This window comes from Musca autumnalis, unplaced genomic scaffold (assembly GCF_047663935.1).
Source record: "Musca autumnalis isolate F117 unplaced genomic scaffold, ASM4766393v1 scaffold_2, whole genome shotgun sequence".
NCBI classification, from domain to species: domain Eukaryota; kingdom Metazoa; phylum Arthropoda; class Insecta; order Diptera; family Muscidae; genus Musca; species Musca autumnalis.
The window spans coordinates 252,344,156-252,397,522 of NW_027411755.1; the positions used below are offsets into that span (position 1 = coordinate 252,344,156).

Consider the following 53,367-nt stretch of genomic DNA (forward strand, 5'->3'; position numbering starts at 1 on the left):
TTCTTCGTAATTATAAATTAATTTCATTTATTATCATCAATCATCTTAATAATGTACGAAAGATTCGTTTTGTTTGAACTTTCTTTTCTTAGAAAGCAAGACAAATGAAAATTCTAAGCCTTCCCATAGGCTTTTGACTTTTTCTTCATGTTAACATTTATGTCTAATGAAGAATTAGCTCTGGCCTTGCAGTCTAAGAAAATTGGAGTTTGCATTAGTTATTGGAGTTGGTGGCTCTTCAAAATATTAAAAAATATTCATTTTATACGAAATTTGAATCGTTTGTTAAAAAAAGTATAATTAATTATTGGGTACGAATTTACGCATACAAAATATATATTTTACTTGTTGTTATTATTTTATTGTTGTAATTTTAAATTTTTAAAAGATTTTGTTTTGATAGAAAAAGTAAGAAATGAAAGTAGCAAGCAGAAAATATCCAAAAAGCGAGGAATGTAATTTTTGATGAATGTGGTAAGCGGTAAATGAAATATAGCGAATGGGGAAAAGTGAAATGGTGAAATATTTAATTGAAACTCTTTTTTATATCTGAAGTTCTTTAAAATATTTTAATTAGGTCTGTTCCAGTACTGCAAGAATCTACTAATTTCTACTATTTTGTCGATAACATAAAGGAAAAAATGTTATCGTAGTAAAAATTAGTAGCTTCTTGCAGATTCTGGAACAGAGCAATTGATCAACACAATTATTTTTAAGCTTCAAAATTGAGTGTATCCCATTTTAAAAATATTTAAAAATATAAAATCGGTACTTCAAGCTAGTTCCTAAAATTAATTCATTTTTGTTATCACAATCTACCATACCAGAATCTGGTATACAGAATTCAATCAAACAAAACTATCATAGCGATTATGAATCTTCACGTAGGGAGCTACTCACAAGTGAGTTGCAGTTCACTTTCACCTGCTCGAGCTATTATGATTGAGCAGCGAGGAGCACAAAAAGTGAACAAGGGTTGACAAGTCGGAAAATGGAAAATAATGGCGCGACTTGTGAACCCTTGAAATAATAATTTGTGTTGCCATACCGTAATTTTTTGCACAAATAACTTTGAGATTAATTAATTCTTATTTTTTTTTAAAAATTAAATAAATTTTCAAATTAATAAACATTTCTAGCAAGAAAAATGTCAGTTATTAACAATCCACTGTAAAAGAACATGGATATTGGTAAAAGAAAATACAACATTAAAACAACATGGCAACATCTGTAACAGCTGTTCTTTTGTTTTGGCAGATATGTGAAAATTGTTTATTTACACTGAAGAATTCGTGAAATTTATTGGAAAATCGTAAAAAAGTGAACAAATGTCGTTTAAAAACGTCATTAAATGGCTACAATAAGTAAATGTTTAATGTTGCATTTTGGGTGATAACAGAAATGGAATACCAAGGAAATGAAGTGGAAGTTGTGTTTAGCACCATCTCCCATTCTTTCCAAGACTGCGACCCCAAAAGATCCAAATCGTGTACATTACTCTCTCTAGGAATAACAATTGCATACATGGGTTGCTCCTGATTGGGTCCTTGTATAGTTGTGAACCGCTTTATGCAGAATGTACCTTTTTGATCTGTCATTACCTGAAAACTCGATTTAGGCCTTCCTTCACCTACCACGGGCAACGTTTTAGTTACAGTACTTGCTCGGGCATTACCGTGAGATAGGGATGGCTCTCACGGTAATGCCCGAGCAAGTACTGTAACTAAAACGTTGGGTGGGTTGGCCCGACACACTAGGTCCATCAAGAATGATTTTCACGTTCTAGAGAGGGAAGCCCAACCATACTGGATAGAATCCCTTGCTCAACAAGCATTTCAAGTAGTTTTGAATAGCTTTCACATAGTCGCAGGTTCTAATGTAAACAAATATAGTGTGAATAAAGTCCACAACAAACCAGAGTATTTTTTGCTCAACTATACTTGGGATATTGCAGTCGTCTAAATTCTTAGGCAAATATTGATAGCACCATGCACAGCACTCTGCGTCTTTTAATGGTGCGATGCCAAACCTAGTCATATAACTCCAGTGGATAGTTACATGCCATTCTTGGAACTGAAGGTAGACCCAATTTTATACCAAATTCTGAAAGAATTCAGAGATTCAGACCGAATTCGTAAAGAACTCTGAAAAAATGTTAGCGGTCAATGTCCTAAGCTTTAAAAAACAAGAACATTCGTTTTATGCAACTATAAACATTATGATAGAAATTTATAATAATGATATTTCTTTCTTTTTATAAGAATAAAAACAAAAACGCCCATTTGTTTTTAAATTTTTAAGTTGACCTCAAGCCAAATTAAAACCAAAGAAAATAGCGTCCAAAGGTCAACAATAACCTCACAACATAAAAAATCTCTTATTATTTTTTGTTACTTTCAACCTAAAATACAATTAATTATCATTACAGATACAAAATATTCGTATTTTTTAAAATAAATGTTCACACTTAAATTTTTTTGTTCAACTCACTTTGATTTCGGTAGTGAGAAATTTCAGCAGAAATTTGCCTCTTTTTCTCACTTTTTTTACATTTGTAATAGCTAATTTTTTCACGAACGTGAGTTTTGCTCACCCTCTTGTTGTTTATAATAAGGGAACAGTGAGAACATAACATCACTCACGGCGATATGATGTTTATAATAGGGGAGGAGGCGAGAAAGAGAAAACTCACGGTGAGAGGCCGTTCATAATTGGGCTGTATATGGGTGCTATGCCAAAACATGGACCTATGTTGACAATTTTTGGTGGAAAAGTTTCGTTACTGTAGTGAATTTTAAATGTCAAATTACTGGTAGTTCAGTCAAAAATTTTAGCTAAAACCCTCAAAATACCGAAAATCGGGAGGTACCGTTTATTGGGGGCTATAACTAAAAATGGACCTATATTGACAATTATCGGTTAAGAACTGTTGTGACGCCTATTACACCTAGTTCGGTTAAAAATTGTAGCTAACATCCTCAAAATACCGAAAATCGGGAGGTATCGTTATATGGGGGCTATACCAAAACATGAACTAGGTTGACATTTTTGGTGGAGAAGTGTTGTAAGGAACCTCAAATGTCAAATTACAGCTAGTTCTGTCAAAAATAGTAGTTAAAAGCCTCTATATAAACATGGGCCGATATAGCCCACCTTCGAACTTGAACTGCCTACGGTAAAAATATACTCCATGTTCAAAAATATATCGCTCTAGCTCAATTTTTGTGGACGCTTGAGTGATTACAAACGACTGACATGGCTAGATCTACTCAGAATTTCATCAAGTCCCGGTCCACAATAGCGTGAATTTCATTAAAAAATTTCATGAAATTAGTATTCTTGAATCGAGTTCCCCACTACAGCAATTTTATGATTTTACTCTACCATGGTGGTCGATCTAGAGAAGCATAATTTCATGCAATTTTTTCAATGAAATCACTCTAGTGCGGACCGGGACCAAGATCAAGAATATGACCCTTTGAGGGTTACGTCTTTGGGCATGTCAGGTGACGATATACTGGGTCGTAAATAACTAGTTCAATGTGTTACAAATGAAAAAAACAAACTTAATAGTATAAATAAATAAAAATCGAGTTCAGTGCAAATAATCAGCCGTAGACGTTGTCGTAGGCGTAGTCGTGTTTCAAAAAGTCACAATTGCACAGATGAATTCGTATCTGCATTTTCGAGGAACAATAAATACTTAAGTGTGCAACTGAAATATTTTATCAAAATCTAAAAAATGGAATAAGTTGGTTCGGAAGTCAGCCATTCTGCACTAAAATGGAATAATTAGTTTCCTTTCCAGTCCAAAATTTTATGTGGAGAAGTTTTTTTTATCACTGGGAACCATAAGTTGTATTCATTTACTTGCCTGAGGTTACCATTTTTGTCATTTCTTGCCATTCTTAAACTGCAAATCGTTCCTTAACCCCAAAAAATGGTAAAACTGGAAGCAATTTTTGAAAGAGAGAAAATGGCGTTCTCTTCTACCACAGTCTACCAGACAAATTTCTTCGGGTAAAAAATGGTAGAACTGATTTTTCGGCATTTGTTTGACGATTATTTGGCAATGAAGAAAAAATTAACAAAAACATAAGACAAAAAGCGAACGCTGACAAAACAAAATTTAAAGCAGTGAGATAAATGAAGAAATTTGAATTTGTATGTTTCTTTTTGACAACATTAGGTATGTTGGTTTATTTAAGAATTTGTACAAGGCCAGTAACTTGTAATCGACTAAGGTCTTTTGCATGGTACTGTAGAGTAAACGAACAGCATCCAGCAACAATTTGAACAAATTGTAAGTAAACGAACACACCAATTGTTATTTTTATTTATTTTTTGTTAAAACTGGTCATGAGAGAGCAATACAATTTTTTCCTTTATATCTAATTATTGACACGATATTGCTCATTCACCAGAATGTAACTGAGGGTAATAGTATGTTTATACGAGTATGTAACCGGATTTAACAAACCCACTGTTTCAAACGTCCATTGCATTGCGTATACGTCAAATAAACCTCATATAGAAGGTTAACCCGACAAACAGCTATAATATAAACAGGTTATAAGATAACACGAATTATTTGTTCATTTTTTTAATGTCGAACATCGAGAAGCTTTTACCCCCTAATGATCATTCAAAACAGCGTAATTTTCTAGAGTTTGTGTCACAACTCCAGCATCTCACAAAGTGAACAAATTTATTGTCGGGCAGTACAACTAAAATGGAGACTTAACGTGAGTCTCTGGGTGGTTTAAAAAAATATGTGTATGGCTCTTAAAATGTTAGAATGCTGTTTGAATGAATGTAGCTCTCTTGATGGATAACTTAATTTCAACTCTGAATTGGAGTGATGCTGTGACAAAAGATATTTTGTGACCAACGAATGGTATTCAAGGGGTCGATCATCGATAACAATTATCGTTGAGTGGCGTTGCCAGTTGTCAAAATTGATCCACGTATGGCAACTCTCAACTGAAGTTGCGAATCTCATTGACGAAGCGGCTGTTTTTCAGCAACCACAAATTTTCAGTTGCAGTGAACATTTTCGAAGAAACAAGAAGTAAAATAGAAGGAAAAATAAACATTTTGTTAACAATTATTGATTCTTTGCATCATTAATTAATTTTGTGTATCAATCACCCTTATTACGGTTGGCGTAGTCGTAGACGTTCAAGTGGCGTAGACGTTGTCGTAGGCGTAGTCGTAAGATACATTTTTAAATGATGAAAAATTATATACAACAAAATTTTCTGTCTTTTACAGCATTTTATATCCTTAAAAAACCGAAAGAAATACATTTGCAATTCCCAGAACGCATTTCTTGGTTTAAATAAAACATTTATTTTTTTTTTGATACGACAAATCGGTATTACGTATGGCGTAATACGACAAATTGGTATTACGTATGACGTTGAAATACGAGGAAAGAGTCGTGACCGATTTTGTAAACGACAGTATATAAAAGTAAAAACAAATTAATTTTAAATGATTTTTTTGGCAATGATTATTAAAATATATTGGAAAATAACTATAATAAATACAAATTTTACTACTTTGATTCATTTGCATGAGATAAATTTCGTGTCTTTATCAAATGACAAACTTTCTATTGAAAATCTGTTAGAGTCCTCATATAACGATTGATGCAATGTAAATTTCTTAGTTCTTGCTCAAAAGATGATTCCAAACGAATTGTTTTACAATTAAAAAAAATATATTTTTTAAATTTAGTATGAGAAAAAAATTGTCGTTGTCGTAAATGTTACGTGGTACCAAAAAATATCCTTACGACAACGACTACGCCAACGACCACAAAAACGTCTACGCCAAACACTTATTTTGATTGTAAAAACTGTAGGGTTAGTTTTTCTTCTGAATTAAAAGTTTAAAAATGATCTACTAATAATTCTAATAATGTTTGTTGCCAAAAGAATTATTTAAAAGTTGAAATTTTTGCTTTTTTGTACAAAAACATACATAATACCAATTAGACGTTACGAGACGTCAGCTTGCAATTTTGGATACGACAACGCCAACCGTAATAAGGGTGAATATGGTGAAAATAACGACAAAGCAGCAGTTCGAAATATTAATTGATAAACTGAGTGTAAATCCAAACTTAGCCCGAGGAGTTCGGGAGTTTTGGTGATACCAAAGCCACAGCGGATGAAGCGTGGAGGTCCATTTCGGACAGTTTAAACAGCCATGAACCTTCAACACGAACACCTGAAGAGTGACAGTGTGACAAATACAGTGAATTTGGTGACAAATACAGATCTTTCCACATGATCATCAGCTTACAGTGCACATGGCAATTCCAATGGATTCGACTTGTCCCTCAAATTTCTTCTAATAGATGCAATGTCCTGTACACTTTCTTAATCATCAAAAAATAATTCCACCGAACTTATCATTTTTTGGGACAGCAAATAAAACTTGACGATCCGAAGATTCAATGGGCAGGTTATATTCCAATCTTGGATTGTTTTCCAAATTTGCTCGAAAACTCAGCCAAAGTATTAAAATATTGTCCAGAATACACAAAAGAGTTATCCAAAGCGCAATTATTTTTAAAATATGTATGTGTTTTTTTTTTTTTTGTCGAATAGAGGTCACAAGTTTGAAAAAACAATGATCGATAACATGTTTATCGACCACCCAGTTGAGTTGACATTCATGGTACAACATTTCGTCTCAGTCGCGCAGACAACTGACAACGCAACTCAAGTTTAGTGGCAATACAAGATAGACCCAAAATGTTAGTATGACTTTTTGTGAACTTAATGTTATGTAATTGTAAACAGAGTTAATGAGTGACGAACTATGATTAAGCCCTTTGAATGTTAAAACTTTTTGTTAGTTAATTAAACAAAAAACTCCATACATTTGTTTTCTTTTTTTTTCAAAAATTCCAAAATTTCCATAGTTTTTATTTTGTTGTTTTATAAATATAATATGTATAAGAAAATAATATGTATGTGTAAACAAAAATTAGAAAGAGAAGAAACATATAATTTGGGGGTTTTGGGTTCGCGCAGCAATGCTAAAGCTTTAATGGCACAAATTAATAATTATTAAATTAAATTTTTAAGTTTTTTTCTTTTTTTGTAAAAAACGAGGATCACCTTCATCATGTATAAAAAATACAAAAGAATCTATATATGATAATACAAAATGTAAGATAGGAGTGTATGTGTGTGTGATTTAGATTTTTTTAATGTGTATGCATGATGTTTGGTGAGTGTGTGAGAAAAGCAAAGAATCAAAAGTCATTATTTATTTTAAATAAAATTTTTAAATGTATTATAGTTTTATTTTATTTATTTTTTGTTTTAATATTTTAATCGCATTATTTAGCAATAAAATATAATGTATATATAATTTTTTGTTTGTTTGTTGTTCCTTTTTTAAATTGGTTTTTATTTAATTAATAAATTGTAATTGTTTTCACATTTTATTTGCATTTTTGTTGGTTTTTGTTCTTGTTCTTTTTTGTTTATATTATTTGTTTTTCTCTAAACAGTTTTTTAAGTAGGTTTTTTACTTTGTTTCAAAACAAAAACAAAAGAAAAATTACAAAATATACATTATCTCTTAAACGTGACGATGATAAAAGTGAGTGTGGCTGTTATGAATGATGGTGGTGAAGAATGATGCATAAATGGACCAAAGGAAACGGGCATGAAAATGATATGATGGATGGATGATAGCTGGTGATGAGAGTTGATGAATTGCTACGTTGGTTGGAGTGATGTGATTGGCTGCTGTAGGTGATGGCTGTGGCTACTGCTAAATCGGTGTGTGGTATAGCGATACTTTGAAGAATCTTGCAGCACAATGAATGATGGTGACTGTGAAGGGATCTTTGTATTTGCTATTAGAATGTATTTTGGAAAATTTTAAGTTGTTTCCTCCAGTATTTGCGCCTCGCTTTCTCTCGCCTTTTTCGCGTTAAAAGTACAAACTATTTTGTGTTTAGCTTTTTCCTCTTTATTTTTTCATATTGTTGTTGATGTTTTTATTGAATAATTTTTTCTTCATCTTTGCTTAAATATAAATAAATGTTCATTCAATAATTGTAATTAATAACGGGCTTTGTTATTTTGTAGTTGTTGTTGTATAATTCACATATTGAGCCAGCCAGCTAAAACATTTAATTTGGTTGCCTTTTTTTGTAGCTTTAGAAATTTGTCCCAAAAATCTGAAGAATCTCTCTTCCGTTTTGGGGTGTTTTGTTTTACTTCTTTTAATTTTTGTTTCTTTCAGCCTTTGGATACTCGTCGTAAGGGATCTTAAGGGGCAGGGGAGGGAAGGGAGAATTGGTTGGTATACTTTTTTGTGTTGTATGATTGTATCTCATCAAACGTTCAACATGCCTAACATTCCTGCCAAATCTCTGGGAAATAATTTCGCGCATTAGGAAGTTAAGGCATATATCTGGTGAGTGGGTATGTGTGTGTATTTTCGTAAATGGTTTTATTTTATTTAGAAAAAATCAAAAATAACTGCTTGGCTTAGAGTTTAACGATTTGTTTTTTGTTTTCATTTGTGTAGTTTAAAATTACTCGCATTTTTGTATAATTTAATTGTATTTTGTTTTTTTTTCTCTATTTTTTATTAAGTTTTCTTTTTTTATTTTGTTTGTTTTTGTTGTTGTTACTTTCTAAATTACAGCTTTGTTGTAACTAATTGTATATAAATTATGTTTTTTAATTTTGTTTTGCTGTTTTTTCTTCTTCTTTCACTGTTCATCCTTTTTTATGCATTCATCTTCATCTTCTTCTCCTCGTTCTCGTTAGCGGGTGCATCTTTACTTCTCTCCACTGTATACTTCCATCCTTCTTCTTCTTCAACTTCCATCAGTGTTCGCGTTTTTTCCTCTGCACAATTGGTTGTTCGTCGTGTACTTGATGATAATGCTTACTAGTTTTTGTTGCATTTCTGCATTTGTTGTTGTTGGTTTTGTATTATTTTTATTTTGTTTTATTATCATTAGTATTTTATATAGTAATAAATGTAAATGTTCTTGTTGTTGTTGTAATGTTTGGGTTTTCTTGTTTTTATTTGTTGTTGTTGTAGGTAATTTCTCTTAAAGGAAATAATCTGGTGTTCTTCGTGTAACATGGGGCTCTCCACGTCTTGGTGCTGGGTCGAACTGTAGGCTGTGGGAAAAAACGAGAAGAGGAAATGGAAGAAGATTAGTGATTATATTCGAAATTATTTTCTTAAAAACAGGCATGGAGAGCTAGTCGCAGAGCTCTTAAAAAACAATAACATAAATTTAAACCTGTTTATGGACAGACGTCTTGTTGGAAGTCACAGAAGAGAGTTTTTATAGATGACCTCAAGGGAGTCTTTAAATACGACTTCAAGGGAGTCTTTAAAGACGACTTAAGGGAGTCTTTATAGCTGACCTCAAGGGAGTCTTTATAAACTACCTTAAGGGAGTCTTTATAAACGACCTTAAGGGAGTCTTTATAAACGACCCCAAGGGAGTCTTTATAGACTGCCTCTTGGGAGTCTTTATAGACGACCTGAAGGGAGTCTTTATAGACGACCTGAAGGGAGTCTTTATAGACGACCTCAAGGAAGTCTTTATAGACAACCTTAAGGGAGTCTTTATAGACGACCTCAAGGAAGTCTTTATAGACAACCTTAAGGGAGTCTTTATAGACAACCTTAAGGGAGTCTTTATAGACGACCTTAAGGGAGTCTTTATAGACGACCTCAAGGGAGTATTTATAGACGATCTCAAGGGAGCCTTTATAGACGACGTCAAGGGAGTCTTTATAGACGACCTCAAGGGAGTCTTTATAGACGACCTCAAGGGAGTCTTTATAGACGACCTCAAGGGAGTCTTTATAGACGACCTCAAGGGAGTCTTTATAGACGACCTCAAGGGAGTCTTTATAGACGACCTCAAGGGAGTCTTTATAGATGACCTCAAGGGAGTCTTTAGAGACGACCTCAAGGGAGTCTTTGTAGACGACCTCAAGGAGTCTTTATAGACGATCTCAAGGAGTCTTTATAGACGATCTCAAGGGAGTCTTTATAGACGATCTCAAGGGAGTCTTTATAGACGATCTCAAGGGAGTCTTTATAGACGATCTCAAGGGAGTCTTTATAGAGTCTTTATAGACGACCTCAAGAGAGTTTTTATAGACGACCTCAAGGGAGTCTTTATAGACGACCTCAAGGGAGTCTTTATAGACGACCTCAAGGGAGTCTTTATAGACGACCTCAAGGGAGTCTTTATAGACGACCTCAAGGGAGTCTTTATAGACGACCTCAAGGGAGTCTTTATAGACGACCTCAAGGGAGTCTTTATAGACGACCTCAAGGGAGTCTTTATAGACGACCTCAAGGGAGTCTTTATAGACGACTTCAAAGCAGTTTTTATAGATGACCTCAAGGCTGTTTTTATAGATGACCTCTTTGGAGTCTTAATGGTCAATCTCAAAGGAGTCTTTATTGACGATCTTAAGGAGTCTTTATAGACGACCTCAAGGGAGTCTTTATAGACGACCTCAAGGGAGTCTTTATAGACGACCTCAAGGGAGTCTTTATAGACGACCTCAAGGGAGTCTTTATAGACGACCTCAAGGGAGTCTTTATAGACGACTTCAAGCCAGTTTTTATAGATGACCTCAAGGCTGTTTTTATAGATGACCTCTTTGGAGTCTTAATGGTCAATCTCAAAGGAGTCTTTATAGACGACCTCAAGGAAGTCTTAATAGACGACCTCAAGGGAGTCTTTATAGATGACCTCTTTGGAGTCTTAATGGTCAATCTCAAAGGAGTCTTTATAGACGACCTCAAGGGAGTCTTTGAGGAGTCTGTATAGACGAGATGAAGGAGGTTTTTACAGACACACTGAGAGAAGAAAAATTAGACTTCCTGATGGAAGGCTTTACATACTTGCTGATGGAAGGCTTTACAGACTTGCTGATGGAAGGCTTTATAGACTAGCTAAAGGACTCTTTATAAACCAACTATAGGGGGTCCTTATAAACGATCTGAAGGAAACTTTATAGATAAGTTTATAGACAGGATGTAAGGGTCAGTGATAGATAGACATTCTGAAAAGATGTCCAGATTTTTTACGAAATGTTCTATGAGAACACCTATTGATATTACACGAGAAAATCTACAGATCAGGAATGGAATTTCTTGTCCTCTAAATAATGGCAAGTGTACGTAGGGGGACCTACCAGCCATCAATGAAAAGATTTCGCCTTCTATGAAAAGCTTTAGTGATATTCTCTGAGAATGGTCTACATACCTACTGATCTTCTATGAGAAGACCTACTGGTCCTCTATGAGAAGATCTACTGGGTGCCTATTAGAAGACATACTGGTCATCTACAAGAAGGCCTAGGGGTCCTCTACAAGAAAGCCTACTCGTCTTCTATGAGAAGATCTACTGGCTTTCAATGAGATAATATAAAGGTCTTGTATGAGAAAATCTACTGGCCATCTGTAAGAAGACCAAATGGTCTCCTAGGATAAGACCAAATGCTCTCCTAGGATAAGACCAAATGATCTTCTGTGAGAAGACCAAATGTTCTTTTGTGAGAAGATATAATGGTCTAATATAAGAATACCTAATGTTCTTCTAAAAGAAGACCTACTTGTCTTCTATAAGTAGACCTACTTGTCTTTTATAGAAGACCTGCATGTTTTCTATAAGAAGATCTACTGGTCCTATATGAGATGACTTACCTGTCTTCTAAAAAGATCTACTCTGGTCTAATGTATTCTCTCAGCAGACCTAATGCTCTTCTGTGAGAAGACCTAATGGTCTTTTATTCGAAGACCTAATGTGAAAACCTAATGGCATTCTATGAGAAGACCTGCTGATCTTTTAAGAGATGACTTTTGGTATTCAATGAGAAAACTTCCTGATATTCTACGAGAATGCCTATTGGTATTCTGTGAGAATGTTTATTCACCTTCTAACAAGTAGGGACCTAACAGAAATCTATGACAATTTGAGAATGCGAGGAACACCACATAAAATCTTTAGGAACATTCAATAAAAAGGTCCACTAATATTTTATACAAAGATGTACCTACAAATCGTATAAAATACTCTGCTGTATAACCCTCTTATAGAAAACATCCTTGTCCTGTTTATGAAAACCTTCTATTGTTCCCCAAGTCGAACTAATAGCCTTGTAAAAGATAACGGAACAAACTTCTTTTACCGACCCTTCGCAGAAAAGACTTTCTTCTGTAATTTAAGACTTTCTCCTATAGACAAGAGCAAATTTCGGCTACGCAAACAAAATTATCTTTTAAATCGAAAAAATTCCATGTTAACAAGGGAATTTTCGGAACTTTATCTCGGGAAGTATACATTCCCGCAACAAAAGTAATACATCGTTAGAATCGGTATGAAAAGCACTATCTGTTGTAAAATCTTCATAATTTTCTGCGTTATGTCGGTAAAGGAAATTTGAATCTTATACGCTTATCAATCAAGGTGAAATATTTAAATGACAAACATAGGCTAAAGTGATGGTTGGTTGTGTTGGTGATAAATGTCTAAGCTTTCAGATAAAAAATATTCAATCTCACATAGACATATAAACAAATGATTAACGCAAATACTTCAAATATAAACAACGATAAATAGTAAATAATAATATTAGATTAAATAAAAGACTGCAGTAAAGAAAAAAACATCAGAGTCAGAGAGAGGGAATGAAGAAGAGGTAAGGTAAAAAATAGCAAACAAATCAAGTGCATATAAATAAAGTAAAAAAAGCTAATATGGCGCAAAAAATAATTAAAATATCAATATTGCTAAAAAGAAAAATAAACAAAAACATCAACACCAACACCATGGACACATTTAAAACTTCCCAAACACTTACAATGAAAATTTAAGTGAATCGTCTAATTCCATAAGGGCCGCTTGATTGCCACAACGATAACAATAATTTGGCGCTGAGAAAATTGTGACAACATTGCGATCGTGACACCAATTATAACCTTCCATGACCAATTGATGGGCACGTGATACCAATGTTAGACCATTTGTGCTGTTAAATGTTTCCGAAATATCCTAGGAAGACAAGAAATTTCATTAGTTACCCATTCAAGTAAACAATTCAAATTACGACTAACCTGTCCAAAGGTGTAACCAGCACCACGTGGTGAAATACCCCAGCCACCTCTATCATCAGGATCGGACCATAACAAATCGCACATAGGTCCCTCGTGCGGCACCTCTTGCAGGCGATCCAGCGCGCGGATGTGATCCAAACTATCAATCGATGGACTCAGGCCACCGTGTAGACAGAAGATTTGTCCATCAACCAAGGCCGTTAATGGCAAATAATCGAACAGATCGGTAAAATATTTCCAAACATTGGCATTGCCATATTTTCGCAGACATTCATCGTAAAAGCCATAAACTTGAGTGATTTGTCGGGATTCATGATTGCCACGCAAAATTGTAATTCTTTCGCGATAGCGTACCTTCAGTGCAACCAACAATGTAACAGTCTCCACCGAATAATAGCCACGATCGACATAATCACCCATAAATAAATAATTTGTATCGGGTGATTTGCCACCTATCCGGAAGAGTTCCATAAGATCGTGAAATTGACCGTGCACATCGCCGCATACTGTTACAGGACATTTGACTTCTTGAACATTTGATTCCTTGGAAAGAATTTCCTTGGCCTGTAGTAAATGAAAGAAATGAGAGAAAAGAAAATTTATTAATAAATTGAAATTGGAATTGAAAAGGATTAATTTTAGAGTTTTCTTTAAAAGATGGGTGGGTGTGTGTGCTAAAAGTATTCTCCTCTCTGTTTTATTTTCGTATTTTATAATAACTACTTTATCATACAAAACTTGGAACTGTACCCCACTTGTTTTGAAATAGAAAAAAAGGAACACATCAGTTATGTGGGAAAACAGCAGTTGTTTGAGTGGTGATAAACGCCACTGTATGTCAATTTTTATCAACATCATTTCCACTTAGAATGGATCAATAACAAGAGTAAATTAATGCTGAAAACATAGCCAACAGTTGTTGTAAACATATTTAAATTAAACACACTTCTACCCTATCATCCGATGTGGCCTTTTCCACAGGAAATTGGATCGAAGGAAAACAAAATCAACAAAAGAGTTGCTAAGGGTTTATTAGTTGAAATATAATAAAATAGTGAAACAAAAAAATCTACAACTTCTAGTACGTATTTCATATAAGGCGAAGTTACAATTGGCATAAGAGTGCATGAAACGAGCTACAAAAATATATAAAGTAGATTCGAAACTTCCAAACTCTACAAATGTTCGCAAGTTACCTCAACTCGTAAGGGAAATTCAGCAAAATAATAACCCTACCTTTCTTCCATCATTCTCGAAACTGGAAACTCTTACTAGTCGGCTGGGGAATATTTTCAGCCCCTTCATACTGATGTCACTTTTTTTTAATTAAAGAATTCTTTTTGAAAAAATGTTTGCAAATCACGACACAAATAGGGAAGCTTATTCACTAGTCTCTAACGATGCCAATGTATTTTGTGGCGGCCACAATCGATGAGACATCTTCATGTTATTTTTAACAATGTCACACAACAACCAATTAACTCAATGACCTAAAACCATTTAAACGTAAATAAATGTACCTTTGTGACCCTTTTTCTCGCATGTGTTTAAAAGAGATTTCATTGATTGAAGTGGCAAATATTGCTTGCATGTGTAGTAGGGCCTAATATGTTGAAGGCCTTTCAACATGACGAAATGAATCGATTATTTATAGAGGAGAGGAAGCAGTCTATATATACAAGTGGATGTCCGCGAAAGTAACCAATTGACTATCTATACATTACCCGTAGATGATACTGTACTAGTTCTAAGTTTACAGTCATATACCGGTTTATTTATCAGTCATCTCTTCTGTTGTTGTTATTTGAGAGTAAATAGTCGCAGCAACTGACGCATCATCGTTTACTTGGGGTTAAAAAGGTGTCAATTGGTTCCCTTCGCATTACTTAGGGCTGAATTGCGTACTAGTACCGCTTAGAACTAGTTCTGTACTAATTACATTGCGACAATTGGAATTTTCATTGCTAGCGGGTAGGCTATAGACAAGCTGATGGGGAATTTCTTAAGGGAGTACTTGAAGAGAATCTTCCATAGACGTGCAGAAGATAGGTATATATATAAGCAACTGAAAGATCTGTCAGGATCTGAAGCGAGTTTCTATGGAAGATCTGAAGGGTTGACGTGAGGTTCTATAGACAATTGACATTGGTTAGTCTCAATAGACTGTATTGAGTCTCTATAAAAAATGCGAATGATAGTTGAAACGAGTCTTTAAAGATGAGCTAAAAAGAGTTTTTTAGACGAGTTGAAACTAGTCTCTATAGACGAGTTGAAACGAGTCTCTATAGACGAGTTGAAACGAGTCTCTATAGACGAGTTGAAACGAGTCTCTATAGACGAGTTGAGGAAACGAGTCTCTATAGACGATTTGAGGAAACGAGTCTCTATAGACGAGTTGAAACGAGTCTCTATAGACCAATTGAAACGAGTCTCTATAGACGAGTTTAAACGAGTCTCTATAGACGAGTTGAAACGAGTCTCTCTATAGACGAGTTGAAACGAGTCTCTCTATAGGCGAGTTGAAACGAGTCTCTCTATAGACGAGTTGAAACGAGTCTCTCTATAGACGAGTTGAAACGAGTCTCTCTATAGACGAGTTGAAACGAGTCTCTCTATAGACGAGTTGAAACGAGTCTCTCTATAGACGAGTTGAAACGAGTCTCTCTATAGACGAGTTGAAACGAGTCTCTCTATAGACGAGTTGAAACGAGTCTCTATAGACGTGTCGAAACGAGTCTCTATAGACGAGTTGAGGAAACGAGTCTCTATAGACGAGTTGAGGAAACGAGTCTCTATAGACGAGTTGAGGAAACGAGTCTCTATAGACGAGTTGAGGAAACGAGTCTCTATAGACGAGTTGAGGAAACGAGTCTCTATAGACGAGTTGAGGAAACGAGTCTCTATAGACGAGTTGAGGAAACGAGTCTCTATAGACGAGTTGAGGAAACGAGTCTCTATAGACGAGTTGAAACGAGTCTCTATGGACGAGTTGAAACGAGTCTCTATAGACGAGTTGGAAACGAGTCTCTATAGACGAGTTGGAAACGAGTCTCTATAGACGAGTTGGAAACGAGTATCTATAGACGAGTTGGAAACGAGTATCTATAGACGAGTTGGAAACGAGTCTCTATAGACGAGTTGGAAACGAGTCTCTATAGACGAGTTGGAAACGAGTCTCTATAGACGAGTTGGAAACGAGTCTCTATAGACGAGTTGGAAACGAGTCTCCATAGACGAGTTGGAAACGAGTCTCCATAGACGAGTTGGAAACGAGTCTCCATAGACGAGTTGGAAACGAGTCTCTATAGACGAGTTGAAACGAGTCTCTATAGACGAGTTGAAACGAGTCTCTATAGACGAGTTGAAACGAGTCTCTATAGACGGGTTGAAACGAGTCTCTATTGACGAACTAAAGATAATCTTCATAGAAGGGTTAAAATAATATATTTAGACGAGCTGCTGGAGTGATGTTTATTGGCCGTGTCTCAGGAAGTATGGACTTCCCTTTGCCATAAAAAATTACATATAATCTAGTAGTCACTATCAGAATGAGAATTCGATATTAAAAGCTTTGCTGCAGGACTAAAAAGTTTTTACAATTTTTACGACTTTTAAACATTTTACCCGAAAACCCGTTCCCGTACACAAAAAAAATTGTAAAATGATCACTCCTCTTTAAACAAAAATGGCGTTGAATGACGCTCTCTTTAAAAACTTTTTACTCGACAAATTTTAGCGTGTAAAAAATAGTAACATGGATGACGGCGTCTGATTGGCTGGTACACCGACTTTGACATTTGTTCCAACTTTTTGACGTTTTTTTTTCCATTTTTGCGTTCCCGAACGTTTTGAAAAAAACTTTTGTGTGAGAACAATTTTCTCTCTTTCTCTCTTTTACGACTTTTACTATTAAAAACTACGGGAAAAAAGCTAAAATTTCAACACGATCCGAGGTGGATTATAACCTGCAAGGAATGAACCGGCATAATCCATCTTGGGAGTTATTTCCTCGATAACTAGAGCCAACAAGCCATTTTAGTTGGTCACCGTAGAAATGTTTAGCTTTTGGAACATTGAATCTGAAAGTATGGACTTGCTCACTACCACTTAAGGACTACTTTTAATAAAAATTTGAAAACAGTCCTGGTAATGCCTTAAATTGCATTCAAGCGAAAATGATCAAAATTGTCAGCCTTTTTTCCGTTAGTTGGACCAGTATTTCAGGTAGCATGAACTTACCATGGACAAAAATTATTTTCTTGTAATTAGAAATACAAGAAGTACCTTTGGCAAAAATTTTAACGCTATCCTCTAACAACCCTTAAACTATACTTAAGCCAAAAATTTTGAATTTTCATGAGGTAGGTGCCCTAAGGCATTGTCCGATATAGAAATTCTTGGAACTGCATGTAGGGTTAGAATAATAATTGTTCCACAAACATCCCAGAAGGGACAAGGGAGACTTCTCTCATATCAATGAGTGCACCCCGATTCATATTAGCTCAATGATATGGGACCTTCTGTTTATCGCCGAGTCCGAACGGCGTGTCTAAGACACCACTTGTGGAGAAGTTTTACAAGGCTGAAATACTCAGGAAATGTCGCCAACATTACTGAGGGGTATTTTGCCACCGTTGAAAAGTGTTTGATGTTGACTGGCCGGGGAATCGAACCCACAACCTTTAGCGTGGAAGGCGGGTGTGCATACCATTGCACCACGGTGGCACCCATCAGTCAGTAGGGTTAGAAGAAATTGTTAAATTTGCTCATCAGTCATTTTAGTTGGTGCCGGTTGCGTTTTTAGACCTCTTGGGTCATAACCGAAAGTATGGCTTCGCGGGGCAAGCCCCCTATCGAAAAGAGGGGCCGCGGCGACAACCTTTTGAAAAAAAGTTTCAAAACCATCCGTGTCCTTAAATACAAAATATTATGATGTACAATTTTTTTACGAAATTTGTTACACCCTTCGAGAGTATCGTGCTCACCACTTTGACCATTTTTTTTAAATTTCGAAGATGGGTCCTCTTCGTTTTGATCTGAGTTTGTCAAAAATCTATCTATAGGGATAGAACTATCCAAATCTGACAGCTAAAAAACCCAAAATGAAGGGCAGTTAGGCTATTTTGAATGCTTCTACTGCGTCCCAGAACTTCCCCTCAGGAAACCCTAAATAAATACATCTTTAAATAAATACATCTTTTTCAACCATCTCCAACATCTCACATTAATGACGACCCTAATGAAGTTCTCCAGAAAATTTTTTATAGAATCAAAAATGTTCCTTCTTATGTATGTGGCAACTACAGATCCGTTATAGCCTCAAGCGTTTGAAAAAGCGGGGCCACCATTGCCACAATTAGATAATGCCAACAAACGCTGCCGTCATCTTTCAAACGTTAAGAGCGGCACTTTCAATGTTTTGCAATGTTTGTCGTCGTAGGAAAAAATAAAAAATAAAAATTATTTTTAGAATAGTTTGCAAATAAAAATAAATCTTTGGCGGCGACCGGCATTGCTGGCCGACGACCACTGATTGCCATAGTTTGTGAAACCAAAATAAGAAATAAGGGATACAATTCACTCTTGCCATTCGCCGCAGAAGAGGCTGGTGCTGTCGCCACTAACCTCATCATCATCGGCATCTTAACATAGACGTTTGTTGGCAAATGCCTCAATGAAAAACTGTTGCTGAAACGTTAGGTACAGAGAGAAAGCGGGATGCACCAATATAGACATAAATACTATGTACTGACCGACCGGCCGGACTGAGCGAACACACAAACCAACTTAAAGAAGAAAACCATTATTGCTAAAAAGACCCACCATGGTCGATATTGTGTCGTTGTCATTTTTTATTGCTTAGTTGGAGGTAGAAAAATAAATAAAAATAATACAATTTCAATGTGAGGGAGGAGAAACAGAGAGATGGCGGTGAGAGGGTTAGAGGCATGTTGGTCTAGTATAAACATTGAATTTAAATAATAATGGCAGGCAAGCGGCAGCATTTTACATTTTGTAATCAAACAATTTCCACGAGGTAAAAAGATGATGATAATGATGTGCACAACAACAGCAACAAGTCAGGCAAAGTCGATGACGAAGACCAAGACGTTGATAATAATGAAATTGGACGAACGAACATAACGGACACTGTTGTCGCAAGAGAAAGGCTTCCGTAAAAATTTGCCAAAAAATATATATGTGTAATACAACGTCCGTTGTTTATCTTCCTGTCCTGCGGTTGTATAGATCATTTGGTCACCGTTATAATAAACAAAAACGAAATCATTTAGGAAGAATACCATGCAAAATGTTATGAAGAGGAAATATCGGAAATAATTAAAAGGTGGATTGGTTAATGTGAAAAATAGAAACTACGCAGTTTGAATCAACTCGCTCATTTTAATACATAAAGGTAAAGGAGAATAACATCTAAAGATGGTCAAGGTGAGATTCTTGTAGACAATTTGTAGGGATTATCTAGATAACAATTCACCAGACGAGATTTTTAGATTACCGACAATACTCAAACGACTTTGAAAAATAATGTTAATAGAATTGAAATTTCAGAATGTTCCTTTTAAAGGCGAAGGGAAAAGAATATTTATAATTTAGCGAAATAGTGTGTCTTAATAGATATCCAGTAAAGAATATAAAAAAAGTTCTCTTGGTTTGGAAATATTAAAAATGAACAAAATCACAATCTATGCACCGAACAAATAAACATCATTATTTTTTCATTGGACTATGGGAATTCATTCCATTCATAACGAATGAAAAAAAAAAACAATCGTCAACATTGTACTTTGCACCAAGAGCCCGCCCTGTGTATTACTGTCAGTCACAGATTTCCGTGAATTTTTCTCAAGTGTTTTGTGAATAGTTGAAGTTGCTGTGCGCTTTTGTTTTGTTACTTGCTCTCAGTCTGCCGCTACTTGTGTCGGCGCCGCCATTGCTGTACTATCATGGGGAAACACTCAACACTACAACTGCTGGTGGTGGCAGTAGTGTCTCGCAGCACAAAGTGTCAAGAGGTTATTTACAACAATGCTGAGGAAATGTTTCAGCTCATGTAACAGCTGGTACTGGGTATTTAATTTAATTTAATTTAATTTAATTTTTATTTGACAAACACAGTAACCTAGCCCATAGGGCCATGAGCGGTTCCAAAAACAGCTATACAATAACTACTCTCAGATACTTATATCTAACAATATTTCTTAGCATATCATGAATAGAATTAAACATAAATAAAAGCAAAAGCATGTAAATTAAGAAATGAAAATATATAACAAAATAATCATTAATAGAATCAGCTATGCAACAATATATCATTACAAACTAAGGCAACATTTGTGAACGCTGTATTTGATTACGATTAAAATGAGCACATAATTTATTCTTGTAACATTTTAAGGAGGAATTAAATGTCTTGAGACATGGTGGCAGATTGTTATAAACACGCGAAATTCTAACATAAAACGATTTTTCCAAAAAAGGAGTCAACTGCGGAACAATTATCTGTTTGTTCCTCTCAGAACGAGAAAACGTGAACAGACTCAACACACATAAAGGGGTCTTCAACATAAAAACCTTATAGAAGAATAACATAGACCGCAAACTCAAAAAATTTTCAAACGTGCAGCCAAGAAACTCTTTCACATAAGGAGATATATGATCACGACGTTTAACACAGAACACATATCGCATAACACTATGGAACAAAAGTTTCAACTTACGCAAAGCACAACCCGGACTACCCCCAAAAATCTCAACACAATACAAAAATTGAGGCATAATCAGTGCATGGACCAACTGAATTCTAATGCTCTTAGGCAGAGCTAAGTCCAAACAGTACAACTTCCTTAGAATAAAGTTCACCTTGGACACCAAAGAATTCACATGCACATCAAACACCAAACCACTATCAAGAAACAAACCAAGACATTTCATAGAGCTTACAACATTTATAGGAGTACTATAGATGGAAACACTTATTGAATCCTCTTGCATGTTTCCGAAAAACATAACTTTAGTTTTCTGAGTATTAATGGAGAGTCCATTGCAAGACAACCAAGTAACCAGCATATTCACAGTAAAATCAATCGACGACTGCAAAACATCCAAAAACACAAATTCTCCTTTAAACAAAATTTGCACATCATCAGCAAAAGCAAACGACATACAATTCCTACTATTAATACAACTCAACAAATCATTGACATACATCACAAACAACAGCGGGCCAAGAACAGACCCCTGAGGAACACCACTACTCACTGGAAGCATACGAGAAACATTATTTTTACAACAGACGTACTGACGTCTATTGAACAAATAAGAAAAAATTAACTTGCAAGCCGAGGACGAAAAGTTATACAAACTATGCAGTTTGCTAACCAATTTGGCATGATTTAGTTTGTCAAAGGCCTTTTCCAAATCCAGTGACAGTAAAACACAACACCCTCCAGCACTAACTGTATTCCTTATATTGTCAGTCAAACCAACAAGAAGTGATGTCGTGCTACGATTACTCCTAAATCCATATTGACTCTCATGTAACAACGAATTCTGATCAATGAAGCCAAGCATTTGATCTTTCATAATATATTCAACCATTTTTGAAAGAATTGGCATTATTGATATAGGCCTGTATTCACCAGTATCGCCACTTTTGTGAATAGGCACTATCTTGGCTATTTTCCACACCTCTGGAAAAACAGACACTGTTAACATTGTATTGACAACATGTAACAAAAATTGACCAACAACGGGAAACACAAGCTTAAGAAACTTAAGCTGAAAGCCATCATAACCTACAGCTTTCGACTTTATTTTATTAAAAGCAAGTTCCAATTCAGCACAATCAATGCAACGAAACGAAAAACCACCATAAGCATCCACAGGAATACAAGAAACATCAAAGATATCCATAGACTGGTTAGAAACAAAATCCGCATTCAATCTCTCAACATCCACACCCTCAACTTCACTCTCCGAATCACTCAAACCATTCTTACTTAATATGGACCACACTTCCTTTGTGGTTTTATTTACAAATATATATTGTGTTTCCCTAGCTAGCGCACTCATAGCTTATTTATGGAATATTACACAAAATGAACCCAAAATCTATGCATTGCATGCTCATAACCTATAAATTATGAAAAAATATATTATTTATTTATGAAAATATGATGAAGAGTGTTCAAAAAAAAAAAAAAAAAATAATAAAATTATGACTTTTTGAACAAAACCAACCAACCTATTTTTATGGGCCACCACCACCATCCATGATGCGGATGTGGCACAGTTAAGCTTGCCTATTTATATGTGCATCAAATAGTGTATAGTATGTTGTTGCGTGAAGCAGGTTCTTTTTTTTTTTGGCCTTTAATATCTGACCATATGCAGGGTGGGGTCAAGAAGGTGCTGCGTAAAGGTCAGATTTATTATGTTTATTATACAAACTAAAATTAAGTCATGGAATGGAATGTTTTTGGTAATAAAATGGAATTTCGTGCAAAAACTAAAAAGTGAACAAATTGACCTATGGAGAGCAACGAAATCGTTGCAGAGAGGAGTGTTTATAGGCGAATATAAGAAAGCTTTTATAGAAGAAACTATAGACCTATAGATGAGCTGAAAGGAGAACGTATGGGGTCTTTATAGGCGATCTGAAGACAATCTTTATTAAAGGAGTCTTCATAGACGAGCTTAAGGGAGACTCTACAGATAAGATGAAGGAAATCTTCATAGACAAACTGAGGGCAGTCTTCATAGACATCTTTATAGACGAGACTAAGGAATTCTTTATAGATAGGCCTAAGGGTGTCTTAATAGACGAGCTGAAGGGAGTATTTATAAACGAGGTGAAGTGAGTCTTTGTGGATCAGTTAAAGCGAGTCATTGCAGAAGACCCAAACGCAATCTTTATAGACAACCCAAAGCGATTCTCTATAAACGGCCCAACGGGAGCCTCTATAGACGAACTGAAGTGAGTATCAGTAGACGAGAAGCTGAAAGAAATCTATATAGACGACTCACCTCAGTGTTTTTCGCAAGACGAAATGAATGGTGTCCTTTCATATGATTCATTAGAGGGCTAGTATAAGGGATCTAAAGGATGTCTTTCATATACAACGACACAAATTGATCTTATTTGAAGGGGCAGCAAACTCCAGGAGGAGCGGCTGAAACTAGATGGAAAACTATAGACTCTTCAGAAGGGCTCCGGAAACCACAGAAGTCTCTCCCCTGAAAATCATACAATATGAACAACGAACAAAATAAACGGCTTTCAGCCTCTGGCCAAACGAGGATGCTACTTCAACACATTTATAAATTATTGTATGATTGCTTATATCCGGATAACTAAAGAAGAAGAAGAAGATTTGAAAGTTAAGGATTTATAAATTAATTGAAACTCCCATAGTTGAGCATAAGGGTGTGTTAATAGGCGAGCTGATTGGAATCTTTATAGACGTGTTGGAGGGAGTCTTTATAGGTGAGTAGCAGAGGAGATTTATGCACGAACTAGCTGGCCTTTATGGACAAGTTAAAACGAGTCTTTATATACGAAAAGTAATCTCCGATGATCTTTTCTATACGAAAAGTCATCTCCGATGATCTTTTCTATACGAAAAGTCATCTCCGATGATCTTTTCTATACGAAAAGTCATCTCCGATGATCTTTTCTATACGAAAAGTCATCTCCGATAATCTCTTCTATACGAAAAGTCATCTCCGACGATCTTTTCTATACGAAAAGTCATCTCCGATAATCTCTTCTATACGAAAAGTCATCTCCGATGATCTTTTCTATACGAAAAGTCATCTCCGATGATCTTTTCTATACGAAAAGTCATCTCCGATGATCTTTTCTATACGAAAAGTCATCTCCGATGATCTTTTCTATACGAAAAGTCATCTCCGATGATCTTTTCTATACGAAAAGTCATCTCCGATGATCTTTTCTATACGAAAAGTCATCTCCGATGATCTTTTCTATACGAAAAGTCATCTCCGATGATCTTTTCTATACGAAAAGTCATCTCCGATGATCTTTTCTATACGAAAAGTCATCTCCGATGATCTTTTCTATACGAAAAGTCATCTCCGATGATCTTTTCTATACGAAAAGTCATCTCCGATGATCTTTTCTATACGAAAAGTCATCTCCGATGATCTTTTCTATACGAAAAGTCATCTCCGATGATCTTTTCTATACGAAAAGTCATCTCCGATGATCTTTTCTATACGAAAAGTCATCTCCGATGATCTTTTCTATACGAAAAGTCATCTCCGATGATCTTTTCTATACGAAAAGTCATCTCCGATGATCTTTTCTATACGAAAAGTCATCTCCGATGATCTTTTCTATACGAAAAGTCATCTCCGATGATCTTTTCTATACGAAAAGTCATCTCCGATGATCTTTTCTATACGAAAAGTCATCTCCGATGATCTTTTCTATACGAAAAGTCATCTCCGATGATCTTTTCTATACGAAAAGTCATCTCCGATGATCTTTTCTATACGAAAAGTCATCTCCGATGATCTTTTCTATACGAAAAGTCATCTCCGATCATCTTTTCTATACGAAAAGTCATCTCCGATGATCTTTTCTATACGAAAAGTCATCTCCGATCATCTTTTCTATACGAAAAGTCATCTCCGATGATCTTTTCTATACGAAAAGTCATCTCCGATCATCTTTTCTATACGAAAAGTCATCTCCGATGATCTTTTCTATACGAAAAGTCATCTCCGATCATCTTTTCTATACGAAAAGTCATCTCCGATGATCTTTTCTATACGAAAAGTCATCTGCGATGATCTTTTCTATACGAAAAGTCATCTGCGATGATCTTTTCTATACGAAAAGTCATCTCCGATGATCTTTTCTATACGAAAAGTCATCTCCGATGATCTTTTCTATACGAAAAGTCATCTCCGATGATCTTTTCTATACGAAAAGTCATCTCCGATGATCTTTTCTATACGAAAAGTCATCTCCGATCATCTTTTCTATACGAAAAGTCATCTCCGATGATCTTTTCTATACGAAAAGTCATCTCCGATGATCTTTTCTATACGAAAAGTCATCTCCGATCATCTTTTCTATACGAAAAGTCATCTCCGATCATCTTTTCTATACGAAAAGTCATCTCCGATGATCTCTTCGATACGAAAAGTCATCTCCGATGATCTTTTCTATACGAAAAGTCATCTCCGATGATCTTTTCTATACGAAAAGTCATCTCCGATGATCTTTTCTATACGAAAAGTCATCTCCGATGATCTTTTCTATACGAAAAGTCATCTCCGATGATCTTTTCTATACGAAAAGTCATCTGTGATGATATTTTCTATACGAAAAGTCATCTCCGATGATCTTTTCTATACGAAAAGTCATCTCCGATGATCTTTTCTATACGAAAAGTCATCTCCGATGATCTTTTCTATACGAAAAGTCATCTCCGATGATCTTTTCTATACGAAAAGTCATCTCCGATGATCTTTTCTATACGAAAAGTCATCTCCGATGATCTTTTCTATATGAAAAGTCATCTCCGATTATCTTTTCTGTGCGAAAAAGTCATAAGAAAACTCATCTCCTATTACCTGTTCTTTGTGAAAAGTCATCCCCCAATGATGATATCTTCTATAGAAAGAGACATTTCCAACGATTTCTTCTATAGGGAAACTCATCTCCGAAGATTTTTTTCTATAAGAAGAGGCATCTCCGAAAATCTCTTCCATAGGAAAAGTTTTCCCCGATGATATTTTCTATAGGAAAATAATCTCTGATTACTTTTTAGGTGGCCACGCTGTGTTTGGCCACTGCCTAATATATTTCTTCAGCCTTTGTCAATTTCTATTTACAGCATCTATGACGTCATTGAGACATGAGCAGCCAAGATCACCCATATACGTTAACGTGACTGCAACAACAACATATTTTCCCTTTTTTCTTATCTGCCGTTGTTTAGCAAAGGAAAGGCTCGCTCAGAGAGACTAATGCACAAAATATTTTGAGCACCACCGGACATGAGTTAAGTTCCCATAGTCCCTTCCGGAGCGTTCATGGACAATATGTATGTATGTAAGTGTGTATGTTGTCGTCTTGGTATAATATAAAGCTCTTATCATATTACTGACCTAAACCATGAGAATATCAGACAGCATAAAAACAAAAATAATGCAACGCGACATAGAGACGAATTCCCCTCAATCCCCCTTCAAACAACATTTTTAAACATTTTCTTGCATGTTATCTCTAGTCACGTGATAAATGATAACTTGTACCGCGATGTATTCCAATTTTCCCAAAGCAAAACATGTAAATTGTGTCTCTTTTTTTACGACATGGAATTGTTGTTGTCGTTGCTGCTAGTATTTTTGTTTTTCACATTTCTATTTCTATTGAATAAATCACGAATTTTTGTTGTGATTTTTATTTTTTGTTATGGCTACTATGCAGCAGGCAGCAGCACAAATACAAGAAGCTATAGTTTGTTGGTACCGCGCAACGTTTATATTGTTAGACAGAAGCAGAACGCTAGTATGTCTGCCGCCGTCACTGTTTTTAAACGATTCTGAGGGGAGGAGGTTAATGAACTTCCAAATAGTGTCATTCATCTAGGCAAGACCCGCACATGGGGGCCGTTTACAATATGGTGGTGGGTGGCGGAGGAATGTCTATATATGTATGTTTTGGGGAATTATTGTAATATTGACACGGTTATTAATTTTATTTAAAAATTCCACCAATTAATTATTTGATAAAACATTTTGAAAATATTTATTCCATTGAAAATATACACAAATAACAGCAGTTTATTTGAGTCTACTCTAAATTGTTGGTGTTCTTCAGTACAAATGTACCCAAAAGAAAATACAATACCACTTGGTGAGAGTAAACGAAGTCTATAGATATGTGTGTAAATTAGTCACTGTGTTGCCAGATAGTAAGGTTAAAAAAATAAATATTTGCAGTTAAAACATAAAAAATAAATTTAATTTTTTATTTAACCAGCATTAATTAAAAGAGATTTAAATAGGCCAACAGAAAGAAGTATAATGGGGTTAAATGTTTTCAATTTAAAAATGTAATTTTAATTGAGGAACTGTTTCAAGGGATAAGGTAATGCCTAGACTGTTACAAATTATTATTGTTTTATTATTTATCATTGAAAGTTTTCGCCCAACACATTTATTATGCAACTAGAACATTTTTCTACAGCACAAACTGCATCATTTTGTAATTTTTCCTTAAGGCTGCTTCAAATTTGCTGATCTTTCCAATATAGAGTCTGGTGTGAATAGATCACACTGTTCACATATTTATATGACGCAAATTGTGACCATTAAAAAGTCTAGAATAGAAGATGCAAACATGTTACAAATGTATGTACACATGTACCTACATTTGTGACTATTTTGTATAAATAATGGATGGGGCGGGCTTCAACAGATCTTAAACAATTTAAATTTCCTTTGGATTTTTCAACTTTTTCATTATTCTTTTTTGTATAATAAATCTATTTGATGGATTTTTTTTATTGGAAAAGGGAAGCTAGAAATTTACATAAATTTCATTTGATCGTTAAATTGTTGTCTAATGTATTCGAAAACAAAATGAATAAATTGGAAATAAAAATCCTCTTCCCTTGCCAAATCGGCGAGCTACAACAATGACTAATGGAGGTGTTGTTATAGAATTTTCTTTTATTTGTGTTGTTCGTTGTTGTTGTTGTACGTGTGTATATCACACTGACCCACTACGGTTCTGATCATTACTCAATAGCCCAAGTATTTTATAATTTAGTTAACAATTGAATGACGGTGCCAGCACCGTAAAGTAATTAAAATAAATTTAAGCAAATAATTTGTTTTAATCATTTTTGTTTATTTTTCGGATGCTGAACAACACAACATAGAATTTTTTTTCTTTTCCCTACCAAATTTTAAAATGCATACATTGAAAAAAATCGTATTAAATTGCTGACACATTGAAATCCAAAACTTAAATATTTGCCTTTACAAATTTTCGGCTGCAGTAGAATTTAGCTCAAAGTGTACCAGTTACATGAGGACCGTATGACGATTTTCGAACCCATTTCCTTGCAGACCATACTAGGTTGATTCCTTTGATAAATAAGCTGGTACTGTGTGTCAGGAATAAGCAGTGTTAAAGTCGTATACAAAAGCTACTGTCCATCTAAACTAAATGTTAGAGGAAAACGTCATAATTTTCGTTTTCCTTATAACCTTCAGTTTCAAAGATGTCGTCATCATAACACTTTGCTTGTTATATTAGGTCGATTTTTTAGGTCTTCCGCCTAAAGTTTCTATCTCTAATCAGCAAACAAAATGTCTGATATAAGACACGTCTGAACAATTTCGGAAGCATCTTCCTATTCTATTCGATTTTCGTAATGGATTTTTTCTCCCATGTCGTTTCGAATTCGGAGCAAAATGTAGGCAAAAAATTTCCCATTCGAATTTCCCAAGGATTTTCCGAAAATGATTCGATTTTTTATTTTTGCCTTAGTAAGGGGAAGGTCATTTATAGTGATTCGATTTTGCTCCGACATAAAACTTTCGAAATAGGAATTTATTACAATTTCGAAACCGAAATCGAACCTAGGGAACAAATTTTCTTTACCGACCCTTCGTGGAAAAAATACAAAAATTTCCTTTAAATCGCAAGTTTTCTTAAGTAGCCGCAGGCCGAGGATTTAAGACTTTCTCCTATGGACAGGAGCGAATTTCGGCTACGCGAACAAACTTTTTTTAAATCGTAAATTCTTTCCCAAGTAAACAAGGGAATTTTCGGAAATTCTGAGGCCTATATCTTGGTAAGTATACATTTCCCCAACAAAAGAAATACATTGTTGGAATCGGCATGAAAAGCACTATCTGTGGTAATTTTTTCATAATTTTCTGCGGTGGGTCGGTAGAGGAAAGATATGCCTCTGTAAAACCCCCCAGCACATCCCTTCCCTCCAACAAACCAAACATCCTCATAAATGATACATCAAGCCAAATTAATTATCGATCTTAATTATATTCCAGGGAAAACTCGTTACAACAAACAGGGTCCCACAATCCCACGGCAGCGAGTTCTTTCGTACCGGATTGACCGGAAACCATAGTATTTCGGCCAGCGGCTGTCAACCGAGCATCAAACGTATGCTTCTACGTAGGTTTCTATGCTGCTACAACAACAACAAACAGGGTCAACACTGTTGTTCGGTGAGCCCAATCGAAACAATTGTAACAATTGTCTGAATAAGTGAATTGTTGGCAACCGCTCAGTAATTCTCGAACCGTGGCAAGAAGGAAGAAAGAATCTCAGTCATGTCGGGCGAAATTACGCTGATTCGATGAGGATAACAAGTTATCTTAATCGAACATTTTGTCTAGCACCTCGGAAGTAACAGGATGAAGAGAGTACCATGTCGCCATAAGATTTCTTCCTGCCGAGAAGGAACCATAACAGTTTGCAATGGATGATATTGCAAATGCCATTAGGAACGCTAAATATCCGGAAGGAATCTCATGGTAATGATGAAAGATCAAAGATCTCCAACTGTCGTGCCGAAGTTCTGCAAGCCTGCTTGAGCTCAGGCCAGGATGATGTCAGCAAAGGTGAATTGTTCGCTTTGGTAGACTCTACTCTACTCCTCCTAAGCGTCACAAATAGCTATCCAGTCCAGCCAGGTTTGAAACGTTGGATAATCTAGTATGGCCCAATAAACAGATAAACCATTTTTTTAAACCCTCAGCATTTATGCTAACGAGGGTACATATACACTTTTATATGGGCAAAATGTGCCTCATAGAAATACTGGTTTTAGACCCCAAGTATGTTTGGACGAAATGTGTTTCAGACAGTTTGGAGTCGATTGAGCAATGTCCGTCTGTCTGTCTGGCTGGCTGGAGCGCACGATAACTCTCGAGCGGATGAACCGATTCGGTTCAAATTTTGGCTCTCGTAATATTTTGCCCAAACTTAGTTTAAGTTCGGTACCTCCCGCACAAAAGTTCGAAAATGTTCGGAGAATTTATGCGCACGATAACTCTTGCAGGGAGTAACCGATTTGGTCCATACTTTGCCCATCGTAAAATGTGTACCAAACGTAGATAATGCTTCATTATAGATTTAATCGGCCCACTCCTTCGGGTACCTGCCACACAAAATTTCGGAAAACTTCAGTTTAGGGCCATCTCTCGTATCGCTCTGATTTTGGTTTTAGCAACATGTATTCACTGCCCTCCATACGATGGTACAAGTTTCATTAGGGGCAAGTCCATACTTCTTAAGAAAATAGCCTGAAAGTTGCAAAAAAACCCTATGACACCGTGTGAGGTGGTTGGAGCACAAGATAACTCTAGATCGGATCTGCCGATTCGGTCCAAAATTTGGCCTTAGTAATATTTTGCCCAAACTTAGTTTAAGTTTGAAGATAAGCCATATCGGTCCACTCCTTCAGGTACCTCCCCCACAAAAGTTCAAAAATGTTCGGAAAATTTGTTCATAGGGTAACTCTTGAAGGGAGTGGCCGAATTGGTCCATACTTTACACATCCTAATATATCTACTAGATATAGATCAGGTTCAAATATGGACTATATTTGTCCACTCCATCTGGTAACTCCCACACAAAATTTCGGATAAGTTCACTTTAAGACCTGCTATCGAATCACTGTGATTTTTGTTGATGCAACATGCATTCGCTGCCTCAATTATGATGGTAAAAGTTTTTTCAGGGGCAAGACCATACTTCTTGAGCAAACATCCAGAAGGGTGTAAAAACCCCCTATGGCACCATATATAGTGGCTGGAGATCCACTTTCATAATGGTCAACGTAGATCCATTCCTTTTAGTATCTCCTCCGCAAAACTCTTGATCTCTAATCCTAATCAAAATTTTTAAAACCTCCTAAATACATACGTTTATTGGGAAAAAATTGTTTCAATATACACAGACTGAGGGTATATCTCTGTCGGCGAAGCTGACTGATACTTTTTTACTTGTTATTCTAACAAATTTGCTTTAAGAATATGTGTCAGATAAGTTAAACGGAAATTTGTGTTCCTTTCAGGAACGAGACGTCAAGGCCCCGTAGTGTGAAACAGGGAGTTCCCCAAGGCGGAGTGATATATGTTGATGTTTTACCTCTACCATTCCTGCATTCCAACCCTTCCAGATGGCATTGATACCGTTACATATCGTGATGATTGTACGATCAATCTTCACTTCGGGAACCTTCGGGTCCTTCGGGTGAAATAAATAACTGCGGAGTTGGACACAGAGCTGAATATCCTGTCCCCAAGATTCTACGTATCACATTCGTCAGTATGTTCATGCCTTCGCTGTGATCCTCAAGTCTCTGGCCGGCAGCACTTGGGGTGCAGATAAATAAACCTTGTTGACCACATATATCGCGATAGGTGTGACATGCGCCGCCGGTGTGGCCCTCGAATGTAAGATAACTCATATAAGTACAACTCAAACCGTTTGGAATGTCGCCCTTAGAGAGACATAGATAAATATGTATATTCCCCATCCATGAGCAGAGATCAGAGATGTCATAAACACCTATCGTATGAAGGCGGTCCTCGGGGTACATTTCTCATCTAACGCAGTTGAAGAACGTCAGCGGGATCTTTCGTACCGGATTGACCCATAACCATAGTGTTTCGGCCCGCGGCTGCCAGCCCAGCATTAAACCTATTCTTCTACGTAGGTTTAAATGATGCAACAACAACAAATCAAAGTCCCACGGCAACGGGTTCTTTCGTACCGGATTGAGATGAAACCATAGTGTTTCGGTCGGCTGCTGCCAACACAGCATAAAATCTATGCTTATAAATAGGTTTCTATGCTGTTACAAGCATAGTAGTTTTGATTCAACTACGATCGGGATAATGGGTGCAGCCGCTTTAATAAATACGATACCGTGCCAAATGAACCTTTTCAACTGCCCTGCCAAACCTGTTCAGCTAACTCTAGTAGGTTTGAATTGCCCTCTATATTTTCCTAACATTTTCATTAAACGGATTTGAAGAGAAGAATCGAATCGAAATCCTCGTTTTAGGGATATTAGGATACATTTCCTCAAGTTTCTTCATGTGGGTAAGCTTAAGCACAAGTTCCTAGAGTTTATTCCAGAACTCCGATTTACTCGCAAGTAAAATTTTAGGGTGAGGTGGTAATTTTTATTGGGTGCAATTTTTTTTGGTGGGTGTAGGGCAAGTTTTTTAGGTGGTGGGATAAGTTTTTGTTTGGTGGAGGGGAGGGGGCAAGTAACCCCCCTCAATTTGCTCTAATTCGAGAAGAGTTTCACTCGCGAGTGGAATTCGAGCGAGTATTCGGAGCTCTGGTTTATTCTTTCTGTCATCTACGACGGCCCTCATGACTTCAATATACCACTCCTTAGGGTATTCCCCTGGATTAGAATATCAAACTCTTCTAACTGTTTTAAAATGTTCTCTCTTTGTCGGAATACCCTAATGTGGGAACCATACATATATGTTGCCACAAACATCCCAGAAGGGACAAGGGAGACTTATATGATATCAATGAATGTCCCCTGATTAATATAAGCTTAATGATACGGGACCTACGAATCGAACCAGACATCACTTAAAGAGAAATTTTACATTGCTGAAAGTGTCACCTACATGACGCTTGCCTTGCTGAAAATGTGATGTTGTTGGCCGGATGTTCTAAGGATTGCACTATGATGGCACCAGCAATTCAACATTTCAACACAATCAGATGGAAACGGTTAATCTAGGTTATAAGAATATGACATTGAACTATACTTTTTTTTGAATAATAATAAAAGTACCTCGCATCCGTCACTTGCTTTTATTGCAATACATTTTATATTTCAGGAAATTGTGTAATGATAAAACAAAATGTTTCTTAAATGTAACAATTAACTAAAACTAAAAGGCGTAGAATATAAAACGTGTACTAAGTACTTCTCCTGAAACAGCTAAGCATTTGAGTAAACACATATGTAGATACTCCCCAAAAAAAACAAACAAAAACAGCAATGACGACCTTGTGATACCAACAAATAGAGAGACCACAAAACAGCACAAAAAGAGAATGGTTGAGGTCGTATAAACTAGGAGAGAGTATGGAGAACAACGATGACCAAGCATCATATGATGGTAAACAAAAACAAATAGCACTCGAAAAGTAGTGGATGATAGAAACTACAATTTAATCAAAAGAAAACAAAACTAAACTTTAATTGCAAAATAACAAATTAAACTATGAAAAATTAAATAAAACAGAAAAGTATCATCAAAAACTATAAAAATCAACAACATGGAAAGAAATACAAATGCAAATTATAGGGGTTGGTCAGAAACAAAAATTGAAAAAAAAAGAAGACACGACAGACTACTGAATGAATGGATAAAAATATTAATTTTTATCGTCCATAAAAAATTCTATTCTCGGAGAGATAAATAGCTGGAGGAAGTAAATATAAAAAGAAAACAAAACTAAGTTAGCAACAACAAACATGGAAAATGCGAGTATATTTGCCAATATTGATGATGACATTTGGAATGTTGAGTATGAGACACAACTAACAACAAAAGAATTGCCTCGGCTGTCCAAAACAAAGCAACTCAAAATATTGTATATTCGCGTAGCAGTGACTCATCTAATTAAGGCCGCCAATGCATAAATGGGGTTGTGAATAGCACGCAGAAATAATAATAATTGCATCATATCGCTCCATTCAACCCTTTTGATTAAAAGTACTAGTTTCTTTTTAATTGTCGATTGGTGTGCCACTTGTAATTAAATCCTTTATTCCTTTTACCACAAACAACACTGTTATTAAATACTGGGAATTTCCATCAATCTTGAGAGTGTGCCAAAAAGGTACAACACGAACATAGGCGACAATTTGGTTTGCAAAGGTAATTGTTGTGCCATGTAATAATAATCAATAATCCGATCTTGAAAAAGACATAGGACACCTTTGCCAGTATCCAGGACATATTTCCACAAATACCTATGACATAGTCGAATGCAGAGACATATCCATACGAAGATAACTGTCGAAAATCTATTGATATCTGACAGGTGCCGATGGATTATTAGACGAATTATTTATGACCTATGCGGTTGCGATTCTAGAGAATCGATCGGTACATTACAATCTTGTTGGCGACTATTAGACCGCTACCGGCTGTCCCACACGTTCAATGGGATTTAAGGTTCAGAAAAGTAGATAGCATATTGTGCGATCCTTTCAACAAGCTGTGCCAAAGGTTATGCGATATACGAAGTGTTAGCCACGGCTGAGCAGACTGATAGCTCTACGTTGTGCACGGTCAATGAGGACCCCCTGCCAGAATTAGCGGAGAGTGTCACAGTTCGCCAGACATGACCCTCGTGCCATTTGGCAACCTGTAGTTTCTCTTGAGCTCCCTATATTTGTCCTCACAGCAGACCCAACCCTTCTGCTGGGCCGCTCGCCAAATACCTGCTGGTCGAATACCTGATGTGAGAGCAAACTTCCCTGCAGAGGCGACGGTATTAAAAAATTTGCGTGATGAGTTTCGTCGTGCCAACCCCAGTGATCCCAGAGTCAGGAAGCTGACACTGGAATCATCTAAAGAGTTGCAACATTGGAGCCGAAATAAGTGAATTGTGGGCAATGGTTATGTCACTCTCGAACCCTCGAAAGACGGGAGTGATAGGATGAAGAGAAGAGTACTATATCGCATTAGATTTCTTACTGCCGAGAATGACCCACCACGATTTACCACAGATAATGTTGCGAATATCATCAGGAACGCTAAATCATCCAAAGCGTTGGGCCCTAATGGAATCTCCATGGTAATGCTGAAACAGCTGGATGTGCCCGGAGTCGAGTATCTCACTAAAGTTCTCACACATCGTTTCCAAAGTCTGGAAAATAGGCAGGTTGGTCTCGCTACTGAAGTCATGAAAAGATGCCAGCAAATGTGAATCGATTTTGCTTTTTTGCCCGTAGCAAAGACCCTTAAGGCTTTGGTCCCCCCAACGTCAGAAATAGTTATCCAGTTGCCGATCATGGGTTCCATAAGCAGCACAGCACGACAACAGCACTGCACGCCATCTCCAAACATATTAGTCGAGAACTCAACCAGAACAATCCGTGCGATAGGACAGTGTTAAGATTCTTCCACTACAGCAACGCAATGATGCTTTCGTTACAGTACTTGCTCGGGTGTTACAGTGAGAACCATCCTACTACCCTTATGGAGATAGGATCCCTCCCACCCAGGCATGTCAGAAGGAATCTTCTAGAAAGAGCGATCCAACGTTACAAGAGAGAACCCCTAGACCAACAAGCCCGTGAAGCAGGGTTAAATATCATTTACACGGATGCTGTCGCAGATGCCATAAACAACTATCGTGTGAATGAGGTCCTCGGAGAACATCCCCCATCTATTGCAGCTGAAAAGCGTCAGCTGGCACGACAAGCCAGAGAAGTTTTGGTCCAATTACGCTCGGAATGGTGCAGCCGTCTGAATTACTATAGGGCAAGGATCGATGACATCGTGCAAAACATCTGCCCAGCATCCGGCACAGGCGCGCACGACACACTGCACCTTTTCAACTGCCCTGCCAAAACTACACAACTAACTCCAGTATATCTGTTGTTTTATTGTAGCAGCTTCTACATGTATGCGTTTGTCTTCATTTCATTGATTCGGCTCTGCCTCCAACTCCAAGTTCAGAAAGGACGCCACCTTGAATAGGATTAGTCCAAAGTGAGAGTGGTGTTAAATTAGTCGGGTTGGCTGGGCAATTAAAAAGGTGCTGCGTAGTATGCGGACCGATACCGCATGCTGGACTGATATCCTGCGTGCCATCAATCTTTGCCCAGTAAGAATTGAGGCGGCTGCACCAACCAGATCTTAGTTGTGCCAACAATCCCACAACGACCGGTTCTATATACCGGATTAGCCCGAGGAAACATCTTCTCGGTCAGGGGCCGTCACCTCAGCAAGATCTGTGGTTACATCCGCCGTTTCGCAACATTCCCAAAACTGGAAATAGACCCAGTCATATTAAGCAGAAAAACGAACACACAATACTGCAATAAAAACAACAACTTATGCAGAGGGTGTTGAATTTTTAACTTCTTCTTCAAGGGTAACAGAGACCTTAGAAAAGTGGGCAATAAGACCAAATTAATGGTATCAACGCTCGGGACGTTTAGTCCCAAAATGTGTTAACTTTTGTGGTGGAGTTACCCTACGGAGTGGACCCATATAGAATTTGAGTAAGTCTGGAAGAACTATTGCAAAGTTTGGACCAAGACGGTTCCTCCCTCCAAGAGTTATGGTGTGCACCATTTTAAATGTTGAGCCTTTATGGGGAGAAGGAGTGAACTAGATCCAAGTTTGGACAAAATCCCTCAAATCCAAAAGTCCAGTATAATCTCTCGAATTTCATCAATTTTATATATTGCCTTCGAGGGAAAGAGAGAGAGAATAAAGCAAATTAAGATAATAGAATAAAAAAGTATGTATATAAACAAAATAAAATACACATTTAATCTCACAAATCTACAATGAATGCCATTATTTTTCGACAAATAGACAAATGCGGGTAGCAGGCGGGCTGGCGTTGGTGTTCGTTCGTGTCAATATTGATAAGGGGATTTCGTTTCTTTGATTAAATGTATTGCACCAACAGAAAAAAAACTACAACAATTCATCGTTGTTATCAGTTTGGAAAATATCTTCTTCCCCTATATTTATTTAAGAATTTGATTCCCCGTTTGCAAAACGTTGGATGGATGAGTCACACAACACTTAGTCTTTGCCGTCGTCGTTTGCAGACAGACCACCACCGCCACAATACCTCCCACTTAACAACAACACAAAAATTCCAAACTGCTGGAAAGGGTAAATAAAGCAAAGAAAAAACAATGAAATATGAATGAATGAAAAAATAAATGTAGAAAATATGAGAGAATATGTTATACCTTTCGTTTTCATTAATAAAACGCAAGCCGAGTCGAGCCGGCATTTCAAGCATCCAAGTGTACGTTGGCCGTCGTTTCCTTTGGTGTGCAAATAAATACATCATCGTCATGTTTGGTGTCGACGTGTACAGGTGGTGTACAACAAATAATAATCAGAATAACGTTGTTTTGAACAACAACCACCAAGTACCTTATACTCGTGGCAAGAACAACTACGTAACTTACAAAATCCATATTGACAGAATTATTACCAGCCAAGATACAAATCTGATTGTGCACTTTTTTGCTGTTTGATTTGTTTTCTTTGAATTTTTAACGACGTAATGTAAAGTTTTTTTTTTCAAGGCCATCATCATATTACTTTGAAGTCCTTGAGAAATACAGTATTATGCGAGAAGAACCAACTATCAAGAAAAAGAGAGCCAATACAAATAGGTGTGTATTCTCTTGAATGGATTAGTTGTTTGGTGGGCCTAATTCATTTTCTTATCATGGGGCGTCGGTGGTGGTGGTGGTTTTTCTATGCTATGTTTTCTTTGCCTACTTTTTTTCTCTGCTCTTCGGAAAAGTTGAAGGTAAATCATTGACATTTGGCGTAATTAGAAGTAGAAATGCCTTAATTTTGGCTTAATTAGAAGTAGAATTTCCTCGAGTGTTTACATTGAAATTAAACAAACACAAATGTGTATTCCAAGTAATTTTAATGGTACATATATACCATAAAAATATGTTATAATTAAGATAGCAATTAATTTGAAGAGTTAAATAAGGAAGATATTTCATATGGAGAAATTTGTAGTAAATAAGTAAACCTAGTATAAATTAGACTGCCTAACGTAAGGACTCATTACCAGGGCTGCGGAGTCGGAGTCTGGAGTCGGAGTCTAGCAAATTTTGCTGGAGTCGGAGTCGGAGTCTGGAGTCGTGAAAAAAAGCTCGACTCCGACTCCGGGCAAAATGTTTTTTTCTACATTTATCAAAAGATTTTTTATTTTTTTATGATAGAGAGATTAACTTTATTGACATTTTGATAAATCGTTTATTCATTTTTTAGGAAATCTATGAGTAAACTTGTAAGCAAAGCATTTATTATATTTAGTAATGTTCCATGACAAAAGAATTATAATTGCATCTTTCAATATGAATCGATTTCTTAATATACCATCACATTTATGACATAACTTATATACTCTGGAATACTAGTTTAAGATCTCACATATTTATACTTCACAATATAATGTGGAAAAAGTATTATAAGTTTATTTTGTCCACAACTAAGGGGTTATGGTCACTTATTGTGCACGAAAAATGAAATTTTTCATGAATTTTTACAAGTAATCTACCAATTTTTTCCAAAAGATATTGTTTTCATCTGATTTATAATACCTTGAGCTACTTTCAGATTTTTTTTTTTTTGAAAAATATTGCACAGTTTTCTGACAAATGGCCACCTACGAAACACTGTTTTTACTAAAGCAGTTTGCGGTGACCACTGAAGCTCGAAAACGAATAAAACGATCAGCATATGTTTTTGTGGGATCATTAAAAACATAATAATCGTGTATTTAAGCGAAACGAATTAAAAAATATGCATTTGAAAAAAGGGAACTGTAGAAGTCAAAATTTCGCTTTCGTAAAATCTGTAAGTAACAAATTACTGTTGGCATACCCATCTTCATATTTTGACAAAATAAAACGAAAAAGATATGTGACCCGTCCCACAGAGGGAAAATTTGTGTTAAAAGTTGATCAAAAGTCCTAGATTTTAATGTTAACCTAATTTAATTAGTTTTCGAAAATTTACTTTTTGTTTTCAGTAAGGCTGAGTTCAATCGACTGCTGCATTGGATTGGTTAATCTTACAAAGTCGAGGATGGTTATAGCAAATGTAGAAAAGAGTCTGGTTGCCGTTTATCAACATTTTTATACCCTCAGCCTTTAGGCTAAAGAGGGTATTTACACTTTGATACGGCCAAAAATGTGCCTCATCGAAATAATGGTTTTAAACCCCAAGTATGTTTGTGCGATATCCGTTTCAGACAATTTTGAGTCGATCTAGCAATGTCTGTCCGTCTGTCTGGCTGGCTGGTGCGCACGATAACTCTCGAACGGATCAATCGATTCGGTTCAAATTTTGGGTATCGAAATATTTTGTCCAGATTCGATTTAAGTTCGAAGATGGGCCATATAGGTCCACTCCTTCAGGTGCCTCCCCCACAAATGTTCAAAAATTGTCGCGAAACATGCGCACGATAACTCTCGAAGGGAGTAACCGATTTGATCCATACGTTGCACGTCGTGAAATTTCTACCAGACTAAGATGAGGTTCCAATATGGACTCAATCGACCCACTCCTTCGGGTACCTCCCACACAAAATTTCGGAAAAGTTCAGTTTAGGACCTGCTTTCGAATCGCCTTGGTTGTTATTGTACCATCTTGTATTCACTGTCCCCTATACGAAGGTACAAGTTTCCTCAGGCGCAAGTCCATACTTCCTGAAAAAATAGCCTGAAAGTTGAAAAACAAACACTATTACACCATGTTTATGGGTGGAAGCGCAAGATAATTCTCGAACGGAAATGCCGGTTCCGGCCAAAATTTGGACTTCGTAATATTGTTTCCAAACTTAGTTTAAGTTCGTAGATAAGCCATATCGGTCCACTCCTTCAGGTACCTACCCCACAAAAGTTCAAAAATATTCGGAAAAATTGTGGGCATGATAACTCTTGATGGGAGTGACCGATTTGGTCCATACTTTACACATTCTCATAATATCTACCAGATATAGATCAGGTTCGAATATGGACTATATTTGTCCACTCCATCCCGTACCTCCCACACAAAATTTTGGATAAGTTCACTTTAAGACCTGCTATTGAATCAATTTGATTTTTGTTGAAGCAACTTACATTCGCTGTCTCAATTACGATGGCAAAAGTTGTTTCAGGGGCAAGTCCATACTTCTTGAGAAAACACCCCGAAGAGTGTAAAAAACCCCTATGGCACCCCCATGGTCTATGTCGGTCCATTCCTTTAAGTACCTTTTCAGCAAAATTTTTGAACTATAATCCTAATCAACATTTTTGTCAGTTCATACGAGACCAACATTTTGAAACTCCCTAAGTACATAAGTTTTTTGTGAAAAAAGTGTTTCATTTGCACAGGCTGAGGGTATATCTCTGTCGGCAAAGCCGACTGATACTTTTTTACTTGTTTCATTAAAAAACGATTTTCATATTTTGAGTTTTGAGCAACTTTGTGCCTATGTTTCCCCTCTGTGCGTCCGTACAAAAAAAAAATTAATCAAACTCGTCAGTTCTACTTGTTTTTGTTTTAAATTGATAATCGGAGGGTATACTCGTACATATATTTCGGCAAAATCTACTGAAACTTTCTAAATTCTTTCTGTTGTTGTTGTTCTTTTTGATATAAGATACAGCAGATTCAATACGGAACATCAATTTTACATCGCATTGCATTACAAATTGTCTTAGAGAAAAGAACACATAAGCATATAGGGTCCTATTATAGGAAAAGTTGAAAAATTTAGCAAATGTTATTAATTTTTAGTGGTATAGGAAATTACCCTCGGAGTCGACTCCGGAGTCGGAGTCGTGACAAAAAACTGGCCTGGAGTCGGAGTCGAAGGAAAAATGGCTCGACTCCGAAACCCTGCTCATTACACAACGTTCTTCCCAACGTTTGGTTTGGATGTAGGACAAGACTGTATTCGAAGGGTGCGCGTGAATACTCACTCGACTAGTAAAAGTTAAGCCACGAGATTGTTGAATTTTTTATACTCTCAGCATTTATGCTAACGAGGGTATATACACTTTCATACGGGCAAAATGTGCCTCATCGAAATAATGGGTTTAACCCCAAGTATGTTTGGACGAAATGTGTTTCAGACAATTTGGAGTCGATTGAGCAATGTCCGTCCAAATTTGGTTTTCGAAATATTTTGTCCAAACTTAGTTTAAGTTCGAAGATGGGTTATATCGGTCCACTCCTTCCGGTACCTCCCCCACAAAAGTTCGAAAATGTTCGGAAAATTTGCGCACACGATAACTCTTGAAGGAAGTAACCGATTTGACCCATACTTTGCACATCGTGAAATTTGTACTAAACTTAGATGACGTTTCAAAATGGACTCAACCGGTCCGATCCTTCGGGTACCTCCAACACAAAGTTTCGGATAAGATTAGATTAGGACCTGCTCTCGGATTGCTTTGATTTTTGTTGCAACAACTTGTATTCATTGCATTCGCTACCTCCATTACGACGGTAAAATTTTTTCAGGGCAAGTCCATATTTCTTAGTAAAACAGCCCGAAAGGTGTAAAAAATCCCTATATCACAATATGTGGCGGTCGGAGAGCACGATAACTCTCGAACTGTTCAACCGATTTGGTCCAACATTTGGTCTTCGTCATATTATATCCAAACTTAGTTTCATGGGCAATACCGGTCCACAACTTTCGTACTTCTCCCCAATATTTAAAAAATGTCACTAAAATGCTAGGACGATATCACTTGAATGGGGGGGCAACCAATTTGGTCCAATCTTTGGATCTCCTAATATTTTATCAAAATTTAGTTTAACTTCTAAAATGGCCCGTATCGGTCCCCCCTAAGGGTACCTCCCCCAAAAAGGTTCAACATTTGTGTCTTAGTGCAGTTAATTCCTAATCCACATTTTTGTCGGCAAGTTCAAATGTCCAAAAAGGGCCACAAAATTCTGAAGAGACCTTAAATACATTATATCTGTCCGTAGGTGAAAGTTTCGCTTCTGTCGGCAAAGCCGACTGACACTTTTTTACTTGTTTTTTTTTTAATTTTTAGCACTCCCTCAGAGGGTTGTATGTTTCAAATCCCGGGCCAGGCAACACTGAAATAATCAATTGTGGTACATTTTTTAAGCATCGCCTTTGTTGCATTTCTAAGTATTTCATGTATAAATCATATTTAATATTGGTGTAGTAAAATCTTCAGTACGCCGTTCGAATTCGACTATAAGTCGTTTAGCCGATATATAACTACCCTCAGCCCACTGTACAAAAAAAATTACAGACAGATCCAACAACACCCCATCTTCATAAAAAAATCGCTATCCTTATATTACAAAAATACCACTCTGGCAGCGTTTTTTGAACTTTCGGGACATTGTCTAGAGATGTATGGAGAATAAAATTATAACGTTGTAACAAAGACCACAAATACTACTAAAACTGGTTTACATCTCGGGGCCGATATATCTGTTATGATCAAAAGTTGTGATCACTACGACTACACGCTTTTAAAATTTCAAGACGACGCAAAAAGTGGTCTTAAACTAGATTAAGTCGCCAAAGTGGGCCGGTTCATCTTTCAACCGGATCTATTTTTGCGAGTCGATACCATTCATGATAACACTGTGAACACAAATTTTGGGGCAGAGATAGTTCCTTTTGCGGATGAAAGCCCTTGGTGAGTATATAAAGAATCTCGAAGGACAGATCCGCCGTGAGTCGAACTTCCGCGTTATGGCGTGATAAAGTTTTTGCTAGAGACCCTGTAAGCCATCAGGAATTAGGGTTATATCTTTGTTCACTGTTGCTTTAGCTTAGTTTTGAGATGATATCTCTTCAGTGAAATCGAATGAGGATTATTTTCGTAGAGCACTTCGACCATCTAACTCGCTTCCTTCAATGTCCTTTTCGTCCTTTATTTTAAGAGCCGCTATAAAAATACCACAAGATGACGGTTTTCAACTTCGAAATGTTCTGCAAAAATGTCGCTCAGAAAATTTTAGGTAGGGCCACTCATTGACTACTAATCGATTTTGTCGATTGACTGACGACTTTCACCTCCATTTTGTTGCACAGTGTAAGCAGCAATTTTACTTAGTCACATTAGAATTTTTTACAGCATTTGGCCCATTGGAATATGAATATCGTTGTAATTAGAATCTCAAACACCACCTTAGCTGAACATTTCAAAACAATCTTCAAGCAGACCTTAACCCACCTAGCGCCCAAATTTTGTTTACGAGAAAACTTAAAAGTTTATATGGAAATGATATTTTTAAGACTTTCTAAATAACCTTTTGCTCTTCCCTGCAATTGGACCTTCTTTTAAAAAGATCGAAAGCTTTGAAGGGTAATATAGGTGTATTCTTACATGCCAATCTTATGTCAGGAAGCATGGAAAACATAATTTCACTGTAAACAAGAAAACAAAAACTACATTTGATGAACATTTCAAAACGGTCCTTGAAAAGACCTTAAACTTTAAACATGGCAAAAAATTTTGAACTTTTTTGTTGGAGGTGCCCGAAGGTGTTGTCTGATATTCGACCTTCTAGGAACTTGATGTGCGTTTGGACTCAACATGAGGGTGAGTTCTCTGCAACTTCCTTAGCTTGCTTCTGATGAAGAAGATTTCCTTCTCAGTTTGCAAATTCGGATTAGTCATTGACTAGTGTTGGATTCCCCTCAATGATCCTGCGGCGTAGTGTCTTAAAAGTTCCTTACCGATATATGTCGATATAGGACAAGTCAGTTGAGCATCTGAGTATATACCCCTTTTTTCCATGTTACTCTCATATCTCTAGGCTGACAGATTCAGTATGTCTTGGCTCTGCTCTTCTGGAACAAGTCTTTACTGTTTATCTGTAAGCCTTTACTGTTTGTCGCTCTAAGCTATTTTATAGTTTTTAAGTCCCGTGTTGGTCGTTATCGCCCAAAACTTCGATATTGTCATTGCTTATTTTTGTCATTGTTTACCCAGAGCCGATTTTGGTACACGGGACATCCAAATTATCCGCAGAGTGTAAAGGAAAAAGAACGGGCACCTGTTAGGGATTACTCTCTAAAAGAAGCCACTCTAACCCCAGCAAACTGAGGCCCCAAGAGATCCCCAAGGTTAGAGAGACATTTTGGATCACATCTAGCGGATGTTAACCTCAGACAGTTCTGATTCAATGTTTTTAGATCATATCAATGCGAATATACCCTCGTTAAACTAAAGGCTTTGGTTTTACAAATTAGTGGCATCGGTTCCAAAAACTCTGTAGCAGTGACTTCTCTAACGCATGTGCCGCTATGAACCCCTGAATAGCCTATAATTTCATAGAATGTTGTGTCTGGAGGTCCCATTTTCATTTAACTTAACTGCTGCGAAATAACTAAAAAACAAGCTACAGCATGCAAACAAAACAAAGAAATTTCCCTTGCCGTTTATTGTAGACAATCAACTCTCAACCGAAGTTCGGGAATTTTGTTCGTAAGAAAAAGAAACGAATTAAAATTTCTCTTCAGATTATGTGCAGAGTACTTGGAAACTAATCGGAAAAATAGAATTAAAATTTCCCTTCAGAGTATGTGCAGAGTACTCGGAAATTAATCGGAAAGAAAACGTATCAAAATTTCCCTTCAGAGATTGTGCAGAGCACTCGGAAAATAATCGAAAAAAAGGTTACGAAATCTCGAAAAAAAATCTGATATCAGAGCCATCGGCAAAAATTGTTGGCTGGGTAGCTATGTAAGTGTCAGTGGCGATCTGTTTAAATTTGAAATGATTTATTATACCCCAAAAATATAATTAAAATTCAACGTAGTTATCGACTATATATTTCAAAAATTTTGTTATACAATTTTCAAAATTTCATCACAAACACAACATGCAAAAAAAAAAACAAAAAATAAAATAACGTAAACAATAAACAAAATCCGCTAGCAAAAATAAACAATTTGTTGTTGCAGTCTCTATGCCTATGGTGCTCTTTTGGCTTAATTTTTGCTAAATCCGCCGCTACCTACAACAATAATCACATGAACAGCATGGAGATGACAGAATAAACAAAAATTCATCTTCTCCAATAGGCAGACGGTGTATGGTTTACTGAAGAGCGCGGTAGTAAAGGAGAAGAAAGGAACAGGGTTGTCAAGAGATTTGGAAAAAGCTCTCAGTTCTAATATTGCCGTGTTAATAATTTTCATTAATTTTACTTCATTTAAATATGTTGTACCAACCAACCAGCGGATAGTCAGACATATGACGACAATATCACATACTTAATAATACACAATCCACACACACAGATAGGTAGATCATTTATAATAATAAACATGATAATGAACAAACACACCAAGACAGTTTAGGTTAATGATGACAGTCGCTCTCAACGGTCATGTATGGTGGTATATCATTAGTATGTATAAAAGATAGTACTATATGGCCAATACAAATATTCACAATAGCAATAAAAACAACAATAATGGCAAACAATTTAGGTTAGATGTCAAAATATAAATATACTATGACGACACTGATGAGAGGAGGGTTTAACTTCTCTGGCTTGAAACAAAAACAAGAGAGAGTTTCAGTACTTTTCACAAACTAGAAGCTTAGTAAAAACAGAAGAAAACAGGTCTAACTGGAGAAGTTTTTGCCATGACCAGACATTGTAAGGTATCAGAGGTCCACAATTAGTTACTAAGAGAAAAATCCCACGGCAGCGGGTTCTTACGTACCGGATTGACCCGAAACCAAAAGTGTTTCGGCCAGCGGCTGCCAACCCAGCATTATATGCTGCTACAACAACAACAAGAGAAAAATTTGAATTGTGTTCCTGATTAATTGCTAAGGAAAAAATTATGGAAAGAATCAAAGAAATTATGAAGTCACCTTTAGAATATGTCAAAAATAATTTGTGTGATGATGGTCAGTCAAGTGGTCCAGATGATAGAAGGGACAAGGAAGACTTTGTTCATAACTATGAATGCACCCGATTCACATTAACTCAATGAAACTGCATTCTCAATTAGGTTCATATATTTCAGCAAATGCAATATAAATTGCCTTTAATTGAAACATTAAAATGTGATAAAATATCCCTAACCTTGATTTCCCTTCGGCCGCCAGACAATAGCCACCCAATGTCTGGAGGATAACCTTCAATTTGTAAATGTTAAAAACAAATAAATCTATAAATGTAAATATTACACGTGCGAAAATAAACAGAAGGTACTACTTTACCTAATTTTTTCTATATTAGAATTTTTAATAATTTATTATTTTGCATTTGTTTATTTCACACAAAACAAGGCATTTGTTTACTTTTGCTAAAAATAACGACACGACCTAATAAACAAATGAACAAAAAACATGAACTTTAATCCCCAACATTTCTGGGAGAGAAAGAGAGTGAGTGCCCGACAAACAAGGTGTAGAAGGAAAAACTAACACCTAAGGAGGAAGCCAAACGAAAATCATCATCACCATTTAACATAACGGATAGAACATAAACGTAGCAAAAAACTACTACAACACAGAGTATAAACATTATTTTGGGGGGTATTGGTATGTAGGGTATTAGTGGCAAGCAGTAGCAGAGCAGGCCGCCTGCTGCCCAACCACACAAAAAATAAATAAAAACAAACTAAAACATCACATTGACTGGGACTAATGCCTCCCTGCCTGACTGCTGCCTGGTTGTTGGGTGGCTAGTTGATGACTGGCAGGCAGGCAGTTTGATTGGTGGCGTTCTTGCTGCTTGCTGTGACTCATAGCCTGTTTTTAAACAACTTATAGTAGAAGTGAAACAACCCTAAATTGAAAATACTACGTATACGAAGAAATAAATTAGAACGCAAAAGAACAAATATATGGATGAATTTTCTTAAATTAAACTATTAAAGCCAAGTCAAGGCAGGCTGAATGGCAGGCAGGCCGGCAAGGCGTACATAAAACACCAGTAGTATTTGCCATAAACATAATGGTGTAAGGTTGTTGTTGAGGAGCGAGCACACAATTTATATTAAACGAAAGATATAGGAAGGCGATAGGCAATGCAAACTCATTGCGAGAAGCAAAAAAAGTCATTGCTGGGGGCGAGCAAAGGCTTCTAGATGTAATTTTCAAAGAAAGCTAAGAATTTGAAGGTGTTATTTAACAGTCTTATGGATCCTTTAAGTGTTTGTCCTAATATCCACCCGATGAAGCAATAAATCTTAAATAGCTTAAACTATTGGTCTGTTCCTTTACTTCTGAAAATGGTAAAACCGGCAAAAGTAGTAAAAGTTGAAAACTGCTCCCATATGAATTGTATTGTGTCTGAAGTAAAGGAACGCTTTTCGAGTAAAAAGTTGTAAAACTTGAAGATTCTTGAACGCAAAGGAACAGAGCATATGTTTAAGGTTTCTACCAGTCTTTTGTAGGCATACGTCAATTTATCCAATCGAATTGGTTGATATTTTGGGTTTTGTATTCATTATGGAAAAAATCTTTCAACGGAAATTTGTTTAAATAGTTCCACGTTCCAGAATGGTCCTCATATAAAGAGGCAAACACTGATTTTCGGTGATTTGATGGTATTTTCTAACCTATGTATGTGGCTCTGATTGACTTTCTGGTTATAATTGACAGTTATAGCATCTTGCAGACTTACATCTTGTGTAGGTCTGCATTTTGGTTTCAAATAAGAGTAGTCCCCGATTTCAAGTACTATTAATATTTGTATGTCTTCGTTTTGTACATACTATTACTACGGAAAAAAGTAAAATTTTATTATAGACTATCAGTTTTAGGAAACATGGACGTGCGCAGGTATAAGGTTAAAATCTACAAAATAAATGTATATTACTTTTTTATTATCATTTATTCCTTTAATTCTTTCCAATCTTGTTCCCCGAAGATTTGGAATAAGAAGATATTTTCATTTGTATCCTGCGTCTTTTTCTTCTCTTGACCAAAAATGAGATTATCTCCAAAAAGTTATCAATCAAATCGGAGTTAGGAAACGACGAAGTACTATTATTGTTTTATACACCTCAACTGGATCCAGCCTGATTATAAAATTAATGAAGATCTTCGACTCTTTCAGTCCATTTAGTTCAAGGTCAGGATCTGAAATCAAATGTCCATAATAAATTTTGTAACTCTCTACAGGATACCTATATTGAAATTATCAGGGTGGTTATGAGTTTTGTCTTTCTGCCGTTTCAACTTAAAGGAAAAAGTGAGAAAACTCACGGGGAGTTTATATTCATAATTGGGCTGTATGTATATTACATGATGAAGAATGGACTTTCTGGACAATCGCCATTAAAAATAACATCTGGATTAAGCCAAGTCTACATAAGATTACATCTTATCTTGCAGAAGTCTATATTTTCCTGGACACAACGCTATGAGGACTTGAATTACCCTTGATTTTATGTAGTTATATTTTTATACTTCCTTCTCGTCTTCTCTTCAGAATGAACACAATGGACCGTTTGTCACCGATTGAAGTATACGCCTACGACAATAGCAACTGCGTATCACAAAACCTAACCATTAACACATAACAAGATGAGGCAATCCCACGGCAGCGGGTTCTTTCGTAACGGATTGACCCGAATCCGTAGTGTTACGGCCAGCGGCTGCCAACCAAGCATCAAACCTGTGCTTCACGTAGGTTTCTATTCTGCTACAACAACAACATAACAAGGTCCTCAAGTCGCTGGCCGTCAGCAATTGGGGTGCTGATAAATAAAATTTATTGACCTCCCACAAAGCAATAGGCCAGTCTGTGGTAAACTATGCGGCGCCAGCGTGGTATGCAAATGTTAGCGCTACGCAGTTGGAGAATATTCAAACCTGCCAGAATGTCACCCTGAGGACTGCAACAGGGTGCCTCCTAATGACACCTGTGGACCACCTTCATGAGGAGACGAAGATTTTACCGATACATCACCACAAGATGTTGTCAAAGCAGTACCTGTTTGGGTGTTATAGCAGTGAGCACCCCTGTCACGATTTAATGGAATCTTCATGATTTCGAGAGAGGCCCAAGGGTAAAAAAAAGAAAACCCTAGATTAACGATCAGGCGGCATTGACTAGCATTCACACTGAGCAGTTGCTCAGTGTCTCCTGAATCTTTATGGACGCAACCAGTCCAGATTGGAAAATTTTTGAGTCTGGAAACAGTGGGGAACCGTAACCAAATAATAGAAATATTACACGAGCGTTCATTGGTGACTTCGTAGGATTATACATCCTTATTCGTAGGATTCATCTTCCAAATACATGGGCAGGGCAAATCATTTAAAAATGAAAAACTTAACTTCGAAGAGCTGAATGTCAACAGGGAGAACATTTAGGGTCGATTATGGATAGCAACCCAACTCAAGTTACGTTGCCCACCACAAATTTTATAAGATAAATTTCCATTTCCGCATTGGAATTCACTGGTATTGAATGAATTTGACAAAAATTTCTGTCGTTTCACTTATTTTAATTATATGATATTCTCTTCTGGCAGCGCAACTACAGTTGAGTTGTTATCCATAATCGACCCCTTACTTTAGGGAACCCTCACATATGGATCAGATGAATGTATCTTCAACCTCAACTTTTAGGGGGTATCTGCCCGGAACATTCCAAATGGATCCACAAAATGAATCGAGATATTCTTCCTCCTGAAAATAGAGCCGAACAATTCAAACTTCCTTTTGACTCTTTCATCATGATAAAAAAATAATGTGAGTCATTCGAGGTGAAGAAACTGCAAAAAATGTACTTCAAACTCAAAATTGTATTTTTCTGTAAAAAAAAATAATCAAGAATCGAGGACCGAAAAGACAAGGATATCAATTAAAAAGTATCAAAAACCATCTAAAATGTGGGATAATACGAGACGTGGCCCAGCATTACGCTTTTTTGCAAGAAGAGTTTTCAATGAACAGATCCTGAATATTTTCACCTACCTAAAATTGGGTAATAAGAATATATCCGAAACATGCTAAAACATGAACCAGAATAAGACATATTTAAGTTTGTTCCATATGCAAAAACGGACAAAATTAGCTGAGAACTGGTTTGTGCATCCTAATCGCACCATTTATACCCACATTTTGGAGAAATTTCTGGGTATTTAACCGATTATAATATCTACAATTTTAAGATATACCTGTAACAAGATTAATATTTTTTATTACATAGTATAACATCTTTTCATAATGCAGCATCTGACACTTCCTTTCCTTGGTAATGTAATCCTCCAATACTGCAGAAGTCAAAAAGGACAAACACACAAAAACTCTATTCGTAGTCTTTGTTTAATAAAATGTTGCCCATTAAACGCATCTTGTGTGACGACAAATTTCATCGTTGATTGGAAAAGAAGAGAAAAGATGAGGACTTTTATTGCAAGCGTTGATGAACAGGTTTTGAAAAAACGGTCATTGTATACATATACATTTTTTTCTTAGAATTATTTGTTGGATACAAGAATTTTGTCGTCGAACAAAACAGACAGACAAAAAATTAGCCTGGACATATAAAAACCAAACCGGTCCCAAGGTACTTTTGTTCTGCAACAAAAACAACAAGACAAAATACACACATACTACATCAATACAAAATACACAATTTGAAATTGTGAAAAATGCACAAATTTCGAAGTGGCAGCATCATCATTTTTCGTCATCTTTATGGATGTCATTAATGCAGCAAATCAAGGATAAATTGATGTTTCGCATTAGAAGCAAGGAGATACACATAGATGAAAAACTATTCTTTCAAGGTGCAAAAGAACTTCATTCTGTAAATAATTTAATTTAGACTTAATTAAAACTACTCCACAACTATTTATATTACATATACCTTGGAAAATCTCCTCTTTTCAGCCCAATTTCCACAAACAGGAATATTTTTTTTCTTCAGAAAATGGCTACATTAAGAACATAACCTTAAATTATTCTCCTCTTTGGGTTTTTTTGCAAGCAAGTGCAAATGCCAACAACATTACAAACATTCCATCTCCATTTCTACTAAACAACATACGGCCAAAATTGTCTGTCCCAAGCTTTTCTACTGGTGGACCTATTTCCTATTGCATATTTTCATTATTTTTCTATCAAAGGAAGTCATCATTTTTATTTTGTTTTTCAAAGACTTTTTTCTTTTTATTTCTCCAATGAACGCATCATATAAAATTAACATACTTTCGTTCAATTCTCACTGTCCCTTGTTTATTCTCTTCGCTCTCTCGATGAGAGTATAAACAAAACACACTCTCGTTCAGTTCGTAGTATTGTTGTCACTTTTTTGCATATTCACAAACCAATGGCCAATAGACAATTTAACGAAAACTGGGAGAACATGGAAAATGGCCGTTTGGATTTCAGGCAGAGCAAGGGCAACAAACATTTTTACACACACGCCGAAAAGAGATAACTATACATAACCCTCCTATTTGAATTTGCAAATTTTGACGAAATGTAGATGTCTTTGGATGAGTCTTTTTTTCTCCTCCTCATTGCGAATGAATTTTTTCTTTTTTGCATGTGATGATATTTCTTGTCTTTTACACGGTCGGTAGAGTTAATTTATCACTGATCAGAGGGATTTCTGTTCCTTAATTACTTACCTTTTCACACAGAGTTCTGACTTGGGCCTCTGTCAATTGATTGCACTCGTTCAACTGTTCAATCCATTGATCCAGATCTTTTGTTGTTGCTTTATCCTCCATTGCAGTTGAAGTAGAGGAAAAAGTCTCGTCAATCTTTGTCGATTCAATTTTGACGGCTTTTTATTAACACAGAGGGGAGAAGAAAATTTTATATAATCCAAGATAATGGAATTGGTTGGTTAGTTTATGTGAATAGTTTGTTTTGCTTTTCTTTTGTTGTTCTTTGCGTGCGTTTGTTTTATCTCGTTTGTCTTGTATTCTATAAATATGGGCGTTGTAAGAAATTTGCACAATTTTTCACAAAAAGAGAAATGCAAATTTCAGCAACGACTAATTTTTTCTTATATTTGTAGTGGATATAAAAACACGATAAAGTAATCTAAAAACGATACGAACGAGTGAAAAAACGACGAACGACTGACTGTATTTTATGTATTTTTCGTCGAATTTTCGTTGTGTTTTGAACTTTCTCACAGAATCGCGAACCAATTTCTATGTGTTAGATAAGGATGACTATAGTTGAAAAGAGCGAAACAAATATAGCATATTGGTTACTTGCAAATTAATTTCAAAATTACCAATTACTCTCGTTCTTAATTTTAGTCCCGGTCCACACTAGAGTAATTTCAAGGATATTTTGACATGAAATTTTGCATTTTTTGGGAATAGCACATACTATCAAGAAACAACTGTACAAGCTTTCATGTGTTCTGCATTTTTGCTTTGTTGCAATATTCGTATGAAACAATCAGACCGTTTTATCTTACATTTTATTTTACTTTTATGTCAAAGTTTCAGTGAAAATACTCTTAGTCCAGGGCCACAATAGAGTAATTTCAATGAAATTTTAACATGAAACTTTGCATTTTTTGGGAAAATGCTAAATTTCAAGAAACTAGTGTACACGGTTTCATGTGTTCTGCAATTTTTCTTTGTTGCAATATTCGTATAAAACAAACAGACCGTTTTATTTTACATTTTCTTTTACTTTCATGTAAAAATGTCAGTGAAGTTACTCTTAGTGTGGCCCGGGAGTTAGTGTAAACAAGGAGGATATTGAAATTTTTACGAGCATATAAATGGTTACTCTCATTGACAGGATGATTCGCTGAAACTTACTCTTACTCTTATCTCTTATGTTACACGCTGAAACTTTCATACGAAACTTTCCCATTATTTTGGCGTTCTTAGGTCGAGTTCCCCATTACTTTCATACGAAACTTTCCCATTATTTTGGCGTTCATAGATCGAGTTCCATACAAAAGTAATTTTATGAAATTACTGTAATGTTTCAGTAACTCTTATGTTACACGCTAAAACTTTCATACGAAACTTTCCCATTATTTTGGCGTTCATAGATCGAGTTCCATACAAAAGTAATTTTATGAAATTACTGTAATGTAACTCGACCTAAGAACGCCAAAATAATGCGAAAGTTTCGTATGAAAGTTTCAGCGTGTAACATAAGAGTTACTGAAACATTACAGTAATTTCATAAAATTACTTTTGTATGGAACTCGATCTATGAACGCCAAAATAATGGGAAAGTTTCGTATGAAAGTTTTAGCGTGTAACATAAGAGTAACATACGAAACTTTCCCATTATTTTGGGGTTCTTAAGGCCTACGTACATAAGCTGCCTCGCCTGGTTGCCTTGCTTGCTTCTGATAAAAGAATAAAAAAGAAAAGTTTCATACGAAACTTTCCCATTATTTTGGCGTTTATAGATCGAGTTCCTTACTCAGTAGTCACAC

General features: G+C 36.3%; 1 protein-coding gene and 1 long non-coding RNA gene across 2 annotated transcripts; one reads left to right on the forward strand and one right to left on the reverse strand.

The window, feature by feature from the left end:
- Positions 1 to 7,978: 7,978 nt before the first annotated feature.
- mts (protein phosphatase 2 catalytic subunit mts) lies at positions 7,979 to 52,130 on the reverse strand. The gene is made up of 4 exons (XM_073971342.1): positions 51,572 to 52,130; positions 13,144 to 13,707; positions 12,891 to 13,081; positions 7,979 to 9,173 (listed from the first exon to the last, which is right to left on the reverse strand). The coding sequence occupies exons 1-4, from the start codon at positions 51,671 to 51,673 to the stop codon at positions 9,101 to 9,103; spliced, it is 930 nt and encodes a 309-aa protein (XP_073827443.1). The 5' UTR covers positions 51,674 to 52,130; the 3' UTR covers positions 7,979 to 9,100.
- Positions 18,293 to 51,153, forward strand: LOC141395465 (uncharacterized). The gene is made up of 2 exons (XR_012410646.1): positions 18,293 to 46,181; positions 46,263 to 51,153. It is a non-coding gene; the product is annotated as an uncharacterized lncRNA (long non-coding RNA).
- Positions 52,131 to 53,367: the final 1,237 nt, after the last annotated feature.

What these genes read in the sequence shown, in the direction of transcription:
- mts (XM_073971342.1), bottom strand. Translation starts at nt 51,673, where the DNA reads ATGGAGGATAAAGCAACAACAAAAGATCTGGATCAATGGATTGAACAG. An exon ending in TCAGAACTCTGTGTGAAAAG is followed by an intron (nt 13,708 to 51,571) that starts GTAAGTAATTAA and finishes CATTTACTACAG; the next exon opens with GCCAAGGAAATTCTTTCCAA. An exon ending in GATTCACTTAAATTTTCATT is followed by an intron (nt 9,174 to 12,890) that starts GTAAGTGTTTGG and finishes TTTTTCCCACAG; the next exon opens with CCTACAGTTCGACCCAGCAC.